Here is a 71,674-nt window from a genome sequence, read left to right as displayed (position 1 = left end):
CTTCTTCAAAGCATTCCACATCTCCATTAGGCTCATACATGATACACCAACCCAACATTCTATCCGGATTAAATGCAGGCCAATAAGAGGTACCACATATTGGAGGCAATAGACAATCAGGTTTTAACCGGATGCCTATAAAGTGGTTGTTGTTAATCAATGCTATCACACATCTCCTTCGTTTTAGTTGCTCGACACATACGGTTGTTTTCGGGGTGAAGGTGAGACTAGCATATTTTGAGAAATAATGAACCACACAATTGAATGCCTCGGCGATTAAGTGTCCACATATAGGCATGCTCATCCAATAATCCGATGTCATCGGATGGGCCCCATGAAGACGAAGTTGATACCTAACAAATTGCTCATTGAGACTACCCTCCCCATCGCACAACATTGTCTTGTAAAAGGTCGGATTCTCCTTTAGTTTGGACAACAACCTTTGCCTTATATGAGTGATTGCACATCCATTATTTCGCTTGGCACCTTCGATGAAAGGCCCAAGTTGTTGATTGACAACATGAAAACCACAATTACCATCCGGAGGAACGTCGTCGGTGGATATAAAGTATTCTCTAATGTATAGAGGTAGCTCATTCAAATAGTCTTTATTTGGAGCCTCAAGCTTTACGTCTAGGGAAGATGGTTGGATGGGGCACATTGGAGACTTAAGATTCACGTCGCCGGAAGATGGTTGGCTTGGTTGTGATGGACACATCAGACCCCTTTTTCTTCAAATCTCGCTCACTTGTTTCGCCTTTCTCCTCAATACTCCTACCCCGTTTCTTGGTTTTGTCCAAGTAAATTTCCGCGGTATATTCATGGCCACAAGGATCTCTAGTATTTACGTTTTGCTCACTTTTCTTCTTACGTAACACCTTTGCATATTCTCGTAGTTGATTTTTAGTTTCTTTCTTGCTTGGTCTACCTTTCGATTTGCCTTTTTCCGGTTCATAGACATTCTCTTGCGTTTATGGATATATAATTTTCCTCATGTCATCCCAAAAGATTTGTTTTTGGAGGTTGTTCATGCCACGATACATCTCTAGTACGGTTCTACCTATCTCATTATCACCAAACTCTTCTTCGGCTTCTTCTCCCTTTGGAGGAGGGATGAAACTTAGATGCTTCCAAAATGGATCAATGTCGCTTAAAGGGATTACGCCATGCTCGTAGTTGATTATCATATGGAGACAAGGGAGTCCCATAGACTTCTTCATGTTACATACACACACCTCATCCGCCTTGGTTTCCCACTTATCAATCAACTCGACTTCTATAATCAACAACTTCATACATTGCCGAGATACGTTATAATGGATCCCCTTGAACAATGGGTGGTCGGCATATTTTCCGTTCATTTTGAATATACGGCTTTTTTGGAACTTCTCTTTAATTCTATCAATGTCACGCTTGAAATAATTTTTCATAGCATTCCACACGGTTACGAAGTTATCAACACATCCAAAGAGATTCTTCTTCAACCGGTGGTGAGACGACTCTATTAAACTTGTCGCTTGATTTCCCAAGTGTTTATATTGGTTGGTATAGGCATAAAAAAAACCTCTCTTTGTGTGGTTCCAACCATAGGCGAAGAACATACGATACAACACCGGGGTAATCGGGAGTATCCCAATGGGCGATAAACTCCGCAAGATTTAGATAATACTCTTCCTCGGTAAGGGACCAACACAATGATTCCCATTCACCGTTGAATGCAACCCATTTAGCATAATTTATATCGTATTGTTTTTCAACTTTCTCTTTTGCATCCGCTCGATCTTTTTCCGGTAGCATCTTAATTTCTTCATATCCTATTTTCTTGGGTGGACAAATTATTGGCTTGCACCTATTCATCAAATTACACCATATATGGAACGTACAAAGCATATTATGTGCTAGTGGGAACACTTCCTCTATTGGATTCATCAATGCGACATCATTATCCGTCATTATAACCCCGAAAATATCATCACCTTGGAAGATTGCCTTAACTTGTTTTAGTGCCCAAATGAAACTAGGTTCTTTCTCATCTCTTAAGAAACAAAACGCCATGGTAAGCGGTGACTTCGTCGAAGTACGCCCAACAATGTTCAACAATGGCATCTCGTACTTGTTCGTCTTATAAGTGCAATCCATTATTAGAACTTGATGAAAGCATTGAGCCAATTGAACACTCGTCGGATGCGCAATAAAGAGTTGTGTTATCTCTCCTTCCGAATCCACATCCTTTTGAACCGCGTAGTTTTTCTCTTGGGCCAAAAAAAAAACAATTGTTGCATTACTTGTGTATCTCTCCATTCCTTCCTTCTAATTGTCTCAATTGCATTGTAAATTATGGACAAAGATGAGTGGTTATCCTTGTTATCCTCCTTTAGTATTTGGAGCATTTGAACCGATGAAATACCCATTGTCCTCATTTTAGCTACCTTGTCCATCTCTTTAGGAGTTAGCTTTGCCGCCATGAAATGTCCTTCAAGATGCTCCGGACGAGGATGATTATGACAACCTTTCATAACCCTGTAGAGAACCCATCCACCCTTATCTTCGTTGTAATTAAATGCAATCTTGAATGGGAAATTAATCTCTTTGAGAAAGTTTTGTTCTTCCTATTTGTCTTTCCTTTATAAACATAACCCTTCCTTTTGTGGCTTTTATCGGGATCACCGCTTCTCTCACAAACCATTTCAAACCGAGTTTTGCTTTCTCTCTCATTCAATACTAATACGCGCATGTCTTTTTGTGCATGTTGTCTAGCCCAACTCTTTGCATCTTCCGGATTTGGGAATACCAAGTCATTCATGTAGTGATGGGATGTGTCATCGTACAAAATACCAACTGGGGAAGGTTGGTTTTCCATTGGTTCGATTGGATCACATGGAACCTACAAGTAATAGTACAACGTCAATACCATAAAAAAATTCCTTACAAGTTCGGTAATGTAAACTTTTTAATCGACCCTACCGAACACAAAGTTCGGTAGTGTAGTTTACAGAAATAAATTGGGGTCTTACTGAACTCGATCTTTAGATTTTCTATGTACAAGTTCGGCAATGAAACTGAAAAACTCGACTAAACCGAACTCAGAGGTTCGGTTAGAAACGCTGTATTTATATTTTTATGCGACCTTACCGAACAGAAAGTTCGGTATCAAAAGTGTTGATATCTACTCAACCGAACAATGCATTGTAACCGAACTCTAAAAAACCACAATTAACATGTAGTTCGGTTACCTGCGTCTGCTCAATTTAGTAACCGAACTACACATTAAGAACGGTTCGATTACCTCGCAAGCTAAATTTGGTGACCGAACTAGGTTGACCTCACCGAATTTTTTGCACAAATTTTTGCACAATTCAAGCTACATTAACTAAATATGAGGCATATCTGAGTACCCATAGCTTCATCTTCAGGTTGTGGCTGATGAAATCCATCATTTGTTTGGTTAGCTTGAGATTGGGGAAAAAAGTTTTCATCATCTAACAAATAACTCATATTTGGATCATTAGAAGTATTGACAAATACACAATGAGGTGAAGGGGGTTCTGATTCTGATTCTGAAGTATCATCACATGAATCACTCAAATCATAATTACTAAACTCAAAAAAGAAAAATTTGGGTTCACCCATCATCTTCTTCTTCTTCTTCTTATCTCTCGATAATAATGTTATAACAAAACAATCCTACTAATATAACTCACTAATCACTAATTAATCAGTTACTAATCATAACATTAATACTAATTAATCATCACACTAACTAAGTTAAAATAGGTATTTTACAAAAAAATTAGATAACGAGCGACTGGAAATTACTACCAATAACCACCCCAAAAACTTGAGAGTAGTCCCCCAATTTTTTGATTTTTTGAGTAGTCCCCGACAAAACCTTCTTTATATATTTCAGTATTCCGGTGAGAGAATTTAGCAGCCTCATCTGTGTATCTTCTTCCTTCACCGCAATGGATTATTCCTCCAATCCCCTTTACCTAAACGAAGATCATTTGTCAATTCACGGGAAGCTTTAGAATATGAGATTGAGCGAAGTTATAAATTGAACTATAATCCGAAGAAAGCACTTCAATTCGTCAAAAAACTGTATGAATTTGTATCCAACGAAAACGATTTCTGTGAAATCGCGAGCACCGGCGGGATTGTTTTCAAATCGGAAGATAAACTGAAAAAATTCCAAGAATCGTTCAGGAACAAAAGCAATGCATCATCTCTCGGCGTTGCTTAGAACATATAAGGCTTTCAGAGATAAATTATATCTCTATGTAAGTATACAAATCTTCAAATCTGTCTTTCAGGGTTTGATTGTCAATTAGGTTTCTTTTTAATTTACCTGGTGGTGTTTTTTATATTTTCCAGAATTTTCGCAACAAATTTAAAGATCCAACTTCCCACTTTACAAAGGTTAAACCCAAATTGAAGTTGATAGCTCTTTCAAAGAAAGATAGAACGGTACACAGTAAAGCAGCTAAAGTTGATGTTGTTGATTTAAAACAGCAGATCCAAGTGATGGATGATATATGGAAACATGTGCAGAGTTTGAATGCAAGTATTGCAGAACTTGAGAAGGAACAAGAGTTGCTGAATAATGTTCCACAATCAGAATGAATGACGACTTGCTCCGATACTCAATTTTATCAGTAGCTATCAACACAATGCCGTAGTTTTATTCCACTTTTCGGCAATAGTTTATACACTTAGGTATTTTTTCTCGTTGCTCTTGAATATTGCTCCTATGTAAATACTTTGAGTAGAAAAATAGAGATATGTTTCATTTGAAAGTTCGTTGCTATGTCACTTCTTGGTCTATTGGTTGTTGCTTTTCTTTTGTATTACTCTTTTAAATTTCATGTTACTCCTTTTGTTGAACCTCCTACTCCTAAGTAATGCTTCTGAGAGATTCAAGAGGAGAATCAGATTCCTCAAAAAAGGTATGATCTTCGAGTTTAGTACTTTACAGGTTATGCGCACGTTATATTTGTACTCCAATTCTTGCAATATTAAACCATTTATTCATACTCTATAATGTTCAATCAGTCTGCAATGCACATACCTTCAGTATAAATTATGTATATTGTTTCATTTGTGAATTTCCTAAGATTCGACACCTCTAGGACAAAAACAAAAGTTAAGATGCCCATGTGAGAACTGAATCTGGACCACCAAATTCAGTGAATTTTATATAGAAATATTCGTCGAGACGTGGGAACAAGAAATCTGTGGGGTTGAGTTAGTTCTGTCTGATGTAAAGAACCTCATTTTCTGTGAAAGGAAATGGTTAGGTATTCAAGATTAGATCTGAAACCAGGGTTTATATTCAAGCCATACCATGTATTAGCGAAGCTTACAGTGGCTATACTTGCAATAGGTCTTGCATTTCATCTCTTTTACTCTAGTACTAGTACCACTAACAATGAGAATGATACTACACTTGGAGTTGATTCAACTGTGACCGATGAAACTGCTTCAGTAAGAGCAAAGGATGGTGATGATGAGTTACCAGCCACTGCAATTGATTCTGTGGAGATCCAAGAAACCCCAATTCAGAAACAAATTCTTCAGAAAGGTATGAGATTTTAGTATTCATATCTGCTTTTGTGTTTATGTTTGTAGTCGTGTATGGGAGTGTGTTTTGATGTTAGAAACTGCACCCATTTGGTTTATGCAGAGAAATGTGATCTTTCTGTTGGGGAATGGATACCGGATCCGTTGGGACCTATGTACACTAATGAGAGCTGTAATGTCATTTCTCGTCATCAGAATTGTATGAAGAATGGGAGACCGGATTCGGAGTTTCTTTATTGGAGATGGAAACCACGGGATTGTGAGTTACCGAGGTTTAATGCAGTGAAGTTCCTTGACTCGATGAGGAATAAGCATTGGGCGTTTGTAGGTGATTCGATTTCTCGAAACCATGTCCAGTCAGTGTATTGCCTTCTCTCTAAGGTACATCAAGATTTTACAATTATTTGAAATCTAGCATAAGATAAATCACATTGAACAATAATCAAGTCAATGCCAATTCATATATCTAATATTTGAAAAGGTAGGTACTATTCTTTATCATGAACCGTGTCTAGTGCTAGTGCAGGTGGAAGCAGCAACTGAAGTTTACCATGGCAATTACCGTGACGAGGGATTTGGAGATATCAGATGGCACTTCCCTTCATACAACTTTACCCTCAGCGTTATCTGGTCTCCGTTCTTAGTTAAAGCAGTTTACAGTTTTGAAGATATGAATGGTAAATCAACTGAGTGTATTCAGTTATATCTCGATGAACTTGACAAGAAATGGACAGATCAATATACGAGTTTCGATTACATGGTCATATCTGCTGGAAAATGGTTTATGAGAAGCGCAACTTACTATGAAAATGGTGAAATCGTTGGTTGTCATTACTGTCCAGGGAAAAATTTGACAGAATACGGATTAGATAATGGTTATCGTAAAGCCATTAAGCTAGTACTAGACTTTGTCACCAGTTCCAAGCACAATGCCTCGGTTTTTTACAGAAGCGTAAGTTCTGAACATTTTGTCAATGGGAATTGGGACAGTGGAGGGACTTGTGACCGAACATCGCCATCTAGAGAAGGTGAGCTTAGTCTGGGAGTTATTGATGATATGCTTCATAATGTTGAGTTGGAAGCATTTGCGAAGCTGGAAAGCACTGAATATTCTGGTAAAAGGGAAGCTCTAAAAGTTTTAAACGTCACTGAACTATCGTTGCTTAGGCCGGATGGACATCCTGGTCGATACCGGGGTTACCATCCATTTGCAAAGGATACAAATGCTACAGTTCAATATGACTGTATGCATTGGTGCTTACCGGGACCTATTGACTCCTGGAGTGATTTGGTTATGGAGATGGTGATGAATGGCTGAGTGGTGTTGGATGGCGGTGGCTGCTAGTGGTTAGCTAGTATATTCCGGTAGAGAGAAAGTTGGCCATACTTAAAGTTGAGTTCCTTGTAAGATTTGTATTTTAAAGATTTCTAAGAAAATGAACTTCAACAATTGCTTAAGAATGTGTCACTGACCCAAAAAAATTTACTGACCAACTTTGGCTGTAAGACCCCAAGTACTTGGTGACTCTAAATTACTACTACACATTCGTTACTCAAAATATGCGTCATAACTCATAGTCTTGCTCAGTGATAAATAGACTCGTGCGCCTAAAATCTGCCATTACAACCTATAACTATTAAGGCTATAATTTGTCAAGTGACCAAATATGGGCTAGTGGGCCAAAATATGTGAGGGTTGAGCAAAATTAGAACGATTTTTTTGGGGACCAAGGTTTTTTTTGGGGACTATGGTTTTATTTTGGGTAAAGACATTAGAAGTAAATCTAGGTCATCTCTTATCTGGATATTTATATTAATACCTAAATTACTCTCCTGATTAATTTTGGGTGATGATTAGTTAGTGTTAATAATAGTTAGTGTAATGATTAGTGAGATGATTAAGTTAAAGATAATTAGTGTGATTAAAAAATCAGATGTTTTTTTTTAAAGAAGTAGAATTATTGAGAGAGTAAAGTTAGAGAAGATGAAGAAGGAAAACATGAAAAACGATGGATTTACCAACCACAACCGGAGGAAGAGTATTTGGGTACCCAGGTGTGCTTCAAACTTAGATAATGTTGGTTGAATTTCTCCAAACTTTCAAAAAAATGAAAAATTTTATGTAGATTTGGGTCAGTTCGGTTACCATATGTCAATAACATGTAACCGAACACACCTGAAAGTGTAGTTCGGTTACGTTTTCCAAACACGCAGGTTACCGAACTCGCTCGTTAATGGAGGTTTTGGTCGTACAATGTAATGTTCGGTTACCTAGGATAAAATGGTAGGTAACCGAACTTTAAACTTAACAATTTATTTAGGTACATCTTGTGTGATCGGTTAGTTTGCAAACTTCAACGCAACCAAGTTCCCAACCGAACTGCAGGTTAAAAGTAACCTAGTGTTAGAAGTTCGGTTGGTTCGCAAACTTCAACATATTTTGCGAATTAACCGAACGGGGCTTATATATGCATATATATGCAATTAGGAAAACGTTCGGTTACTACGAAATTTATTTCTTGGCAAATTAGGTAGAGTTCGGTTACGAAGTTTCAAAGGTAGTGTTCGGTTACAAAGAAAATTTAACATTTTTGCGAACGAACCGAACTTGTGGACTTCTCATTATTTTCATAAACTAAAGTTCGGTGATATCCTTATTTTGCGAAGGAACCGAACTTATGGACTTCTGTTGTTCTAATACAAGGAGTTCGGTTAAAAGTATTTTTTGCGAATCAACCGAACTCTATTAGCTAAGTTCGGTTATTTTGGAACTCAAGATAGTGGCCACAACAACACAGTTCGGTTAGACTGGATTTGTTTTTTTTCGGTTCTAAGGGTGGAGTTCGGTTACTTTGTAATTTTAAAACTTTTTGCGAAACAACCGAACAGAGAGTTCGGTGACTTAGTTTTAAATCCAATAGAACCGAATTGTTCTTCGTGTTTTTCATTTTCAAGAAGTTCGGTTAGTAAACTATGGTTTTTTGGAAAATCGTCCTAACCGAACATGGCTCTGTAACTCCTACTAAAACCCTATTTTGATGATTTCTATTCGATTGAAGCAATCAAAATCAAATTAAAGTGAAGGGTTTGTTGGAAAATACCTCCGGAGTGGTCCCATGGCAGAATCAGGCTGCGGCTGGCGTCTTTTATACTCGATAAAATTATCATGTAACAAAACTTAATTGTGATTGCATTGATGTTGTTACATTTCTTAAATAGGTGGTGATGGTGGTGGTGGGAGGAGGTGGTGGTGGTAATCGGTGGTTGGTGGTGGTGATAATCGGAGGTGGTGGTGGTGGTAATCGGCGGTGGTAGGCGGTGGTGGTGGTGATAATCGGAGGTGGTGGTGGTGGTAATAAACGGTGGTGGGCGGTGGTGGTGGTTATATATATATATATATATATATATATATATATAGAGGTGGTTATTAGGTTGGTTTTAAATTAAATTAGGTTAAGGGTAGGTTAGTCATTTCAACATTTTAGGACACCCCTTATCACTATAGGGAAGGTGGCCTAATAAAACCATGGTACCCTCAAAAAAACCATGGTCCCTAAAAAATCATTACAAATTATCCAAATCCTCCTCGAATTTTAGCTGCACAATCACAATTTGAGGGGTGGGCACCCGATCCATGATGTGGATGAGCACTTCTCTGTTATTTTGATAGGCTGGACGTGATTGCACCTGTAAAATCTTAGGGACACATGTTCACCAGCAAATACCAAATCAATTGTATATTTTCTTAACTTTTTTTCGAGAAAGAAGGTTATATTAAAAGGAAAATTTGTACAGGATACAACCCAGGAACATGTCTAAACATACATTACATGTTTATGACAGTGTTCCAGTTAAACAAAACTGAATTTACAGGAATATCTTTAAGCACTGATGTCTCAGATAACCATAGAACTAGTGTTTGTCTGATTATTAAACATAGTTCTTCCACATCCTTAACTCTCCCTCCATTATTTTTTAGAATTTCTTTCCTTCCACAGATGCCAAGTGTCTGCATAAATAACTTTCCACCAAATATTTTTCTTCCTTCCTTGTAAATTATTAATCTCTCAAGACCCAAAATGATGTAAAACTGAAACTGGACCCACCCAAGCAATGTTGAATCCCTCAATGAAATTTGACCAAATCTTGAAAGCATAATCACAATGCAACAGCATGTGATCTGCAGTTTCAATCTAATTATTACAGAACAAACAATTCTCATTTTGCACCTCAATTCTTCTATGTCTTAACATAGCAAAAGTAGGCAAAGAATCATGAAAATAAGCCCATAACATAAAGCTTATCTTCGGTGGAACATTCTTCTTCCAAAGGAACTTATTAATGTCACCGACTGGATCATCCTACACCTGCACTTGATAACATTTCTTGACAGTAAATCCCCCAAAAAAATCCATTGTATCTTCATTTCCATTAAGACCATGCACTGGTCCTAATTCATTGCACAACATATCCCACTCCCATTGCTCTACTGCTGACAAGTTCCTTCTAGAATGGCAGTACAGATTACCATTTTCCTTAACTTTGTAATTTTTTATATTGATACTATTAAATTATTTTATTTATTTATTTTGACGATATTCTTTTCATTGCCATCAAAAATTATTATTTTAATTATACTCGATACACTTGACAATTGCAATAAAACCAATATCTAGAATTCTTGGTAGATACGTTGGTACCCCACTCTTTTTTGACAAAAACCGAAAAGCCAATTTTACTCCCCTTCTTCAAAAATACTGCTCCACCTTTCAAGTTTGGAAATCAAAACCTTTATCTCAAGCGGGAAGAACTCTATTGATCTAATATATTCTCAAAGCTTTCCCAACTTATCAAATGCAAGCTCTTGCTCTTCCAAAAGAAACTTTTGATCAAATGGATCGTATTCAGAGGAACTTCTGGTGGAATAAATATGGAAAAAAAAATGACAAAAAGGGTTTATAAAAGCTTGGACAAGCATCTGCAAACTCATTTCTTAAGGTGCTTTAGGAATCAAAAACCCACATGAATTCAATACTGCCCTTCTCACAAAACTAGATAGCGGATTAGTTATTGAACAAGATCAACTATGGGTTCAACTTCTAAAAGCCAAATATTTCCCAAACTCACATGCTTTAGAAAGATCTAGAACTTCGAACTTGTCCTAGATTTGGAATAGTATAAAAATAGGCTTAGAACTGATAAAAGGAAATTTTGTCTGGCAAGTGAAAAATGGAGAGTCGGTAAAGATATGAGAGGAAAGATGGATTCTCAATTCAGAGATGGTCCATAAATTCTCTAATTTACAAGACCCTGCTCCAAAAATGGTTCAAGAGTTGATAACTTAACAAAACAGTTAGGATCATGAAAAATTAAATAAATTCTTCTGCCCAGAGGATAGGAAAAAAAATCAAGCTATACATCCAAGAAGACAAGAACACGACATCATCAGATGGAGGCATCACCACTCAGGAAGATTTTTGGTTAAGAATATTTATAAAATTTTCTAGCTAAGCAAGACCAAGATAATACCAGCCAATTGGTTTTCCCATGGGAAAATATTTGGAAATTCCATCCATTCCAAGAATAAGACTCTTCATATGGAAACTGACACAAAGAGTTCTCCCAACCTCCTCCAGATTGGGAGCACACAACCCATATATTGAGACTCAATGTGAACTGTGTAATAATCAATCCCAAGAGACGGAACAACATTTATTTAGAGAATTCCCGTTCGCGAAAGAAATTTGGTTTGATCTTTCTCTTGGAAACTTAAACTCAAGCTACAGTACATACCCAATTATATGTTGGGTTAAATGGTGGATCACGGAACCAGATTTGGCTTGTTTTACGGATAAAATCTTCACTATTCTTTGGTTCATCTGGAAATATAGCTGTTTGGTGTTTTTTGAGAAAATAAAACCAGATCCGACTGGGCTAATAGATCAGATTAATAGATTTTTAAACTCTACCCCCTCAACAAACTTCTGGAAGGCTTTATATCCTCAAAAAATACGACTAAACATTCAAACCTGGTCTAAACTAAAACAGATTGGATTATTTTTATTGATGCCTCTTTCAAGAAAGAAGTTTTGACGATGGGATATGCCTTCATCCTATACTCGATGGACCATGAGACCTTCATGCAATTATTAGCAGGTTCGGAATGGGATGCATCGGCTCTTCAAGCGGAATCAAAATCCTTACTAAAATCAGTTATTTGGTTAAAGGAAAATATATTGTCAAGAGACTCAATTGTCACTGACTGCAAAGATCTGGCAGACATCATCAATAAGGTAAGCAAAATTTGTTCTTGGGAAGCTGAAAACACTTCACAGGAAGCTGCGAAAATTTTGAGTGATCTCCCTCAAGCTCAGGTAAAATATATTACTAGAAGGTATAATTATGCTGCAGACTACATAGCCAAGGAAGCAAGGATTAAAAACCTTCAGTACATGCCAACTCGGTTAAATAAAAAAATTCAAAAAATTAGCATCCTTTCTAATGTTTCAGATAAATCTGAACTTGTAAATCTTATGTACTATATTTGTTGGTTAATGGAAGTATCCTTTCCCATTAGGAAAAAAAAAACCAACATCTAGAATCAATTCCTACACATGTGAAAAAGATCAATTTTGACATTTTATTCTTTTAGCTAGGCATTTCTGGCTTGAATTTCTAAAATCTTCTTAAACAATTTTTTCATGGTCAAAAGATCCATATTATTATCTACGCCTGTATTAGATAGTTGAAGATAAATTATAAAATTGAAATCTTAGATCTTGAATTACCTAGGGATTGAGGTAATATTGAAGACGCATGAGGTGTTTGAAATACAATCAGAAAAGAAAGGAAAACCTAATATTCGTTCTCTCACTAAAAAACTACGAAGAAGAATAAAAAAAACGACCAATATGATACGATAAAGGAACAGTAAAATTTCATTTAGCAGCAGGCGTAAACAGTTGATTTGATCAATTTCTCAAAATTAGGTAAGTTTTTATTCTTCATTTGCAACTTTAGGACTTTTCAAATAAGCCAATCCACTCACATTCAATCCAGCCACATGTGGATGTCAAATTATCCGAGTAATGGATTGGGCGAGAATGAATATCGAATCGTCCATTTGGATGGATGGATGTGGGTGGCACCAACTTCGCATTCACCAATCCGCTGCTCACGCTAGGTGAAAGAATTATTTTGTTATCAAATCTCTATCGCATGATTGAAAATCTCATTGTAACCTAGAGTGTCTCATGAACCGTCCAAGATATGAGTTCTAATATAAAATCTAAAACAATGAGTCAAAACCTGCAACCCAATTTTGCGTTGTTAATTAAGAATTGTCTACAAGACCAAAGGTCATAACAACGGCTCAAATTTTACAAGGTGAACTCAAAATTGGTCTTGTGAGCCGAAAGCTGCACTCTGAGTTAAAATGTGCAATTGTGACCTAAAAATGTCCTGGATTACCTAACATGGGGTTCATGGGACCAAATCATATTAATGACCCAGAATTTTAATAGAGTTTCAGGCACTGTTTGAATTATTTAGGGGGAGGTCCGCAATAAATTTTTCCCCGAATAAAAATGTAACTCAGACGAACATAGAAAACCTAAATTTTTTGTGAATGTATTATTCAGAACTGAAGATCAGCATCCAAAATCGGTTAGATCAAAAAAATAAAAAAAACCTAGATGATTAAATGTATCTTCATTATTGAAGATCACCCTAATGTAGACAATCTCACAGGAAAATCCGATTTCGGAAATAAAGGTAGCGAAATGTTTGATTTCGCCGAGACTGAATTTGACCGAAAATCTCGGCTGACTTGGCTGGAATTTGGCTGGAATTGGACGGAAAATCTCGGTTGAAGTATATTTTTCTTGGTTTCCAGTTTTAAATTTGTATGAATCTTGGGTTTTCTATTGTTTTGAATAAACACTTTTTCTATTTTTAAAAGCTGGTGGTATTTCATTATACCTATATACAACTTAAAGGTGCAATGTGTGAAAAATGCTAGATATACATATAATTTTTGAAAAAGAAGTTCCGGTAGTTACTCCAAGATTTCACCGAGTTTTTTCCGAGATAAAGTCGTCCTAGTATCTCGGCCTCGACCGTGACAATCGAAATCTAGAAATACTACATTGGATCAACCAACATCCACAATCAGTTAAGTTGACAAATCAAAAACCTAGCAAATTGTGCATGCTTTCTTCATTAATAAGATCATTTGTAATCAGCTAGGTTTACATTCAAAAACCTACCAATTGTAAATGTCTTCTTCAATGTTGAAGCTTAAAATCCATAATCGGCTAGGATTATAACTTTAATCTACCTATGTCAAAACTGAAACAGAAAAGACCAAACTCAGAGAATTTTGTGTGCAAAATATATTTTTCTTAGCTCATTATTAGACCCCTGCACTCTACAATGGAAATAGTTGGGTGAATATTTGTTGTTTCAGTAGTTCTTTGTTTTACATTTTTGACATGTAAAAGTGGGAGTAATAAGAAAAGAAAAAGCTTATATAAGTTTATCTTATATAAGAGAATCCAGTTGCAATAAAGGACTTGTATAATGTTCATTACTTACTGGGTGTTGAGGAAAGTAGAAATTATCGATCTAGACAAGTTTATTACTTTCGCATAATAGAATCTTAGTTTGGATTTTTGACAATTTTTTGACAATGATAGAAATATTAGAAGTTAGACCTTGTAAAACTCATGGTTTTAAGGGTCATAGAGCTAAAGTTTCTGATAGGGATATATACCTGATGAATCTCATACAAATTATAGAAGCATCGTGGAATAATTAAAATATCTAATAGTTACAAGAACAAATATAGGTTTTGAATAAGCTATGTTAGTCGATTCATGCATTCTCTTACATATTTATATTTTCTTCTTGTCAAGAGAATACTCACCTGGTTACTGAATAGACCATTGGGATGTGATATCGTACTTCATGGTGAAAATTGTAATCTAACATGCTATGCAAATTATGATTGGGAAAAATGTTTATTCATCCAATAGATAGTTTTAACATAATTTTACTTCCAATCTTCTATAGAATGGCATGGGACACATAAGTCGGATCAGATGCCATTCAAAAGAACGCAATTGCAAGAACGGGAAAGCATACTCTACGCAACGTAAACCTGTGTATCCTGATATGCATCTTGTTTGCTTGAATCTCACTTGAGGTGAATGTGACTCGGGCACAGGGTACACTGGCGGATCATTTTGTTTTATTCTCATTTCTTGGATGTTTGATTCGAAGGTATTCGAGTCGGTTATGCTGCTATTCTGGTTTATAAATTTATATGGAAACCAAACAAACATCAATAGCATGCATTGCACTATTTTCAAATTGTAAGCAATTCAACATCTCTATCAGATCAAAATAAAAAAAGTTCAAAAAAATGCAAAATAAGGAAAGCATACTTTATGCAATGTAAACCTGTGTATCCTAACATCTTGTTTGCTTGAATCTCACTTGAGATGAATGTGACTCGGGCACAGAGTACATTTGCGGATCGTTCTGTTTTATTCTCATTTCTTGGATGTTTGATTCGAAAAGGTATTCAAGTCGGTTATGTTGATATCCTGGTTTATAAATTTATATGGAAACCAAACAAACATCAATAACATGCATTACACCATTTTCAAATTATAAGCAATTTAACATCTCCACCAGATCAAGATAAAGAAAGTTGAAAAAGAACGCAAAATAAGGAAAGCATACTTTATGCAATGTAAACCTGTGTATCCTAACATCTTGTTACTTGAGTCTCATTTGAGGTGAATGTAACTTGGGCGCATAGTACATTGGCAGATCATTATGTTTTACTCTCATTTTCTTGGATGTTTGATTCGAAGGTATTCGTGTCAGGTATACTGCTATCCTGGTTTATAATTTACGCGAAAACCAAACAAAGCATGTGTTGCACTATTAATTTTCAAATTGTAAGCAATTTAACATCTATACCAGATCAAAATAAAGAAAGTTGAAAAAGAATGAAAAAACAATACCTTCCTTAAAATAGGAAGTAAATAAAACTCAAACTAACTAAACCATATCAGAACCATGATTATTAAGTTCAACACGTGGATTATGTCGATCAGAAGGTAATCGAAATTGGTCAATATTACCCGCCGACACAATCTTTAGATTCTCACAGTTGCATATATCTACCATAAATCCATCTGGATTCGCAAAAAAAAAAAAACTGATCAATGGTTCCATCATCACCACCTCCAACAGTTCTTTTCTTATATTTGATGTTCCTCTCTTTAAAATTTCGTTCCATAGCACTCACGTACTCGCACTGAAACGATATATGGTTATCCATGGGTCTAAGTCATGTTTTGGGTCTGGTAATCTCTCTTCCTCATTCGATTGCACCAAATGAATCCAAATACCATAATTTATTACCCTGCACATAATGATTTACTGAGATTTGATTTTTTGGGTTGTATGTCATTCATAAAAAAAAAAACTTAAATAAACAAGTGTATATTACCAGGCACCGTCAAAATTAAGGGAAGGAGAACGCTTGATTTGCACGAAGCCAGGAATGTTGACATAGAAATCGACAGATTTGTCGACATCGCATAGCCTAGATATATGATCCAGTGCCATTAGTAGTATAATTAGCATGTATTTTTTTAACTGTCACTAGTTTTCCAACACTTTCAGAATCTCAATTTTACCTTTTCTCCTTCTCAATTCTTGTGAAGCATCAATCACAGAAAGAAGAGACATATCTTCATCTTTTATTGTATTCATTATTATAATTCATCACATTATAATATTTAAAAAAAAAAACTTATCACAGTAAATCCAAATCCATCAATTAAACAATAACCAACAATTCTGCAACAGTAGTTGAAAGTTGTAGTTATTATGTTTGGGGATATAACTTAATGAAAAGAACGAAACTATTGTTGATGTTGTCTCACTTCAGGCCAAAATACTGAGCGGTTTTATCCATTCGAAGAAAGCTCCATAGTTTTGTCCTTGTGCAATCCAATCAATTGTATATAAGGCATCGAGCTACCAAAATTTACAATATAAACAAATACTAATTAGTTAGTATTATATTTTCAATAAAGTTTATTTCACAAGAAAATTTGGATAATCAGAAATACTTAAATAAAACTAGCCAAGTATTACCCACATCTCAATTTGATATTCTTTTCACCTTTCCCCTTATTTGGCTAATAATTGGACCAACTATTATGATGATATAACCATCTATGTCATTGAGAAAAATTGACCTTTTTTATGAGTTATGTTGATTTAATTTATTTTAATGTGTAATAAGACATTTAAACATTATGAGCAAGATTATGAACATAATATTACACAAATGAAACCCTATAAATGTCATGATGATTCATGTATTTATATATTAACTATTTTCAAGAAGTAAGTTAGGTATAGTAATAGTATGATAGAGATATGTGAAATACTAAAAGTAAGAACCGATTATACTCACAATTGTTGCCATAATTGTGTTTTGTGTGAAGTAAATCTTGAAAACAACTCGAACACTCCTATCTAACAATCATTGTTGCAAACTTACATTTCAGTGAAATACAATAAATTCTAGCTCGAAGTGTTGAGTTGTACAGTGACAGATTTCAAGTATTTTATGGATAGTTACAGATCAAAGGATTCTCATTTATTACTTTCTTTGATAAAAGAAAAATAATATAAAAAAACTTTTGAGTCGTCTCCAATAATTCCTACAAAAACCAACTCAATAATAAATTTAGAATGACAAAATGTTAGAGTAATATTTAACATGACACATATATTAAACGTTTAAAAAATTGTTAACCGTCGTTGGTTAAAAAATATTCTTTGGCATACATACCATCAAAAAATAAAAAGATAAAATAAAATTTATATAAGAAATTAAAACATACCAATAGTATAGAAAATTTAATTGAAACGAATGTCACTATTTTGCAAAAAAAAAAATTGTACTATTTTTTTTCCGACTAAAAAGTTGAATTTCATATTTCATGTCATTTTATCAAGAAAAATATATCATATCATTGGAAAAAAAACGCACAATATCAGCTCATAAAATACCATTTATGTCAAGTTTAGTCATGTTCTCCAACGAATTGATGAATCAACCAACAAGGAAATAAATATTCTTCCTTGCATCTCACTTTTTTGTGTAGAGATAAAGCTAAGAATATACGTCAACAACTTAGCTAGTAGCTTGCATCTACAACAGATAATTGTTGAAAACGACTTTTTATACATTATCAGTTTGTGTCACGGCAATGTAGCCGCACCTTGCCTCACTTCAGTAAATGAAGTTTTTTCTTTTATTTAGAGTCATTCCAAAGGAAGCTTCAACCTCTCTAGCTCAAGTTTAATATATTTAGGCATCTCAAGCAAACACAAGTAGTAAATATGTAGACTAGATAAAATAGTATTAATCATCAAAACAACTTTACCAAATAAAAGACGTGTTTCCAAACCTACCAATATAACATTGAATATGTTTATGGTTTTATCCTACTTATAATTACCTTTACACTTATCCCCATGGAAGTCCCAAATACGTAGTAGGAAAAATTGAATAATAAAAATCCAAAAGAGAAGTAAAATCATTGGCAAATGCTACCCCGCACGACAGTGCGTTGCAGCACTATAAGCTAGCCCACATCAGCCGTTGGATCACACAATTCTATGATCTAGACTGTGATACATCAATCTTTATATAACAGGAATGTAACGAAGTCTCTTTTGATATATTATCTCAAGATTTTAGTCAAAACATTCTTATTCTATATTTTTTATTCCTTCTGTGATTTTTTTCATTAACGTTTTTCCTCTGCAACTAAAATCTAAAGATTATTTTCATTAACTGATGAATAAGGATAAAAATTAGCAGAACACTAGCTTAATCCGAGTACAAAAGAGGCAACTCCGTATAACATCACACAATTTTTTTTTCTAATTATTTTGAAGTCCTTCAATTTAACATGTACGGTGATGTTGATGTACTTGCAGGTTGTGGTGCACGAGCAATTGTGATTGAAATTTCTAAATGGGTTCTTAGGCAAGTATTCTAGGATGGGTTCTTAGAGGAGCCTCCATTAATGGAGGTAGTGAAGAGATATATTGCAGATTTTTTTGATTAGGTGTTTGAAGAATTTTTGATTTATCATGTAATTATGATTCATGCTATAATTTAGTAATTTTCAGATTATTCCTGAAATATCAATTTAATCGATAATTAACGTGATTCAATATTCCAATCTGTGATTATGAGTCGGTAAAAATGTTCTGATTAGATGATTCATTAATGGAGGTAGTGAAGAACGGTAACTGTATTTGAGAAGAAGAACAGAGTTTGTTTCAGAAATAATCGATGATTTATTTTTATTTTTTGTCAGAGTTGCTTTTGGACACCTAGCTAGGAGTAGTTAATAAACCTTTTAATCTAAAAAGCAAAATATGAATCGAATGGCTAGCAAACTGCTAGCTTATATAGCTTTCTTGCGCGGCAGCGCGGAATAGCACGACCCAGAATCATTTGTACCACCGTCATAACCAACAACATATTAGGACATTTTGTAATATTTACTCGAAGACTAGTAGAAACTCAAAAACAAACAGAGGATTCTTAAAAACTTCACCTAATCAGCATTAACATCAAGGAAAAGTAAGATGTCATCTGCAAATTACAGATTCCAAATATTCGTACCTATTGTAGAGATCTGGAAGCCATTAATGAAACCATATGCTTGAACTTCTGATAACATACATAACAGTCAAAGCTTCTGATAGACACATTTTTGTGTCTAAATTTTCCTCAATTTTCTCTATGTTGGTACTCGATTTTGTACTTATTTTGGTGTTTTTTGTGTTTGTAGGTATTTTTGGAAAATAAACGTTTTTGGAAGAATCGGCTCGAAAAACTGCTAAAGGCACCCCCGGAGGACATTTGTTAATAGGACCTCAGATTTGGATAAGGGTAACCGCGGTTATGTGCATCCCAAATTTGTTCTCAGCACCCAAATTACTATCGGCACCCCAACAGAAGGATAAGAGGCACCCTTCATCTTCAACATTCAAAAAGAATATTTGCGGGAAATTTGGTTCCACCGGTAAAGGATTTATTATCTTTAAGATAAGAATATCTTCTTGCCTTATAAACAGGAAGAATTTGAAGAAAAAGGAAGTTATCTTGTATTAAACAAGAGAGATATCCTAGGAAGATTTTATCTTGGATTTTATTCTGCGAATTAAAGAAGATATGAGTTTAGTCTAGAAATATGGAGAATAAAGAGAAGGAAAAATTCCTGAAGATATTTTTAATTAAAAAGAAGAAGATTTTGAAGTTATGGAAGAATATATTTGAGTAATGTGTATTTGTGTGTATAAGTAGAGAGCTAGAGAGCACATTTGTGGATGGAGAGTTTGGGGATCATTTAGAGCAAACCCGGTTTAATCATTATTTTCTCCCATTTCATCACTTGTAAACACTTTTGAGCAATGAAAAATTATTCTGAGTGTGTTTCCAATATGCGGAGCTAGACCCCAATCCTTGGGGCTATGGAGGAAGCCGTTGTTTCAGTAAAAGTGATACATTTCTATTTTTAATTAATTATAACAACTCTATTATGATTTTTGCTTTGAATTAAAACTTGATTATATGATTTTAATTAGTTAGGTGTATTTTCTCTTGATAGAATATGCTTTCTTTAGGGTTTTGATATTCTATGCTTGGATTAACATCTATTCTTTTGAAAATCTACATGTCTAGGCAATACTATTAGAATCAATTTGAATGTTGAGTTGCATAATTATTGTTTTATTAAATCACTAATATCGACCAATGATGGAATCCTAGCCCCGGTCTCTCCATAATTTTTACAACACTTTTTAATTGAGTTTGTTATTTTTATTTATAAAAATTAAGTCTAAAAAAATCTTCCTTCACAAGTCTCAACAAACCTTTTACTACAACATCATTGAAAATAACCATCAATTTTTGGCGCCGCCGACGCGGATTTGTTTATTGATTTGTTTTTAGGTTTTCTTTTTCTTTTTATTATTTTTGTTCTTTTTTATGCGTTTTGGTATTTCTTATTTGCTTTCAGATTTGGAGCTAAGCTAAAGAAAGGGGAAAAAGTGTTGAAAAGAAAGGAAAAGCCCAAAAAGGAAAGAAAAGAGAAATCCAAAAGGAGTGAAGAAGAAGATTTTGTAAATAATTTTTTTTTTTTTAGAAACTGTAATTAAGGTTTTTTATTTCTGTAATCTTTTATTTTTGGACCTTTTTTTTCTTTTTGGACTTTATTTTTGGACATTGGACTTTATTCTATTTTTAAAAACCCTACGGAAGGGTAGTTTTAAATAAATTATGTGCAGAGAAGGACGGCGATTACAATATCGCTTCGGCCCCTCGGGTTCGTACATGACATAGGACTCGTGGCCCGAGTCGACTTCAAAGGTTCATCCCCCGTCTGGAACGGGAGGTAAGAATTCTAAACACCCGCGAATCCCCTGTCATCGGGTTTACTGGATGATTTTGTATGCATATATGTTGAGGAATCGAATGCGGCTGTTTTAATTTCCTAGTAAAGGGAAAGGCCTGGCCATACAAGATAAGGGTTCGGATTTCATCACCGTTATCTTCTTGCCCTCCTTAGGAAAACGAAACCAAACACGAACCTAAGCCTAAAATTTTGACTAGAACGAGACCGGTAGGGTAACGAGATTAATAGGAAAGTCATTCGAAAAATATTGGTTACTCTTTTAAGCATACTTTGAAGTTCATGATGGTTTTTGTGAGTTGAATGCGTGACTGCGCCGCCTTGTAACGCGGTGAGGCCTTGGGTATCAAAGCTCCAAACAACTTCCCTCGCCTCTATTCAACTTACTTTGACTCTGAAAGAATAGAATTGTAACGAATTCCCTTTCGAAAGAATAGAAGATGGTCTATAAACAATCTAAATGGCGCCATCATGCTTTTTGTTTGCTAGATAAAATAGGATTGTTGTGGTCGAGTCATCCTTCTTTGTGTTTGTTTAGGATTCCCTTGCGGTTAGGATATCGAACTGGTATTATAATAGCCAATACAATGAGTATCCGACTGAGCAGCTTGGACATTATCCTTTTTATGATCATAGTGTGAATAGTGATTGGGAACGCGATACTTTTGAAGGTTATGGTCCATACCATTGTGAGCCCAATTACTATCCATATACCCACAGGTCATACGAGCAAAACAATCCTTCTATTTCTCTAGAAGAGTCTCTCAAGAGTTTCGATGAGTCAACACGGAAGTTATTTATGAAAGAGACTTATAATATTCTTCTCCCAGAAGAGTCCGTAGAGCGGTCAACTAAGATATCTCTAGAAGAGTCCCTCAAGAAATTTACTGAGAGTACAAATAGGATTGTGGAAAAACTTGCTCAGGATAGTCTTAATTTCCAGTATAGTGTTCCCAATACCACCCTTGAAAATAAGGATAGTTTTTATTCACATAATCAAGATGACGAGGTTAGAACTGGTAACATTACTTGTTTTGATGAGGTTCGATCTTTTTCATGTTATTATAAAGATGATTATGATGAGGATAATATTGATGAAGAACATGAAATATGTAGGCATAGTGATCAGGAATTTGTTACTTTCTCTACTCTACTTACTGATTGATTGAGATTTATAATGATAGTGTTGTTTCTAGTACAAATCCAAATAATTTTAATAAATTCACCTATTAAAAGGATGAGGATTTGACTAGAGATACCACCGTTTTAGACGATGTAGTTCATGATCCTTTAGCCTGCAGTATGTTGGATAATCTATTATTTGATGTGCCTATCAGTGAATCGGAGGAAGTAACTATGATTAACACCTTAGTTAATGAGCCTTTACTAGAAACTTTCGCTGGTAATCCTTTATATGATTGTGATGATGGTTTAGAGGAAAGTTTACCCTGAGAATAATGTTTTAGAGTCTAGCGATTTAGAAACACTAATCTTAGAAGACCATAAACTCGTAGAGATGAGCGAGGATGAACCAGACTTAGAAGAATCAATTGACCATTTTCAGGAATCTGATGACCTAGAAATTAGGGAAGTTGTGACTAGTCTTTCTAGAGACACAGAAAACTCTAAGTTTGGGGGTAATTCTCCGTGTGCTTTAACTATTAGAAAGTTCCCTCGTGTAGAACTTGACATTTGTGCCTCAACCATCTTACAAGATTATCTTCATACACATTTTACTGAACCTAATGATGTCCAGAAAGAAGCTCAGTTGCTAGAAACTCATCCTCTGGTTGATGTGTTTTACCCAGGCGATAATACCCAAATTGACTTTGTTTTCCCGCCAAAAACTTTTCTTCCAATTGTGGGAACTTATGATTTTCAGATGTGTCGGTTATTAAGTTTTGAGACTGAACCTAATTACTTTAGGAGAATAGGGTCGACACATTTTCTTAAGGAAGACCACCTCTTTCATTGTGGTCAGCTGTGTGAGTCAAATCTGGTTGACTTAGAGGATACCCAGTTATTCAGGCTTTTGTTATGCGCTTCTAAGTTCTTACTTGAGTATTTCCAGACTCTTCAGTCTGATATTCAGAATGGCTTTGAGGAAATCCAACCAATGAAAGCTTTTTATCTAGACCCTGTTATAGAACCTGAACCTGAACCACATCTAGATGTACTTGTCTTAAACATGAAATTAGACAAGTGTGTGCTTTATTTGCTAATTTTCTAGGGATGTTGTGGATTCTTTTTACTTGTGATATCCCTATTTGGTTTTGGTGATCCACAGTTATTCCGGCTATTACTTTATGATTCTAAGAGGTGACTAATTCCTTTTGATGTCTGGCTGAAGACTTTAAACTTAGCACTTCTTGGAAGGTAACCCATGCTCATGCAACACTGTAATATCTTTCCTTAACTCTTTTGTTTCAAGTGGTAACAGTTTCTCCTTGTTCATGCTTTTAATTTTATCTTTAGAACATTGAGGACAATGTTAGATTTAAGTTTGGGGGTATGGGAGAAACTATTTAGTTGCAGTATAAATAAACTCCAGAGCCTAGAAATTTATGCCTATTAAGGATAACACTAACCTATCTAAGTGGATGGAAACATCTTGGTTGTAGGAGTCGAGGAACCAATCTGATTAGATGGAAACATCTAAAGAATCTATTCATAAAAGCACAGAGCTCAGGTGTTAGAATTAAAAAAAAAACATGGTAGTTTCGCCATATCTCGTTGAATCCTAATCCTTCTGTTTTTATTTTTTAAGTGATTTGGTGGGGCACACGATTCAAGTTGTTACCTTTGCTAGGGTGAAATAGGGTGATTGAGATACCAACAAAAAAAAACAACTAAGACCAGACCATCAGACCAACCGGAATAAATTCAATAAAGTCGACCACTGGTGCCCTTGTATATGCCAGTTGTGTTGACCTAGAGTTAGATTTATCGACCACTGGTCCCCTTGTATATGCCAGTTGTGTTGATATTAGTTAGAACGGTATCCCAGTCCATTAGGATGGGTCCATCTTGGCAGAGGCCTTCAGACAGATATGGGAAACACCGTTCACTTTAAACCATCTATCTTTTCTCTTTATCCATCTTCTTAATATTTCCATGTGATTAGTTGACTCCGGTTATGATGTACAGAAACTATCTGAGTAGAGCTCTGTCACTTTATATGAATTTTAGTATGCTTGAGTGCAAACTAGTGTACATCAATTGGAATTTCTCATCAGGGTACTTCCTCCTATAATCAATGATTGTATGCCAACCAAGGAGATTCTTTAGTGCCTTCCAAAGTTCTGCATAGATAGCTAGGGTATGGAGTAAAGGTTTTGTGGGTACACCTCTGGTAAACCCTCCCGAGACTATAACTCGGTCACTAGGGCCACCTAGTGAGTTTGAATTTTCTTTTCTAGAATAAATTTGCTCAAGGACTAGCAAATAATAAGTTTGGGGGTATTTGATAGACACATTTTTGTGTCTAAATTGTCCTCAATTTTCTCTATGTTGGTACTCGATTTTGTACTTATTTTGGTGTTTTGTTTGTAGGTATTTTTGGAAAATAAACATTTTTGGAATAATCGGCTCGAAAAACTGCTAAAGGCACCCCGGAGGACATTTGCTAAGCGGACCTCAGATTTGGCTAAGGGGAACCCGCGGTTATGTGCAGCCCAAATTTGTTCTCGGCACCCAAATTACTATCGGCACCCCAACAGAAGGATAAGAGGCACCCTTCATCTTCAACATTCAAAAAAAATATTTGCGGGAAATTTGGTTCCACCGGTAAAGGATTTATTATCTTTAAGATAAGAATATCTTCTTGCCTTATAAACAGGAAGAATTTGAAGAAAAAGGAAGTTATCTTGTATTAAACAAGAGAGATATCCTTGGAAGATTTTATCTTGGATTTTATTCTGCGAATTAAAGAAGATATGAGTTTAGTAAAGAAATATGGAGAATAAAGAGAAGGAAAAATTCCTGAAGATATTTTTAATTAAAAAGAAGAAGATTTTGGAGTTATGGAAGAATATATTTGAGTAATGTGTATTTGTATGTATAAATAGAGAGCTAGAGAGCACATTTGTGGATGGAGAGTTTGGGGATCGTTTAGAGCAAACCCGGTTTAATCATTATTTTCTCCCATTTCATCACTTGTAAACACTTTTGAGCAATGAAAAATTATTCTTAGTGTGTTTCCAATATGCGGAGCTAGACCCCAATCCTTGGGGCTATGGAGGAAGCCGTTGTTTCAGTAAAAGTGATACATTTCTATTTTTAATTAATTATAACAACTCTATTATGATTTTTGCTTTGAATTTAAACTTGATTATATGATTTTAATTAGTTAGGTGTATTTCCTCTTGATAGAATATGCTTGCTTTAGGGTTTTGATATTCTATGATTGTATTAACATCTATTCTTTTGAAAATCTACATGTCTAGGCAATACTATTAGAATCAATTTGAATGTTGAGTTGCATAATTACTATTTTATTAAATCACTAATATCGACCAATGGTGGAATCCTAGCCCCGGTCTCTCCATAATTTTTACAACACTTTTTAATTGAGTTAGTTATTTTTATTTATAAAAATTAAGTCTAAAAAAATCTTCCTTCACAAGTCTCAACGAACCTTTTACTACAACATCATTGAAAATAACCATCAGCTTCACCAACTAATAAGATTTAAAAGGGAGACAAAGTATCACCCTATCTAATACCCTTATACTCTTCAAATAATCTTCACAAGAACCATTAACAAGCATAAAGAACCTGACATGTTCGACATAACATTATATCCATCTCCTTTATCTTGAACTTTATCCCATTTTCTGCAAAGTCTTGTCAAGAAAAAGCCAATTAACATGGTGAAGTGCCTTTTCAAAATCAATTTTACAAAACAAACCTAGAATGCCACTTAAATTCTTGAATCAATCAATCCATCTTCTATCAAGATTTCATCTAAAATTTTCCTTTGTTTAATGAAGGCAGATTGCTGAATTGAAATTACACAAGGCCAAAATAAAAATTATATCTTTTTGCCAAAGCTTTAGAAAAAATTATGCGGGTGACAGAGTGGACGCGGATGAAAATTTAACACGAGGCATTTAGATGAACCGAACGTGAATGGCATAAAATCCACATATGTTCCTCTTCTTGTGATCGAAGTATACATTATAAGGACAAGCACTATGGTCGATGATTTCGCTACACTATAGCTTAATTGTAGCGAGATGCAACTACTATGGTCTTCCATATCACTTTAGAGTAGCGATATACCTTAGCTAGTCTACAAAGTTGATCAGATCTGATGAGCTTTGTAACATAGAGAAATCATATGGAGACTGAGTATCCGTTTTCTTTTTCACTTTACGAAAACTCAGTTTCCTTTTCAGTTAAAACGATTACTGAGTATCTATGGGATCTTACACGGAAATTGAGTATCCGTTTCTGGTTTTCACAGTTTTACATTAAAACTCTCTTTTTCACTCTTTTTTTACCTATTATATCTCACTTTTCTTCGCTTAATTATATTTGAACCTATACATTTACTCCCATCAGAAAAAAAATTAGGGAAAAAAACGGAAACTGAGTATACGTTTGGCACTATTTCAACGGAAACTCAGTTTCCGTACAATATAGCTAAGGGATGGCACATCACCATAGTGAGGTTTCCCTAAGACCCTTTTCCCTTAGCCATACCTAATTTGAAGTGTAAGAAATGTGTCCAAAAGTCATCTCACTATGGAAAAAGGCATCCTTAGCTAAAAAACAAATAAGGCAAAGTTTAGTAAAACAAAAAGAGTTTCAGTACAACAAAAAAAAAATGAAAAAAAAAAGAAGAAGAAGAAAAATATTGGCATAAATAGTGAAAACCATAAATGGATATTGAGACTCGGTTTCCGTGTGATTTCTCTAAACAACGAAGCTCATCAAATGTGATGCAGTTTGAAATGTAGTAAGGGATATCGCTACAATTAAGATACACAGAAGATGTCACATGCCCATTTAACGACCAAAAATTTTCATGGGACATGACCGACAATACTATGTGGTTCAGTGAATCAACTTCACCCACAAGTACTCAGCCTTGCATACTTGCATCAAAGTATGCATCTGCCTTCACGCATAAGGCTTTATGCAACAGAAGTCTTCATCTTCTTTCTCTCCAACTCTTTAGGCCCACATAAGTGTAAGAGGTTTGCCATACATCAATTCCAGTTGACAATCTTACACAAATCAAAAACATAAGAACACAAAGATATACTGCAACAAACTCATTTTATTGCACTAAAGGAAGATTACAAAGATTGGCCATCACATGGACCAAAAACAGGCCATCATTCTCTCAATGACGCCTTATTCTCTCAAACATGAGACTTAAAAAAGCGGGGGTCTAACAACCTCACCCAATATTTCCCTTAACAATCTGTATGGACTAACTCCAATATACTTTCAAGAGAATCGACTAGACAGTCAGAATCAATCTTAAGAAAAGTATATCAATGAGTTATATCTCAATATCTCAATCCAATCCGCAATCAAACAAATAATAATTTGCGAGCCCGATTATAAGAGAGATAACTTGTACGGTACCAAAGACCAATGTTCAAAGATCAATCAATTTCAATGAACAATCAAAGGTTGGATTTACCAATTGATCGATTCAATCGCACAATATGTGATATTTCAATTATATAACAAAATATAATGCAGAAAGGAAATAACACAGACACCAGAAGTTTTGTTAAAGAGGAAACCACAAATGCAGAAAAACCCTGGGACCTAGTCCAGATTGAACACACACTGTATTAAGCCGCTACAAACACTAGCCTACTACAAACTAACTTCGATCTGGACTGTAGTTAAACCCCAATCAATCTCACACTGATCCAAGGTACAGTTGTGCTCCTTACGTCTCTGATCCCAGCAGGATACCACGTACTTGATTCCCTTAGATGATCTCACCCACAACTAAGAGTTACTACGACCCAAAATCGAATACTTTAATAAACAAATATGTATCACACAGAAAAGTCTACAGGAATAAATAAATTTGTCTCTCACAGAAATGCCTACGAGTTTTGTTCCGTTTTTTGATAAATCAAGGTGAACAGGAACCAATTGTTATACCGGACTTATATTCCCGAAGAACAACCTAGAAATATCAATCACCTCATAATAATTTTAATCGACTAGCGAAACAAGATATTGTGGAATCACAAACGATGAGACGAAGATGTTTGTGACTACTTTTATATCTTTCCTATCGGAAAAATTAATCACACCCAATCTTACGATTGTACTCAAATATGATAGACACATCAAGATTATATCACGCAACTACAGAGAAAATAGTTTGGTCTGGCTTCACAATCCCAATGAAGTCTTCAAGTCGTTAACCTACAGGGTCTCGATAGAAACCTAAGGTTAAAGGAGAATCGACTCTAACTTATACAAATAGTATCACACAGGAGGTGTGGGGATTAGGTTTCCAAGTTGCTAGAGTTCTCCTCTATATAGTCTTCAAATCAGGGTTTGCAATCAATGCTACCTTGGTAACAAAGCATTCAATATTCACCGTTAAATGAAAACCTAATTAGATTCAAGGTAATTTATTTCAACCGTTAGATCGAACTTAGCTTGTTATACACAAATGAAATGTAACTTCATTTAGGTTTGAGTAACCGTACCTAAACGTGTACACCTAGTTGGTTCAACAATAGTTAACCAACGGTTAGCCATATGAGCACTTTCATATCAACCTTAATCATCTTCACCACAACTAGTTCAAATGACTCAAATGAACTAGTTAGAGAGTTGTTCAATTGCTTAGATCTCATAGAAGTATACAAGACACAATCGAGAAAAAAAGCAATTTTGATTCACTTGAATCAATTCATGAACATTATAGCCACGGTTTGCAAAGATTGCATTCCTTAATTTATAAATGTCTTAGTTCACGAATTAAACTTTTTTTAGAAAATAACCCACTTAAGTACGCAAACGGGTACGCATACTTAAGTACCCGTACTGATCTTGTTTTCAGTTCACAAACTCCAGCAGAAATTCACGGGATGTGAATTTCCGATAGTACGCGGACTTAGCTCCGGTCATCCTGAACAAGCAAAGTACGCATACTTTGGTTCAAGGATTTTGGACTTACATAAGTATGAGGTCACATACAATTTTTATATCCAACATGGTTATATACTCTCATTTCAATCATTAAAACATTCTTATAGGATGTTATATAGTGGTTATTCACACACTATTTTTCATCAAAGCGATTTTCAAGAGATTGAAATAACTAACATGACTTTCTCACGAGTAAAGATGAACTTGGCCAAAGTGAAAGCTTACCAACACATATTTCGAGAAATAGATAAGCGAGATAAACTCGGCTCGAAGTAGCAAATGTGTATAATCGAAGTCTATATAGCAATACGACTTTTGTCTCAAGATAGGAGATAGAGTAGATAGACTTTTGAGTGATAGATAACTTCAAGTCTCCATATACCTTTTTATCGATAAAGATCCACTAGTTCCTTGAGTAGTTCTTCGTTTTTGCATGATGAACTTCGTGGAGTCTAGAGCTCAACTACACTTTCTATCTAAGTCCGATACTTAGCTATAAGTAGACTAGAAATCAAGACTTATAGTTTTGGAAACTAAACTTGACAAACAATCTTGAGATAGCAACGCTTGCGAGTTCCACTGAGAAGTGGTCTAACAATCTCCCCCTTTGTCAATTTTAGTGACAAAACTATCAATACATATGGAATACAAAATAATAAACTTTGCAGCTTCCCATCCACATGTTTGATCTCCTTGGTTCTTCAACATTACTCAAAATATTTGTCACTTCCAAGTATTCCAATGGTTCCAAAGATATTCAATGCAACATCATCGTTGTTGAAGATTCGTAGCCATAACAATGAGAAAACAAAAGCTCTCAATCATTGTTATACAGTGTCATAGTATTATCACACAACATCAAAGTTCAATTGTACCACAACTTTGACAACAATACTATAGTGATATGTATCACTCCCCTTAGTCAATACTTCATCTCACATGAAAACCACTCCCCCTAACATAATGATCCGAAAACCATATATTTGTAGTGTGAACTACACATTAATTCTCCCCATTTTTGTCAATAAAATTGGCAAAGGTACGAAAACTAGTGGGATCCTAATGAAATTTCCATAGAGACACTTCACGACCAAAAGAAAATACATATCAACTTTTTATATGCAATCATATAGTCGAAACTAAATGCATTCATCAAGTAGTTTATAAAGATACAAGATACCCCCTATAATATTCCACAGCCGCACTCCCCACAAATATTTGGCAATTAAGCACAAGTTCAATTAAGAACTCTCCCCCATAAAATGTCAGTCCCGAAAGATCAACAAGAGCGACCTTACTTTCACAAGAAAAGAAGGATTTCTTTGGACATTAACAAATCACATAAGAATATGAATTTGTATCCAAAAATCTCAATTAAATTAACCACAAGAGAACCCATGATTAATTCAATCGAAAATTCTCACATAAGAGAACTTACGAAGCCGCACAGTATATACATAAAAATATGGATCAGGGAAGATCAATACTGCGGAATAAACAAAGATTCATTCTATTTCTCATCACCATTTGCACAATGACATGTAATATACTTAATCTTTATAGACAAAAGTTCATCCTTTCTTCCATCAATATTTGCATATAATGACATAAAAGGCTTAACTTTTGTTGTCAAAAGTTCATTCTATCTTTTATCAATACTTTCATACCGACATATAATAGAGTTAACTTTTGAACAAATATGGGACAGTCAAGGTTCATGGACATAAACAACATATCCCATAAAAATTTGCAATATATAGACCATAAAGATTAATACTGCAAAATCAATCTTTGTCCTTAGAAGGTAGAATCAATCTTTTTCGCACGGATTTACACCAAGAATACCTACCAAAGGCGTATAAAAAGACTTTCTTAACAAAGAAGAACATACAAAGTCAATAAAGACCATGCATCATAGTTCACATAAGATGATTGTGCACATTCAAGAATCTCATAGTAATGCGTACTACTTCCCATTCTTGAAATTCCTTCTTGTGATTCACTAACAACATTCTTGTTAAATCTAAAAATAAGCTTAGAAGAGTAGTACTCCAAGAATCCAAGTGCCCAAGTCCAAGAGAAGTGGAACAAGTGCGACGAAACGGAGCACAACACTCAAAAAAAAGAGACGGGACAAGGACCAATCTTAACTCATCCAAATTTATGAATTCTTATCACCATTTTGAATAGAATTCAAATAGTAAGAGAATACAAAAAGAATGAGGTCATTCCGAATTCGGACGAAGAAGTTACGGCCAAAACAAGTTTACCGAATATCGACGTCTACGGTCAAGTATGCATACCGGTTTGCAAATGAATTTTCATGACCTGGAACAGTATGCAAACGGATATGCGTACTAAAATCCCTGGATTTTGATTTTAAATGATGGTATGCATACTTGGTATGTGTACCATGAAGTCCAAACATCCCGAACTACTATTTTCAAACCTAAACATATAAGAACCTTAAACACATATCAAGTTAGGTAGAAATGAACGATAAGCAAGGTACATGGATCATTATAAGTACTCTAAGTAAATAAAAACACAAATATTTCTCAAGTATATAAACATACCTTTTTAGAAGAATCCAATCGAATTCTACAGCTTTACCGAACATAATTTGTGTGCCCCGATTCTCGTGCTTCCCTCACCGTATACATAGCAGGGATTCCTTGGTGAGGATGCACTAACAACACACTCAAGTTGTGTTGAGGTGAGCAATGTCTTGCTCACCACAAGTGACTTTTGTATTATCATGAAAGAGGTCGCTTTTACAACCTTTCACATCCAAATCCATCTTTCCAAAGAACTTTTTAAGTTCCAACATCATGGATACTGCCTTCTCCATAGTCATGGAATTTTCTGGGAGATCATTCCTTTTCACACTCAAAACATCATTGACTTTCTTTGGTATCCACTTCTGAGTGCGTTTAGGAACAATCGGAACCTTCTTCCCATTACTCTCTTCTAGAATTCTCGGAAGAGAATTGGATTGACTATTCTTTTGCAAGTTAGTCTTTCTACAATTGGGAGCATCGGATCTTGTCTTCGTCTTTACGAAGTTATCCTTTTGATAACCATTACGATTGTGAAAAGGATTCGTATGACGTTTATAGGAAAATCTAGGTTTATCACAGCACGGATTCCTTTGCCTAAAGGTTGGACAGTTACAACCTGTAACGTTAAGGGGATTAGTCTTAACATATGATCTTGGTTTTACAACTTCTTGTGATGCCCAAACAAGAACCTCATGAAGTTTCTCATTCCTTATACAGAAACGACATCTCTTTTCCAGGCGACCTTTATTTCTGCAATAGTGCCAAACATAAGGAATGTTCTTACCTCGATCCGTGTGTGCTGACTTTACTTTGCTCTTTTGAACTTTAACGGCTGGTGAAGGTATTTCACTTTTGCCATCAGCGGAAACCTTTTGTTGAGAAGAATCACTAGCCTTGACAAATTTTACCTCTTTGCTAGTACTTGGAGCATCTATTCTCTTATAGCCCAATCCTCGTGTCTCACGATGATTTTTACTTACTCCTAGCATAGTGGTTAATTTGCTTGAACTAGTATTGAACTTTTTCAAGTCATCTTCCAACATCTTGATTTTATCAAGAGCAGCAGCTAAATCATCCTCAAGGCATTTTTCTCGAGCGAGTGATGTTTTTTCAAAAGTTGTTGTAGATAGTGGTAAAAGGGGTTCTTTTCGAACTTGTGAAGGTAACTTTTTTTTTTAAGATTTAAACAAATAAATAAATGAAGGAAATTAATAGTAATGTCAAGATTTTAGAAAGATTAAGGCTCAGGATTCACTATTACTTCAAGTTGATTGGTTATAAATAATATTTCAGAAATTATTATTAAGCTCTTTTTCTTATTAAATCACTTTTTAATTTAAAAGGTGTCCAAATATTAAGTTGTAATCCTTAAGCATGATTTATCAAAGAATTATTCTAAGCATAAAACATCAAACTGATTCACAACTAATTAAGAAAACCATTTTATCATTTTTTTTATATTTATCCAAGTGAATTAAATAAAGTAAATAATTAAAGGAATTATAAATAAAAATATTACCAATCAAACATGAGTGAATAGATCCTCCATTGCCTCAATCACCAAGAATTTAGCCTCTCATCATGTTGGAAAAATACTCAAAAGATTTTATTAATGCTCAAAAGTTGAGTACAAATGATGAAATAAAAAGAAATCATTTTAAGACTGTCCTTTGCGACACACAGGAAGCGTAGGGAAGAACGGAACTTCAGAAGTGTTGTAAGCTCGTCGCGGGAAAGGAACTGAGAATTGTCGCAAATATGCGACACTAATCAACCACTTTCCTGGACTGTACAATGTTCTTCGTGTTCTTCCTTTGACAGCAGCAGAACTTTTTCTCTGTCGACTCTTCTAGTGATTCTCTCGGCTCTAAATCTCTCCCAATCCCGTGCTAACCTTTCCCAAACTGTTTTGCCTTGTATTTATAGTGTTTCAGGACCAAAAATCGCCTCATTTATTGCGTATATTCTCCATTTAATCCGAATATTCCTTGCTGCCCATAATAACGATAATTTCCATTTTTAAGCCCATGCACGCGTTAGATTTGATCATGCACGCTCTAGTTAGCCTTATCCACGTCTCATCACTCTTCCAACGCTAGTAGAACTCCTCCATGCACACAAGAACTTCAATTTTGCTCGTGTTACAGTACACGTGCTCTGTTTTGGGTGTGTGAATCATCACACGTTTTCCAGCCAATTCCGATCGAACCCACTGCCATAAATGTGTTCCTTAACTTATATCACATCTCTCTATCAAATTTCAGTCATTGAATCGACCCGTAACCCCTTCATTTTTGGGATCAAACTTCTGCCAGTTGAGAATTTCATTTCCCGCCAAAAAACAGTTTTCAAACGAAGAAGAAAGGGTGTCCGCCTATCCTGAACTGGGGTGCGAATAGCAGGTGTCCACTGAGGTGCCCCTTAACCGATAGTGAGAGTCTGAATAACAATTGTCCTTCAAGGGTGCCCCGGGAAACTTTTCGAGCCGAATTTTCCAAAAATGTTTATTTCCTAAACACAATATTAGTACAAAAATAGAGTTCCAACAATACGGACATTGAGGAAAAATTAGACACAAAAATGCGTCTATCAAATACCCCCAAACTTTATTTGCTAGTCCTCGAGCAAATTTATTCTAGAAAGGAAAATCATTTGAACCCCTAGGTGGCCCTAGTGGCAGAGTGTTGTCTCCGGAGGGTTTACCCGAGGTGTACCCACAAAACCTTTACTCCAGACCCTAACTATCTACGCAAAATCTTGGAAAGCACTAAATAACCTCCTTGGTTAGCATACTTATTAATTATAGGAGGAAGTACCCTGATGCGAAATTCCAATTACTGTACACGAGTTTTCACTCAAGCATACTAAAATTCATATAAGTGACAGAGATCTACTAAGATAGTTTCACGATGGACATCATACTCGGAGTCGTAATCACATGAAAAGATTAAGAAGATGGAAAAAGAGAAATGTAGATGGTTGAAAAGTGAACGGTGTTTCCCATATCTGTCTGAAGGCCTCTGCCAAGGTGAACCTAACCTAAATGACTGAGATACCGGTATGACTAATATTAACACACTGGCATATACAAGGGAACCAGTGGTCAATAATCCTAACTCTAGGTCAACACAACTGGAATATACAAGGGTACCAGTGGTCGAATTTATTAAACACACATTTATTTAAGAACTAACAACATGATTGGACCTTGTGGACCCAAGCGCATGTTTCTTGTCAGCAGATTACATGGTAATTCCAGTGGATCCTGCATTCCACGCTTGTTTAGGCGACGGAGATAGGGAGAACACACACATATTGCTATCCAAGTGTTAGTATTTATTCTGATTGGTCTACTGGTCTGGTCTAATTTTTTTTTTTTATATATTTTTTTTAAAAGGTAACTCAGTCATTCTATTTCACCCTAGCAAAGGTAACAACTTGAATCGTGTGCCCCACCAAATCACTTGAAATAAAAGAAAACTGAAAATAGAAAGTGAAAAGGACTCGACGAGATATGTCGAAACTATCATGTTATTTCTAACACCTGAGCTCTGTGATTTTATGAATAGACTCTATAGATGTTTCCATCTAGTCAGATTGGTTCCTCAACTCCTAAAACAAAAATGTTTCCATCCACTTAGATTGGTTAGTATTATCCTTAATAGGCGTAAATTTCTAGGCTCTGGAGTTTATTTATTGCAACGTAAAACTAACAAAAAGTTTCTTCCCCACCCCAAACTTAAATCTAACATTGTCCTCAATGTTTCTAAAGAAAGAGAAGTACCAAAAGTAACATAACACGAGGAGAAGTTGGAAAGATAGTACCTGGGTGAAGAAAATCAAAAACTAATATACAACATACAATCCGCCTCGAAGGTCAATCAAGGGTAAACAGGGTCCTCCAGAGGGACCTCCTCAACATCACCTGTAGGCAAGGGCTCTAAAAAGGTTTTCAATCTCTGAACGTTAACCTTCGAAGAACTACTACCATCCTGTGACTTAATTTCAACAGCTCCATGAGGAAAAACAGTGCAAACAATAAAAAGGACCCGTCCACCGAAAACGCAACTTCCCAGGGAAAAGATGTAAGCGGGTATCATACAGAAGAACTTCTTGACCTGGAGAAAATGTCTTTATTAGAATATTCCTATCATGCACAAGTTTCATTTTGTTCTTATACTCCTTAGCACTATCATACGCATCTCTACGAATCTCTTCCAACTCATTGAGATGGAGTTTCCTATGGTCTCCTTCCTTGTCGAGTGAAAAATTTAGCTGCTTAACAGCCCAATAAGCTCTATGTTCTAACTCAACAGGTAAATGACATGCCTTTCCATAAAAAAGCCGATAAGGCGACATTCCAATAGGAGTCTTAAACGCAGTACGGTAAGCCCATAAGGCATCAATAAGCCTAGACGACCAGTCTTTCCGATTAGGATTAACCTTTTTCTCTAATATACGTTTTATCTCCCTATTGGAAACCTCAACTTGACCACTAGTCTGTGGATGATACGAGGTAGCTACCTTATGAGTAATACCATATTTCTTCATTAAAAGCCTAAAAGGTCCATTACAAAAGTGCGATCCTCCATCACTAGTTATAGCTCGCGGTGTACCAAAACGTGTAAGTGTATTTTCTTTCAAGAACTCTATCACAACCCTATGGTCATTGGTTTTACATGCAACCGCTTCAATCCACTTAGAGACATAGTCTACAACGACAAGGATGTATAGGTTACCAAAAGAATTAGGGAACGGACCCATAAAGTCAATACCCCACACATCAAAGACCTCAACAATCAGAATCGGGTTCAAGGGCATCATGTTCCTACGTTAAATGGTTCCTAATTTCAAGTAACACAGTAACTATGGTAGTCTCTAAACAACGAAGGCCAATAAAATCCACACTGCAATATCTTAGCAGCAGTCTTCTTAGCACTAAAGTGACCCCCACAAGCATGATCATGACAAAAGGAAATAATACTGGACTGGTCACTCTCAGGTATACATCTCCTAATAATCTGGTCTGGACAATACTTAAACAAATAAGGATCATCCCAAAAGAAGTGCTTAACCTCGGCTAAAAATCTAGAACGATCTTGTTTACCCCAATGTTGGGGCATTCGACCAGTAACAAGATAGTTCACTATATTCGCATACCAAGGTAATTGGGTAACAAAGAACAATTGTTCATCAGGAAAGCTATCCCTTATAGGAAGGGATCATTGGGGAACTAACAAGCCTAGACAAGTGTCTGCTACAACATTTTCGCGCCCTTTTTGTCTCTAATGTCTGGGAAAACTTTGCAACAAAGAATCCACCTAATCAATCTAGGTTTAGTATCCTTCAAAAAGTATTTTAAAGCAGCATGATGATCAGTATAGATGATCTTAGAACCTAAGAGATAGGGTCTAAACTTGTCTAGAGCAAACACAATGGCTAAAGTTCCTTCTGTAGTGGTATAGTTCAACTGGGCATCATTCAGATTTTGCTAGCATAGTAAATCACATGAAGTAACTTATTTTCTCGCTGACCTAGCACAACACCAATAGCATAATCTGAAGCATCACACATGATCTCAAAGGGTAGGTTCCAGTTGGGTGCCTGGACTATGGGGGGGGTAGTGAGTAATGACTTAAGCTTCTCAAAAGCCTCTAAACAAGCATCATCAAAGACAAACTTAACATCTTTTGCAAGCAAATTGCAAAGAGGTCTAGACATCAAGCTAAAATCCTTAATGAAACGACGATAAAAACCAGCATGCCCTAAGAATGACCTAATATCTCTTACGGTTTTTGGGACCGGTAAAGTTTTAATAAGGTCAACTTTGGCTCTATCTACCTCTATACCCTTTGAAGATACAATATGCCCTAGAAAATTCCTGAACGAACCATAAAGTGACATTTCTCCCAATTAAGCACTAAATTCTTTTCCTTACACCTAGTCAAAACTAATGACAAATGATGCAAGCACTCATCGAAAGACGAACCAAACACTGAAAAATCATCCATAAAGACCTCTAAGAACCGTTCTACCATGTCAGAAAATATGCTCATCATGCAACGCTGAAAAGTCGCAGGGGCATTACATAGCCCGAAAGGCATGCGTCTATACGCAAAGGTACCAAAGGGACAGGTAAAAGTGGTTTTCTCCTGGTCTTCTGGGGAAATAACGATCTGATTATATCCAGAGTAGCCATCTAAAAAGCAGTATAGTGACTATGTCCAGCTAATCTCTCTAGCATCTGGTCGATGAAGGGAAGGGGAAAGTGGTCCTTCCTAGTGACCTTGTTCAATTTCCTATAGTCAATACAAACACGCCAACCCGTGGTCACTCGGGTCGGGATTAACTCATTGTTATCATTCTGGACTACAGTAATACCAGATTTCTTGGGAACAACCTGAACGGGGCTGACCCACTTACTGTCTGAAATAGGGTAGATAATGCCTGCATCTAATAGCTTAAGAACCTCAGTTCGAACTACTTCTTTCATATTGGGGTTTAGTCGACGTTGCATCTCCCTAGAAGGTTTGGTGTCTTCCTCTAAATAGATCTGATGACAAACAGTAGGACTTATACCCTTAATGTCTGCTATGGTCCACCCTAAAGCTTCCTTGTTGTTTTGAAGGACGGTTACTAGCCTACTTTCCTGATCTCTATCCAAGTCGGAAGAAACAATCACAGGTAAAGTCTCAGACGGGCCTAAAAACACATACTTCAGGGTATCTGGCAATGGTTTTAGGTCCAACTTAGGGGCTCTTCTAAAAAGAACTAGGGTAGACTTAGAAACTGGTAGTGGTTCGAACTTAGGTTTCCATCCATTACTAGTATCTAACAAAGGGGTTGAATCTAACAAAGCATTCACCTCATTAATCACCTTATCATCATCAAAATCAATCCCAAAGTGAGCTAGGCATTTCTCTAATGGATCTTCTAACAAAGTGTTTGGTAATGACTCCTCGACTAATGTTCCTATCATGTTCACCTCTTCTATATTCGAGTCATCTAGTTCAGAGGGTAGCTTACTAATATTAAAAATGTTCAGCTCAATAGTCATATTACCAAAAGACAAATTCATAATACCATTTCGACAGTTAATGATCGCATTGGATGTAGCTAAAAACGGGCGACCTAAAATCACTGGTATTTGGTTCTCTGGGTCAGGGATAGGTTGGGTATCTAGGATAACAAAATCCACCGGAATATAAACTTGTCGACCTCTATGAGAACATCCTCGATCACACCACGAGGAATTTTAACGGACCTATCAGCTAACTGAAGTGTCATCTGTGTAGGTTTCATCTCACCAAGTCCTAGCTTAAGGTACACATGGTATGGCAGTAAGTTCACACTGGCTCCTAAGTCAAGCAACGCTTTCTCAACACGGTACTTACCTATTGTACAAGCAATGGTAGGGGACCCTGGGTCTTTATACTTAGGAGTAGTGGTATTCTGAATAATAGAACTCACATGACTAGCTATGAAGGCTTTCTTCTGGACACTGAGCTTACGCTTTCGCGTACACAAGTCCTTAAGGAACTTGGCATAAGAGGGAATCTGCCTAATTGCATCTAATAATGGAAGGTTGATATTAACCTGCTTAAAAACCTCCAATATATCATTAAAGTTGGACTCCCTCTTAGTCGGAACTAGCAGCTGGGGGAACGGGGCTCTGGGAACAAAGCCGGGCTCATCAGGACCCTCATTGGTCTCTTTGGAGACTCTATTAGTCTCCTCATTTTCTGGATCATAAGGGTGAATTACAGCATGTTCACTATCAGGCATGGCAACCTTATTGTCAACTTTCTTTCCACTCCTAAGGGTTGTAATAGAGTTCACATGATTGTACGATTTCTCTGCTTTAGGACTGGGTTGATTTTGACTAGGAAACTTACCTTTTTCCCTCAAAGACTCATTTATATGACTAACCTGGGTTTTCAACTCGGAATTAGCCTGAGAGTTAGCCTGACCTATTATCTTATTTTCTTCTATACCTTGAGCAACAGATTGCTGAAACTCCATAGTGTTACGAGTTAACAAAGCAAGAGACTCTTCTAAACTCATAATCTTCTTATCCGAAGAGTTCTGAAACTGTGCCGGGGCTGAAGGATTCTTAGGATTAGGGCTGCACAAGACCCGCCCACGATACCCAAACCCACCCGTACCCGCTAAAACCGTGGGTTTTTAATCCATACCCGCCCGTTGTGGGTGCGGGGTTGGTTATGAAAAAAAAAAACCCGCTGTCTGTGGGTGCGAGGTTGGTTTAAGCTAATACCCGCCCATACCCGCCCAAAAAACCCGCAGATTATATATCATTAGATAAAACTAATCCTAGTCGTCCATTATGAAACCCTAATACTAGTAGATAGGATAACTGATAACCCTCATTCACTTTCTACACTCTTCTCTCTGTTCGGCCTCTCCTCTTCTTCCTCCTCGGTTCTTCTTCTTCACCTACGAACGACAATTACCAGAAATCTTCACCAGAAATCGACAACAACAACTTCGAATCTTCACCAGAAATCGACAACAACGAAAAATCAACAGATTCAACACTTAATCTTCATCTGTGAACTTCCTAGATATGAATATTTTGGGGGTTTTGGTTTTTTTTTCTCACTTAATCAAGGAGAATAGAAGTTACTCTAAATACTTGAATATAAAGCGGGTTTAAACCCGTTTAAACCCATACCCGCCCAACCCGTAGCGGGCGGGTAACAAAACCCGCCCGCTGTTTGTGGGTGCGGGGTTGGTTATGAAAAAAAAAAACCGCAGTCTGTGGGTGCGAGGTTGGTTTTAGCTTATACCCACCCATACCCGCCCATGTGCAGCCCTACTTAGGATAGCCAAAACCTGAGGGAGCTTGAGAGTTACTAGACTGACCTTGATTCTGGCCCTTAGACCAAGAAAGGTTGGGATGGTTTCTCCAGCCAGGGTTATAGGTTTTTGAATAAGGGTCAAACTTCTGACGGTTATCGAATATAGTGTTGTTATAAAGAGCATTGGATTGCTCTTCAACAGTATGGTCTTCCCAAAAAGGCTCTATTCTACCACTAGTACCACTAGAATGACCTAATTCCAACGCTTCTAACCTTTTGGCTATGGCTGCTATTTTAGCATCTGACTCATAGGATCCTTCTACCCTATTGACATTTCCTCTACTTAGAAGAATTGTTTTCTGGGGTTCCCTATTTTTTCCCATTGTTGGGTCTTATTGGCGATTTCATTTAAAAATGTCATCGCCTCATCAACAGTTTTATTCTCAAACCCCACCTCCCACTGTGCATAAGGACTCAACCATGGTCGTTGTTGAATCGTTAAATCTCGTAGCAGGATCTGACTGATAACTAATATAACCTTCTCTAAACCATGATGAGAACATTGAGAAATTAAGTCATTGAACCTTTCTAAATACCTATATAAAGATTCTCCCTCTTGTTGAGCAAAAGTACAAATTTGTGTCCTAATAGACGATGTTTTGTGCCTTGGGAAAAACTTATGTACAAAAATTTGATGTTTTTTCAAAAGTTGTTCATAGGTTTCAATTGACTCAGAATCCAAACTATACATCCAAGATTTTTGGCTTTATCTTTTAAGGAAAAGGGGAATAACCTAAGTTTCAGTGCATCATCACTAAGGTTTTTAATTTTCAGAGTACTACATACTTCCTCAAATTCCCTAACATGAAAATAGGGGTTCTCATTCTCTTTTCCTAAAAAGGTTGGGAGCATCTGTAAAGTCCCAGGTTTGAGTTCATAATTTTCCTCGGTTTCAGCTAACTTGATACAAGACGGAAGAGAGGTCCTAGTTGGGTTCAATAAAGCTTTTAAAGTTGCCATTTGTACTAGGAGAAATTTCTTCACAAAGACGCAGATTCTCAAAACTGAAGTTTCCAAAAACGGGGCTCTCTAAAGAAGAGTCTTCGAGCTCTCCGCCTCCACAAGAGGAACTACTAGGTTTATCACTAATCAGACGACCTAGAGTATCTCTTTTCCAAGCCCTACTAACAAAATCGGGCATACACTAAAAAAATCAAAAAGAAATAAAAATCCTAACAGGAAGGTTCTAGCAATCACACAGCAGGCTGACTCGAATTTACCACAGCAAACCTAGAGATTTATAGCAAACAACAAGCATGATGGCTCACTTAGATTGTTTCTAGACTAGCTTCCATATCTCGAAAGGGAATTCGTTACAATTTAAGCAAACCCCTCTGGAATCATCCGAGTCAAATTAAGTTGAATCGAGGCGAGGGAAGCTTAGTGGAGCTTTGATACCCAAGGCCTCACCGCAGTACAAAGCGAACCAGTCACGCATTCAACTCACAGAAACCGTCATGAACTTCGAAGTATGCTAAAAGAATAACCAATATCCTTCGAAAAAATTTCCTAACAAGCTCGATATCCTATAGGTCTCTTTTTAATCAGATTTTAAAGCTTGGATTCGCGTTAGGTTTTGTTCTCCTAAAGGGAACGGTGATGAAATCCGAATCCTTATCTTCTTTAGGCCAGGCCTTTCCCTTTATTAGGAAAATAAAGACAGTCCAAATTCGTCCTCAATCAATGATCACCTTAAGGAATACAGTAACTCGCTTACAGGATATTCGCGAGTGTTTCGATTGGACTTACCTCCCGTACCAGACGGGGGATGAACCGTTGTCGTCGACTCGGGCCACGACTCCTATGCCGTGTGCGAACCCGAGCGGCCGAGGTGATATTGTAATCACCGTCCTTCCCTGCATGCAGTTTGTATTTAACTACCCTTCCGTAGGGTTTTTTAAAAAAAAATAATAAAGTCCAAGAGTCCAGTCCAAAGTCCAAATAAAGTAAAGTGCAAAAGAAAAAGAAAAAAGTAACCTAAAAAAAATATATAAAAACCTCTCTTTTTTTTTTCTCTCTCTTTTCTATATATAAAACAAAAAAAAAATCCTCTTTCGCTCCTTTCGCTTTAATCTTTTCCTTCCAAGGTCCTTAGTACTCCACTTCGAACCTGCAAATCAAAGACAAAAAGAAACGTAAAAAGGGAAAAAAAATAATAAACCTAAAAAAAAAATTCTACCTAAGCACAGGTCCGCGTCGGCGGCGCCAAAAATTTGATGTTTTTTCAAAAGTTGTTGTAGATAGTGGTAAAAGGGGTTCTTTTAGAACTTGTGAATGTAACTCTTTTTTTTTAAGATTTAAACAAATAAAATAAATGAAGGAAATTAATAGTAATGTCAAGATTTTAGAAAGATTAAAGCTCAGGATTCACTATTACTTCAAGTTGATTGGTTATAAATAATATTTCAGAAATTATTATTAAGCTCTTTTTCTTATTAAATCACTTTTTAATTTAAAAGGTGTCCAAATATTAAGTTGTAATCCTTAATCATGATTTATCAAAGAATTATTCTAAGCATAAAACATCAAACTGATTCACAACTAATTAAGAAAACCATTTTATCCTTTTTTTTATATTTATCCAAGTGAATTAAATAAAGTAAATAATTAAAGGAATTATAAATAAAAATATTACCAATCAAACATGAGTGAATAGATCCTCCATTGCCTCAATCACCAAGAATTTAGCCTCTCATCATGTTGGAAAAATACTCAAAAGATTTTATTAATGCTCAAAAGTTGAGTACAAATGATGAAATAAAAAGAAATCGTTTTAAGACTGTCCATTGCGACACACAGGAAGCGTAGGGAAGAACGGAACTTCAGAAGTGTTGTAAGCTCGTCGCGGGAAAGGAACTGAGAATTGTCGAAAATATGCGACACTAATCAACGACTTTCCTGGACTGTACAATGTTCTTCGTGTTCTTCCTTTGACAGCAGCACAACTTTTTCTCTGTCGACTCTTCTAGTGATTCTCTCGGCTCTAAATCTCTCCCAATCCCGTGATAACCTTTCCCAAACTTTTTTGCCTTGTATTTATAGTGTTTCAGGACCAAAAATCCCCTCATTTATTGCGTATATTCTCCATTTAATCCGAATATTCCTTGCTGCCCATAATAACGATAATTTCCATTTTTAAGCCCATGCACGCGTTAGATTTGATCCTGCACGCTCTAGTTAGCCTTCTCCACGTCTCAGCACTCTTCCAACGCTAGTAGAACTCCTCCATGCACACAAGAACTTCAATTTTGCTCGTGTTACAGTACACGTGCTCTGTTTTGTGTGTGTGAATCATCACACGTTTTCCAGCCAATTCCGATCGAACCCACTGCCCAAAATGTGTTCCTTAACCTATATCACATCTCTCTGTCAAATTTCAGCCATTGAATCGACCCGTAACCCCTTCATTTTTGTGATCAAACTTATACCAGTTGAGAATTTCATTTCCCGCCAAAAAACAGTTTTCAAACGAAGAAGAAAGGGTGTCCCCCTATCCTGAACTGGGGTGCGAATAGCAGGTGTCCACTGAGGTGCCCCTTAACCGATAGTGAGAGTCCGAATAACAATTGTCCTTCAAGGGTGCCCCGGGCAACTTTTCGAGCCGAATTTTCCAAAAATGTTTATTTCCTAAAAATACATAAAAACACAATATTAGTACAAAAATAGAGTTCCAACAATACGGACATTGAGGACAAATTAGACACAAAAATGCGTCTATCAGCGAGATACGTGCCTTCTCTGTCATCAAAAGTTGCTTGCTGGGAATTAATCCTTGCTTCAATTTCTGCAAGTTTCTCTGCTAACAAGAAGTATTTTTGATAAAAACGATCACATTCAAGTGACTTTCTACTCAGGTTTTCCTCCGGTATCTTTGAGGACCGATTCGCAAGAGCGATTCCAACCCTAAAGACCTCCGTAAATCCTTTTCAATTTCTTGTTTTCTCGATAGAGAGGAGTCAGAAGAGGTGTGACATGAGAAGTAGTAATCTTCTTCATTTTTAATGAATCCAAAAACTTAACATACTCTAAGACTTCCTCATCAACATCTCTATCAATATCTGAATCACCTTCATTAGAAAGTTCATCCAACTGTTCTATTAGGCGTGTTTCCCAATCAACAGTTTCTTCATTCAGAGAATGTTTAGATATTGACATAGATGTGACAGTTTTCTCAGGTGAATTCAAGCTTTGAAAATCATCTGGTAATTTCTGACCTAGTACGTTATTAGAGATAGACTCGTCCATAATAATCAGATTGCTACAAACACATACTTATGAGGTCTTAAACGTGTTTGCCTGCTCTGAGACCAATTGAAAAAGTGGGGGTCTAACAACCTCACCCAATATTTTGCTTAGCAATCTGTATGGACTAACTCCAATATACTTTAAAGAGAATCAACTAGACAGTCAGACTCAATCTTAGGAAAAGTATATCAAAGAGTTATATCTCAATCTCTCAATTCAATCCGCAATCAAACAAATAATAATTTACGAGCCCAATTGAATATAAGAGAGATAACTTGAGCGGTACCAAAGACCAATGTTCAAGGATCAATCAATTTCAATCAACAACCAAAGGTTGGATTTACCAATTGATCGATTCAACGCAAAACCTGTGATATTTCAATTATATAACAAAATATAATGCGGAAAAAAAATAACACAGACACCAGAAGTTTTGTTAACGAGGAAACCGCAAATGCAGAAAAACCCCGGGACCTAGTCCAGATTGAACACACATTGTATTAAGCCGCTACAGATACTAGCCTACTACAAACTAACTTCGGTATGGACTGTAGTTGAACCCCAATCAATCTCACACTGATCCAAGGTACCGTTTCGCTTCTTACGTCTCTGATACCAGCAGGATACTACGCACTTGATTCCCTTAGATGATCTCACCCACAACTAAGAGTTGCTACGACCCAAAGTCAAAGACTTTAATAAACAAATCTGTATCACACTGGAAAAGTCTACATGAATAGATAAATCTGTCTCCCACAGAAATACCTACGAGTTTTGTCCTGTCTTTTGATAAATCAAGGTGAACATGAACCAATTTATATACCATACTTATATTACCGAAGAACAACCTAGAAATATCAATCACCTCACAATAGTCTTAATTGACTAGCAAACCAAGATATTGTGGAATCACAAACGATGAGACGAAGATGTTTGTGACTACTTTTCTATCTTGCCTATCGGAAAAATTAATCTCAAGACAATCTTAAGATTTTACTCAAATACGATAGAAAAAGCAAAATCAGATCACACAACTACAGAGAAAATAGTTGGGCACGGCTTCACAATCCCAAAGAAGTCTTCAAGTCGTTAACTTACATGGTCTCGATAGAAACCTAAGGTTAAAGGAGAATCAACTCTAGCTTATACAACTAGTATCACACAGGAGGTGTGGGGATTACGTTTCCAAGTTGCTAGAGTTCTCCTTTATATAGTCTTCAAATCAGGGTTTGCAATCAATGCTACCTTGGTAACAAAGCATTCAATATTCACCGTTAGATGAAAACCTGATTAGATTCAAGCTAATATCTTTCAACCGTTAGATCTAACTTAGCTTGTTATATACAAATGAAATGTAACTTTATTTAGGTTTGAGTAACCGTACCTAAACGTGTACACCTAGTTGGTTCAACAATAGTTAACCAATGGTTAGCCATATGAGCACTTTCATATCAACCTTAATCATCTTCACCACAACTAGTTAAAATGACTCAAATGAACTAGTTAGAGAGTTGTTCAATTGCTTAGATCTCATAGAAGTATACAATACACAATCGAAGCAAAAACATTTTGATTCGCTCGAATCGATTCATGAACATTATAGCCACGGTTTGCAAAGATTGCATTCCTTAATTTATAAATGTCTTAGTTCACGAATTAAACTGTTTTTAGAAAATAACCCGCTTAAGTACGCATACGGGTACGTATACTTAAGTACCTGTACTGAGCTTATTTTCAGTTCACAAAGTCCAGCAGAAATTCACGGGATGTGAACTTCCGATAGTACGCGGACTTAGCTCCGGTCATCCTGAACAAGCAAAGTACGCATACTTTGGTTCAAGGATTTTTGACTTACACAAGTATGAGTTCACATACAATGTTTATATCCAAACATGGTTATATAGCTAAAACTCTCATTTCAATCATTGAAGCATTCTTAGAGGATGTTATATAGTGGTTATTCACACACTATTTTTCATCAAAGCGATTTTCAAGAGATTGAAATAACTAACATGATTTTCGTCACGAGTAAAGATGAACTTGGCCAAAGCGAAAGCTTACCAACACATATTTCGAGAAATAGATAAGCGAGATAAACTCGGCTCGAAATAACAAATGTGTATAATCGAAGTCTATATAGCAATGCGACTTTTGTCTCAAGATAGGAGATATAATAGATACACTTTTGAGTGATAGATAAGTTCAAGTCTCCATATACCTTTTTGTCGATGAAGATCCACCAGTTCCTTGAGTAGTTCTTCGTCTTTGCATGATGAACGCCGTGGATTCTAGATCTCAACTGCACTTTCTATCCTAGTCCGAGACTTAGCTACAAGTAGACTAGAAATCAAGACTTATAATTTTGGCAACTAAACTTGACAATCAAGCTTGAGATAGCAACGCTTGCGAGTTCGACCGAGAAGTGCTCTAACAAGGCTACATCTCTACAACCTCTCTCCTACTTATTTACAATGCCCCTCACATTATATATACAACAGTTACATAGCCATAACCTGTGCATAACTGAATGCACAAGCCTTGGACCGCCAAGTGTCCAAGTGGTAGTGTCCATAACCGCCTATAATGCTTTTCAACTGCTAACTTTTGTGTTGTCCAACCAATTGATATTGAAATTGTCCCAAACGGTTGTGGACACTCTAATAAGGTTGTAAACTCATTTCATAACCCTTCCAACTTGTCTCGCACCTTTGGAAAGCTTGTGAAGCCAATAACCAACTCGTAACCGTCTTTTAAGCCATAATGCGCCACTGTTGCACATTACCGAACTTGACCTTCTTCCAATACTCAGCCAACATGGCCCTTTACTCTTCTTGTCCTAAGCCAATGTACATACAACATTGTGCTACAATCATCTCAGCCATCTCATCTCCTCAGGTCATTCTAGTTACTCATGCGTCATATGCTTCACTTGGCCAACTTGCTTAACAATAGTAATGCGCACTCTCGCATTAATGGCTTGTTTGCATTGTCCAAGCTTTGACCAGCCTTGAACTAATGCATATGCCAACTCTTGGCCTATTCTACATTCTTTCACCATCCTTGAGTTTGGACCAACTCAATTCCATGGATATGCATAAATGCCAACATCGCATGTTGCATTTGTCAACTTGACATGCGTTGTCTTCCTCAACGGAGCTTTATTATGTCGGCCAATAAGCTTCATTACTTGGCCACTGACTTTACAGTGTAGCGCCACCTTGGCGCTTCACTGGCCCCGCAGGTTCTTTCTATCTTAGCGCTTGAAAGTTTATACAGTGTCGCGCCATCTTAGTTGATCACTGACTTAGTCGGCTATGCTGTAAGGCGCAACCTTTGTGCTTCACCAGCATGACCGGTCATAAAAGACCATAGCAATTGGATTTCACTACAATTAAGGTATAACGAAGTGAAATCGCTCACCATAGTGTTTGGGGCCTAAGTCAAAATGTATAAATGCATGTGGACCAAATTTTTTGGATTACCCACGGTGGGGCTCATGTGCCAAAATTAGAGTTCAGCCTTAAAGTTTACTAACACAAAATTTAGTAGGAGATTTTGATAAAGCATCTTTGTTTTGGAAATATACTAGATTAAAGTATTTTTTTTTTATAGAAAATCTTTTAAAAGTGTTCCTTTTTTGACTGATTTTCCCCTCCAAATAATGGTTTTCATCCAATTAAGTGATAGGTGACAGTTATCTCACATATTAAAAATTATATTTATTCTTGAACCATATCTTCTAAGTGGGGAGAGTAAATGATTCGACGATTCTAAAAGCGATGTAACGATCCTAAACCAGTCTCGACGAATCTGAAAGCGGTATAACAATCCTAAACCAGACTCGATGAAGCTAGAAAATGTTGTAGGATATCGATTATTCAAGACCAAAAACCCAAACACTTGGAAATGGTGAACCCTTTTTGGGGAATTATGTAACAAACCTGAAATTGATGAAACGATCATGAACCAGAAAAATGATGTAAAAGCTAGAAGGTAAACGTGGAAATGAGTAAAGAGTAAAATAAGTAAAATTTAGAAAAATAAACCAGTGTTGACCAACTTAGATGAAAAACTTACCTGAAAAAGAACTTTCGGTATAAAAAAAACTGTATAAGAACTTTGAAAATATTTAAAAAAAGAAAATAATTTATTAAGTCGGATTTTCAGACTAGGATACTTTATTAAAATACCCAATTTCATATGCAATCCTAATTCTACCTTTTAACCGAAATGACTTGTCCAAGTTCCAATATAGCTAGGGATGGGATCAAATTTCATATAAGACCTGATTATCAATATTGTAATATGCATCCCAACCCAAAATTTACCGGTATATAGGACCCAAAATAACTGTAACCCAAATGTTATCCGATAATACAATGTGTAATTCAATCTCTGTAACAGTAAACCATTTGTCGGTGCTCTAATTCCCAAATTAAAATGCTTTCAGTAAAGAGCAAACGAAAATCTGAATGTGTCAGTTTTGAGAATCTACACTACACCTTATCCAAAAAGAACAAAAACTTTAACATACCCCCATCCCCATGTAAAAACTGTCATAGAAATTTCAATTTTTGTATACACAAAAGTCATTTTTCACTACACCTTAATAATAATTTTCAATTATTATTAAACCCCTTCACTCTCAGTGTAAATAGTTGTTGTTTCACTAGATTTTTGTTTCTCACCTTGTAAAAGTAGAAGTGTGTTGTGGGGTGGGGTTTTAGTTCTTCATTCATTTTCTTCTGTCAAAACAACAATTATTTTGGTGAAGAGAAAATGGTGAAACCATGGTTTATATTCAAGCAATACCATGTATTAGTAAAGGTTACAGTTTTAATGCTTTTATCAAGTCTTGTTCTTCATCTGCTTTACTCTACTAATAGAACTCATAGTTCAGTTGGAGGAGTTGCTTCAATTGTCCCCACTGAAGAAGTTCCTTTTCTAAAGGAAATAGTGGAAGCTGAGAAGGATTATTCTCTGGAGGAGATCCAAGAAAACCCACAGCAGAATCAAGTTCCTCGTAAAGGTATGTGATTTTAATTCTGGGTTTTGTTAGTTTATCAAGTAAATGCTCAAAATTGGAACCAAATTATAGCTATGGGTGGTGGTGGTGGTGGCCCTGGTGGGTAATTTTAAGCTTCATTATAGCTATGGATGGTGGTGCGTGGTGGTGGTGGTGGGTTCTTAAGCTTTACATTAGCAATGGGTGGTGATGAATGTTCTTGATTCAGTGTAATCATTCATGTAATGATGTGTAAATGTACTTGTCTGTGCAGGAAAATGTGATTTTTTTGTTGGGGAATGGATACCAGATCCATTGGGTCCAATGTATACTAATGAGAGCTGTAATGTAATTACCGGAGATCAGGATTGCATGTCCCATGGACGACCCGATTCAGGGTATCTTTATTGGAGGTGGAAACCAAGAGATTGTGAGTTGCCGAGGTTTGACGCGGCGAGGTTTCTTGATTCAATGCGGAATAAACATTGGGGGTTTGTTGGTGATTCGATTTCTCGAAACCATGTTCAGTCATTGCTTTGCATTCTCTCCAAGGTACATTCACAATTGTCACTCAAATTTTGAATGGTTGCTACAATATGTGTTGATTTCGATTTTTATGCATCTAAACAGGTTGAAGCAGCAAATGATGTTTATCACGACGAGGTGTACAGAGATAGACGATGGCACTTTCCATCGTATAACTTCTCCCTTTCCGTTATCTGGTCTCCGTTCTTGGTTAAGGCAATTAGTTCTCAAGGTTTCAATGGTGGAGCGGCAGATGACATTCAGTTACATCTCGATGAACTTGATAAGAGTTGGACGGATCATTACGCGAGTTTTGATTATATGGTAATGTCTGGTGGAAAATGGTTTCAGAAAACTGCAATCTACTATGAAAACAATACAATTATTGGGTGTCACAACTGCACAAGGAGGACTGATTTGACAGAATATGGATTCGACAATGGTTACCGTAAAGCAACGAAGCTAGTATTCGAGTTTCTCTCGAGTTCTAATCACAACGTCTCAGTTTTGTACAGAACCACTACAGCTGAGCACTTCGAAAACGGGAATTGGGACACTGGAGGTACCTGTGATAGAAAAATACCATTTAAGCAAGGGGAGATCAGTTTGCACGACCTCGATATTAAGTTACGTAATGTAGAGATGGAAGCATTCGAGAATTTGAAAACCGTCAGATGCCCAGGGAAAAGGGAAGTTCTCAAAATTTTTGATGTTACTAGCCTTTCTTTACTTAGGCCTGATGGACATCCTGGTCCATACAGAAATCCCCATCCATTTGCAAAGGGTAATAAAGCTAAAGTTCAGTATGACTGTCTTCATTGGTGTTTACCTGGACCGATCGACTCTTGGAATGATCTGATCATGGAAATGGTGATGAATGGCTGAACATTAGTAACATGATACATGTTAATACGTTTTCGGCTACCAGATAAACTAATCCAAATTATTGTTAACTGCAGTACAATGAATGCTGTATAAAAACAAGAATGTTGGTTGTTTTTTCCTTTGTTCTTTTTTTTCTTTATGGATTTTGGATTGGTGTCAGCATCAAGCCATCGAAGCAAGAATATTTCCTTTTTTTTTCTTAGAGATAAGAATAATTGTGGGGTTTCATTAGTTCCTCAATTTAAAGACTAGAATTTTTTTTCATTTGTGTTAAGAGAAAGCGATAATGGTGAAGTACACAAGATTAGATGAGAATTCATCAGTGAAGGTTACTGTTTCAATTCTTGTAATAGGTTTTGGTTTTTGTCTTCTTTATTCTGCTTCTAATGGGAGTTCAATTGGAGGTGGTGTTTCAAGTCCTTTTGTAGATAAAACAGTGCAGGGAGATGGTGGTAGTGATGAGTTACTGAGTACAACTGCTTCAAATGATGAGTCTGTGGAGATCCGAAAAGGTATGGAATTTTGGTGTTCTTTTGAAGTTTGGTTTTCTCATTTTATCAAATTTGTACATGAAACAAGCTTATCGTTTTGAAACGTACTCATCAGTATATGCAATTGTCATTGCAGGAAAATGTGATCTTGCAATTGGGGAATGGATACCAGATCCATTGGGTCCAATGTACACTAATGAGAGTTGTAATGTCATTACTGAGGATCAGAATTGTATGATGAACGGGCGACCCGATTCTGGGTTTCTTTATTGGAGGTGGAAACCAAGAGATTGTGAGTTACCGAGGTTTAATGCAGTGAAGTTTCTTGATTCGATGCGGAATAAACATTGGGCATTTATAGGTGATTCGATTTCTCGCAACCACATGCAGTCATTCGTTTGCATTCTCTCTAAGGTAGATTCACAAATATTACTTGAGTTATAGTGTAGGATAAATCATATTGAACTTGAACTAAGTTTAGCCTAATTCAAAAAGAAAATTCTCTATTCGTAATGCTTTGATTTTATTATGCATCTACAATCAGGTGGAAGCAGCAAATGAAGTTTACCATGCCAAGGATTTCAGAAATATGCGATTTCACTTTCCCACTTACAACTTCAACGTTACGGTAATTTGGTCTCCATTCTTAGTCAGGGCTTACAATTATGAATATAAGAATGGTGTGAAAGCTGATGCTCAGATACATCTCGATGAGCTTGATAAATTATGGACAGATCAATATACGAGTTTCGATTATATTCTAATGTCTGGTGGAAAATGGTTTCTAAGATCTGCAGTTTACTACGAAAACAATGCAACTGTTGGTTGTCATGACTGTTCTGGGAAGAATTTGACAGAGTATGGATTAGATAATGCTTATCGTAAAGCCATTAAGCTAGTAATCGACTTCATCCTCAACTCTAGTCACAATGCCACAGTTCTGTACAGAACCACAACGTCAGAGCACTTCGAAAATGGTTCCTGGGACACTGGAGGCACTTGCGATCGAACTATACCATTCAAAGAAGGTGAAATTAGTTTGAATCATCTGGACGTCGTGTTTCGTGATATAGAGTCAGAAGCATTCAAGAATTTGGCCAACGTTGGCTACACCGGGAAAAGGAAATCTCTTAAACTGTTAGATGTTACTAAGCTTTCCTTACTCCGGCCTGATGGACATCCTGGTCCATACAGAAATCCCCACCCATTTGCAAAGAATAAAACTGCTAAAGTTCAGTATGACTGTCTGCATTGGTGTTTACCCGGTCCTATCGACTCTTGGAATGATCTGGTCATGGAAATGGTGCTGAATGGCTGAACATTATCAGGTACAGGTTAATCAAACATTGTATTCAGTCACTTTCTAGTGCCAACAAACTGTCACCACGTGTGGTGTTGAATCGTTGTTAGCTGCACGCTGTAAATACGCCCAGTTATTCGACATGGGAGTTCTCCCATTGTATTTCGGATGCCAAAATTTGGTAATTTGTAAATTTTCAAGTTCCTTTGTTCCAATTTTTGGTTTATTTCTACATCTAGACTATGACACTATGGCTTCATTCAACATGTAAATACAGTGTTACTGTCACAAGACTCTAATGTCTCAACCACACAACTTCCTTTATTATTGTTCAAGCAATTCTAGTTGTTCAAATTGAGGTAGCTGTCATTCAAGAAAACCTTTAGTAGTAGTACTGTAGTAGCATGGGAGGAGTATGGTCCTGTTTGGAGGTGGTGACCTATCAATAACATGGCAACTTCAATAATGTCACATTTCACCAAACCTAGTCAAATTAACATCAAATAGAGTAAAGGCAATAGATTAGCAGTCATTCAAGAAAATCCCCATCAAGCAGCCTGGTGGTGGTGGTGGGGATTGGAATGCAGCCACCAGTGACATATTATTAGTAACATGTTACATTTTGGACCACCAGATTTGCATATAAACAAATGGAGATTATTGTGTGCTACAGTACAAGTGCACAGTAATCCAATATAAAAAACAAGAATGTTGGTTGTTTTTATTTTTATTTTTTATTTATTTTTATTATTGTAGAATTTTGGATTGGGTGTCATCATCAAAGCCATCAAAGCAGGAATAATTGTGGGGTTTCATTAGTTCTTCAATTTTAGTCCTTTAAAGTCTAGACTTTTCTTTTTTACTTTATTTGTTTGTGGGGTTTCATTAGTTCTTGATTTTTCTTAAAGCCTAGATTTTTGGGTTTGGTTTAGGGAAAGAGTCAGAAAATGGTGAAGTACAGCAGATTAGATGAGAAACCCTCCTCCTGGTCTATATTCAAACAGTACAACAATTCATTAGTAAAAATTACTGTTTCAATACTTGTATTAGGTTTTGGGTTTTGTCTTCTTTATTCTGCAAGTACTAATTCTAATGGGAGTTCAATTGGAGGTGGTGTTTCTGTTTCAAGTCCTTTTGTAGATGAACCAGTGGATGGGGATGGTGGTAGTGATGATGACTTACCAACTACTACTACTACTTCTAATGATGAATCTGTGGAGATCCCAAAAGGTATTTGATTTTACTGTTCTTTTTTGGGTCTGGGTTTGTTGTTTTATTGATTAAATAGTAGAAAGTGGAAGCAAATCATAGCTTTGGGTTGTGGTGGGTGGTGATGGTGGTGGGTAGTGGTGGTGGTTTAGGGTTTTTGATTTCAGGTTTGTGTTTTTTAATTTTATCAATTGAATACTCAAAAGGGAATCAAGTCATAGCTATGGGTAGTGATGGGTGGTATTAGGTGTTGGTGGGTAGTGATGGGTGGGATAAGGTGGCGTTGGGTGGTGGTAGTGATGGATGTTCAGTTTCTCAATTCAAAAGAAACTATGGGTTTGTTTTGTTGTAATTGGTTTTAAATTTCATATTTAGTTTATTTTGATATTCTTAATCATGTATTGATGTGGATATGTACTTTGCTATTTGCAGAAAAATGTGATCTTGCAATTGGGGAATGGATACCAGATCCATTGGGACCTATGTACACTAATGAGAGCTGTAATGTCATCACTGATAACCAAAATTGTATGATGAACGGGCGGCCCGATACAGGGTTTCTGTATTGGAGGTGGAAACCAAGAGATTGCGAGTTACCGAGGTTTGATGCAGTGAGGTTTCTTGATTCGATGCGGAATAAACATTGGGCGTTTATAGGTGATTCGATTTCTCGGAACCATGTGCAGTCAGTCCTTTGCATTCTATCTAAGGTACATTCACAAACATTACTTGAATTGTAGTGTAAGTTAAATTGTGTTGAACATGAACCAAGTTGAGCATAATTCAAAGACTGCCGTATGAAATTTCTCGATTTTATTATGCATCTAATCAGGTAGAAGCAGCAAATGAAGTTTACCATGACAAGGATTACAGAAATAGACGCTGGCACTTCCCGACGTATAACTTCACCCTTACGATAATCTGGTCTCCCTTCTTAGTTAAGGCATACAATTACGAATATGTGAATGGTGTCGAAGCTGATCCTCGCATACATCTTGATGAGCTTGATAACGCATGGACAGATCAATATACAAGCTTTGATTACATTGTAATGTCTGGTGGAAAATGGTTTCTAAGATCTGCAGTTTACCAGGAAAACAATACAATTGTTGGTTGTCATTACTGTCCAGGGAAAAAAAATGTGACAGAGTATGGATTAGAAAATGCTTACCGCAAAGCCATGAAGCTAGTAATTGACTTCATCCTCAATTCCAACCACAACGCGTCCGTTTTCTACAGAGCCACAACATCAGAGCATTTCGAAAATGGTTCCTGGGACACTGGAGGTACTTGTGATAGAACTAAGCCATTTAAAGAAGGCGAGATTAGTTTGAACTATCTTGATGTTGCGTTTCGTGACATAGAGTTGGAAGCATTCAAGAATTTGAAAAACGTTGGATCTACCGGGAAAAAGAAATTTCTAAAACTTTTAGATGTTACTATACTTTCATTACTTCGGCCTGATGGGCATCCTGGTCCATACCGATACTTCCAGCCTTTTGCCAAGGATAAAAATGCTACTGTGCAGTATGACTGTCTGCATTGGTGTTTACCCGGGCCAATTGACTCCTGGAATGATTTGATCATGGAGATGGTGAGGAATGATGGCTGAGCAGCATTTTCAGATACAGATGTCACAAGATTTGCAATATGATTAAACATTAAATTTTTTTGGTTGTGGAGATATTCGATTGGTCATACTTCACAGTGTCGACAACCTGCCAGAGTTGTGTGGGTTGGTGGTGAAGGCGAGTTGCCAGCTACCCGCTGTAAATACTTCCATTTTTTGTGCGGGTTATAGTTCTCCATGTATTTTACCTTCTGTATTCCAATTTAGAGATCAAAACTTGGCAACTTTGAATTAAAGTTCATTGAAAAGATTTTGTGATTTAATATTTGATTTCATTAGAAGGTTCAAGACATTACTGTTCTCAATCTAATGGCTTCATTTTACACCCAAAAAAGAAAGAGATCTTCTCATTAATAACAGGATGTCTCTGTAGTTATGGCTCTTTTATTCCACATTGACTTCTGCAGATTTCGTCTCTGCTGATGTGGCCAAGGGAGATTTGAGACGCCATTTGTGCCGCAAAAGGTAAATTATTAGCTTACCATTTCAGTTAGCTGTAGGAATCTTTATTGATTCTTTCCTTAATTTTTGAACAACTAAAATTATTTTTCATTAGCAGAAACAAGAACTTGGTTGGTGATTGGGCAACAATTTTTTTGAAGTTTGGGTTTTATTGCTTTTGTTTATGGTAATCTAATATAGGAAAGTGCAATTTTGTTGTAAGGTTCATTTTCTTCTTCGGTAAAGGAGAAAAATGGTGAAGGATACAGGGTTGGATTGGAAACCATGGTCTGTTTTCAAACAATCCCATTTTCTAGTGAGATTTTCTTTTACCGTTCTTGTAATATGTCTCGGTTTTCACATCATCTACTCTCATATTACTGATGATAATATTTATTCAATTGGGTATCTGTCAACTGTTATCACCAAAACTCCTTCTGTAGAGAAAGTGGTAGATGCTGCTGTTGCACCGCCACCTTCTCCTTCAGTGCAGAAAATAGCAGAAGACGCCGTATCACCACCACCTGCTCCTTCAGAGGATTCTGCAAAGTTGCAGCAAAACAAGACTCAGATTCAGATTCCTCGAAATGGTTTGTGTTTTTGATGTTCATTTTAAGTTACTGCTTTTTGTTAAAAAATGAAACCTCTTCTTTATGGAATGCCAATACTTGTAGAATTCGCGCTCAAAAACAAAATTCTGCTTCATTTTACTTTTCAATAGTAACGATTTGTATACGCTTTTGTGTAAGAAATTGTGTTTATAATGCAGAAACATGTGATTTTTCAATTGGGGAATGGATTCCGGATCCATCAGGACCTATGTACAGTAATGCAAGTTGTAGTTTTATTACTGAAGACCAGAATTGCATTAAGAATGGGCGACCCGATTTGGGATTCCTATACTGGAGGTGGAAACCACGAGATTGTGAATTGCCAAGGTTTAATGCAGTGAAATTTCTTGATTCGATGAGAAACAAACACTGGGCATTTGTTGGTGATTCTATTTCTCGAAACCATGTTCAGTCATTGCTCTGCATTCTGTCCAAGGTATGTTCGGTATTAGTGTTCAAATTTTTAGTGTTCGTTTTGGCCATGAATCCAGTTAAGCCTTTGTCTGTCTATAAGAATATGACCATTTACCACCCGGTCTAGACATCTTCTCTCGCAATGTAGTGGTTTTCTAAAAGAGACTAGTAACTTTGTTCATCTGCATTGTTTGGGCGGGTTTGGTTTGGTTTTAGATTTAGGAATTCACTGGCTTCGTATTGAAGTTTACTTTTATTAAGAGTTTTAGATAAAAGTTGCATTGAAACTGATTTTGTGATGCATCTAATCAGGTGGAAGCAGCGAATGAAGTCTTCCATGAAGAGGGGTTCAAAAATAGACGCTGGCACTTTCCCTCATATAACTTCTCCCTCACGGTGATCTGGTCTCCATTTTTAGTTAAGGCCAACTCTACAGATTTGAATGATATTCGGTTAGACCTCGATAAACTAGATAAGAAATGGGCAGATCAATATACAAGTTTTGATTATATGGTAATGTCTGGAGGAAAATGGTTTCTGAGAGCTGCAACTTACTATGAAAATAACACAATTGTGGGTTGCCATTACTGTCCAGGAAAAAACTTGACAGAATACGGGTTGGACAATGGTTACCGTAAAGCCCTTAAGCTAGTAACGGACTTTGTACTGAATTCTAATCACAGCGGCGTAGTTTTGTACAGAACCACAACAGCAGATCATTTCGAGAATGGGTATTGGAACACAGGAGGAACATGTGATAGAACTGCGCCGTATAAAGAAGGCCAGATTAGTTTGAACGATCTGGAAGTTATTTTCAATAATGTTGAACTGGAAGTATTCAAGGATTTGGAAACCAGTGGATACTCCGGGAAAAGAAAAAATCTGAAACTTTTCAACGTCACTGAACTTTCGTTACTCAGGCCTGACGGACATCCTGGTGCATACCGGAGTTTCTATCCGGATAAAAATACCACAGAGCCGAATGACTGTCTGCACTGGTGTTTACCAGGACCTATCGATAACTGGAACGACTTGGTCATGGAGATGGTGTTGAACGATTAATTTTTTTCATTTTTGTAAATGACTGTTACATGTTCAATTTTCTCTGCCAATTATACCATTTAGCATTAATCAGAAGGGGTGTCACTGTCAACTGTGTGGTTCTGGCTGTGGTAATGAATACCCAGAAGTCCAAAACCAGAACCTATTTTTCTGAAATCGGCTTCGCTTCTGGTACCAAGTTATGCTCCCACTGCACTCTTCTTAGCAGTGCAATTTGCTCATTACTGGCACAAGTGGCAGTGTCTGTTGTTGTTGTTAGCACTATTGTTTACACCCGAAAGCCGTTTTTCGTTACGCACGAAACGACATAACAAATTCTATAAAGATTCTGCAGAATATATATCATACTTTACAACCAGATCTGGCCTAAATTCTGGTATCTTTGCGAGGCGTTTATATACGTGGCCATGAGTCACAGTCGTACAGCTAGTGGTATGCAGTGCTGGATTGTGGGTAGGCCTAATTTCTCCTCAAGTTGTTTAGCTTTCTTTCAATGTACTTTATCTTTTTATATGCTTTATCTGTTCCACTTGACTGGGTTCACATGTTTATAATCCAGCATAATGTCAAGTTGTCGAACAAAAAAAAAAACAGCTCGCATTGTTTGGGAAAAAGCAAAGGATTGGAATAACCAAAAGGCATGCCAGAAACTCCATTAATTCCTGCAGCTGTTCTTGAAAATCTTGCTGAACAGCTTTACGAGAAGCGCAAGAGTGCTTCGATCGAGGTGGAAAATACGGTCAAGCAATACGCCGTTGCAGGAGAACATGAGAAAATTGGGGGTTTGATCAATGTTTTGATTTCTGATTTTACAAATTATCCAGAACCCAATCACAGAAAGGTTAGTTTTTCGACTTATAACTCTCTATAGTAGATATCTGAGCCTTCAGTTCCAATTTCGTCAATTGCGTGCTCATTTACGGATCAAAAAAGACTTGACATCCATCGGAGAGAATTGCGTGCTTTGGTTTTATAATTTAGGGAGGATTGATAGGCCTTGCTGCTGCAACAATTGGTTTGAGCACACAAGCTACTCCATATCTTGAGGTAAGTCAATCTTGTAAGTATATTCTTTTTTGGTCAAATTCGACTCATCCATCGGAGAGAATTGCATACTTATATTGCTCAAGTAGATTGGCACATCCAAATTTTTCAGTCTATTCATTCACATATCAACCTTGCAGAAAATTGTACCACCAGTGTTGAGTTGCATCACTGATCAAGACAGCAGAGTTCGCTTTTACGCATGTGAAGCACTTTATCACATTGCAAAGGTAACTAACTGTTGATCTTTTTCTTCTCATTATCACATCTTTATTGACTAATAGTTGAGACTGTCGGGTTAGAATCTTGGTTATACAGTGTGGGATGCCCATCTGGCTCCACACCTGTACGCACCCGACAAGTTTAGTATGACATACCTGCATTTGCACTTGCTTCTCGGTTTACTTGCACTGATGAAGAAGTAATGCAGGTTGTAAGAGGCGATTTATTTGTATTCGCTCCTCAAATCGATGAAGAGCTCGATAGACTGTCAATGGACTCGGACCCTAACGTGCAGAGTACTGCACGTCTCTTGAATCAACTTGTGAAGGTAGAAATGCAACCAGCCTTAGTATGTGCTAATAGTGCTTATTTTCTTTTTCTAAGTTTAACAATGTCTATTGCTGCACAGGGTATAATAGCAGAATCTGAGAAGTGAATGTAAATCTTTGAAATCCCTCCTTTGTTGTAAAGAAGTAAGGAGGAGGAGAAGAAGAAGAAAATGAATGACATCAAAGACTATTTGTTGAAGTCAATCAGTATATTTGTTGTTCTTACTTTCTCTATTTCCAAAAAATTGTATTCACTTGGCTAATGTTGCTTCCAGTAATGTTCACGTTGCATTGTGTTGGGGGGAAAAATTGAAGTGGTATAGCTAGTAGATTCAAAATTTGCCTTGTCACTAAATTTTTTATTTGGCTCAAAGTTTGCCCATTGTCTTTGTGACCCTAAGAGCAATTCCTATGGGATGGGCAAGTTTTGGATTTGCCCATCATGGAATGGGCAAACATGAAAACTGATGGGCCAACCAATAAATTTATGGGTTTGCCCATTTTGCTCCCATCATTGAAAACATGATAACTGATGGGCCAACCAATAAATTTGTGGGTTTTCCCATTGCGTCCTAACAAGAGACGCGCGTCTTTCGTTATGCCATGCGGCGGAATTTTTACCGTGCAGTGTGTTCAATCGATGGCGTCTAAAGTCCCGTTGCGCGATCAAAATTCCGCCGCTCAATGGCTACATCCAAGTTCCAACCACTCTCCTTGAATTATTTGTAGATACTATTTTTTCACAGCATCCTTCAAATCATAAATATCATTCAAAATCTCTTCCAATTTCAATATAATTTGTTGAAACATGTCTCTTGTTAGTTTTTCTAGCTGAGTATACTCGAGAAGAAGATTTAGTTATTTGCAGAACCTATATGTGTTACAAACTTAACTTGATGGAGCACAAACACTGAGTGTGAATTTTTTTGGCAGAATACTTAAGAAAAGTCTTAAGTGACACCTGTAACCCGAGTCGTCGTGCTATATATGACCTACAATCTCGTTTTGATACAACTAAAAGAGAGGTAAGTGAATTTGTAGCTTTAACCATGCAATTCAATTGATTTAGAGTAAGAGGTGAAACTAATGCTAAGATGGTAACAAGATTTGTAGAGGAATACAAAAGGTGGAAAAAGGTAGTATCCCGTTTGGAAGGTTGTTTTAATTTTTTTTAAGTGCAAAAAAAATTCAACCCCTTTTTCTTGAATGTTGTTCCACCAAGTACTTCTCAATGAAGATGTGTATTGAGTATAATGGTTACGTAAATAAGTTATTTTAACCGAATTGGAATAAATATATAGTTACATTGACGTAGCGGTTAAGCTCGCAACAAGCTGCGCCACAAGCCTTTTTTGAATTGCAAATCCTATCCTTTTAAAAACAAACTCTCTCGAACCGGGAGTCATGACATTACTGTGCATGACTTTCTAAACTGAATAGCTTTTACTTAGGATTAATGGATTTTGAGTTAGGGTGTAAGATAGAGAGTTCACCAGTAACTTACTTACGAATGCCAATTGGATATGGTAGAAGAAATGCATCTATTTGGGAGAACATTATTCAAAGGATGCAAAAGAAATTAGCATCATGGAAGAGAAAGTATCTGAATAAGGATGGTAGAATTATGTTGATAAGGAGCTCACTGGAAAGTTTAAGCTACTTATTTTATATCTTTGCATTATATGCCTGCTTCAGTAGAGAAGAGATTAAACACAATTATGATGAACTTTTTATTGGGGGAGGCTGAAGATTAGAAGAAGATGAGTTGGGTTTCATGGAGGAAAATTAGCAAACCAAAAAAGAAAGGCGAGAAATCTAAGATAGCTAAGGAATTTAAGACTTGTTAACAAGTCTCTATTGGCTAAATGGCATGGGAGGTACTGTAATGAGAAGACAACTTTGTGAATACGTATTGTGTGTGAGAAATCTTAGGAAGAAGAAAACTTTCTTGTGCCGGTGCAGGTCAAGGATTCTGTTTTCCGAAGTATGTTGTATGGTATTCCGAAAGTTAATGCTGATTTTTTGATACTGTGAATATCCAGGTGAAAGATGGAAGATCAATTTGATTTTGGCATGACTGGTGGATGGAGAAAAAGTCTTTCAATAAGAAATATCCAAGGCTCTATAAGACAAGTAGAAAATAGTTTGATTTAGTGGCTATGATGAAGATCGATGGTCGGTATTTCAGTTTCTCTAGAGAGTTAGACCCAGCTAAAAGGATAGATTTGTTGGAGATCAAATACGACTTAAGGAACGTAAATATTGTCCACGGTGAACATGATGTGTTGAATGAGGATTATACGACTAAGATTATCTATAAAAGACTAACAGTTTCTGATTCAGATTGGGATTGCTTCAATATCTTGTCCAACAAGTTTGCACCGCCGAAGGTGTTATTCTTATTTTGGGTTACTCTTAATTACTTAATTCCAACGAGGGCCATGCTTGAAAACAGAGGAGTGGTTATTCAATCTTATTTGTGCTTATTTTGTAACAACTTTGTAGAGACTATCGAGCATTTCTTTATACGTTGCAGTTGGGCAACGCACTTATGGGATGCCTTTATCTCAGCTTTACATGTAAGATGGGTTATGCTGTTTGGGTTTAATATGTTGATGATGAGTTGGATAATGGAAAGATGTACAATTAGGAGGAAGCAAGTTTGGCATTTGATGCCTTTTGCTATATGCTGAGAACTATGAAATGAGAGGAATAATAGAGTTCATGGTGGTAGATTTAAGTCCAAAGATGAGTTGGTGAATGCAGTGAATCTAAACATTACACTTTGGAGTTCTAGTACAGATGTTTTCGAGAACTATTCTATGGATCAGATTCTAAGTCATGGGGCGAATATCATGTCTATGTAAATATCTTTAATTGTGGGTTTGAGGCCTCTTGACCTTTGAATATACCTTTATACATTTTTTTTCTTTAATCTATCCTTCCTTTTTCAATTTTTTTCTTTTTTTTGAATAACTCTTTGTAAATGCTTATCAAGTTTAGTAAGGCTTAATTCAAATCATATGTAATTTAAATTCAACATAAAAAAAATATTTTTATTAATTAAAATTAGAATTACATCAGTAGCAGAAATAAAAATTACAAGTATTCTAATCGTGTTCATAATTATCCTCCATCTTGATCGCGCGATGAAGACCCTTAATGTTTCCACTCGCCAAAAAATTTGTGAATTGACCTATATCTCTGCATTTGTTGAAAGACGGAAATGGTTGGTTGAAAACCAAAAGTGGTTTGTAGAAACTTAGAAGAGGTTGGTTGTGGTGCAGCAGGATGATAATATGCTGAGGAAAGACGTCTCACATCTGGATGAATAACATTATGTTGTGTCATAGGAACCATATTCGGGGTATCTCCCAGGATTTCGTGTCAATACGAAGTGTGACTAGAGGTACTGGTAGAAATTGTACCACTACCAGGATTTACACTTGGATTCAATCCAAACATGATTTCCATATACCTAATATTTCCGGACCTTTGCCACTTGCAAAGACGTTATTTGCCATTGTGCCCTTAATTGTTATTCGATGGCATCTATATTGTAATTAGGGTAAGTACGTTTTATCGATGTCGAAGCTATTGGTATCATGGTTGGCTCCCCTTACGAAGTTAAACTTGGAAAAACCCAATTTAATTGAGGTAAATTTGATGAAGATGGTGAAGAACTTCCATCTATGGGGTAGGTCATAGAACATGGTTCCTTTTGGGACAGATGTCTAGGAATAATAGACTTATCATGACCATAACGAGATAACGCTCCCCTTGTGAAGTTAAACATGGCAACGCCCTATTTAATTAAGGAAAATTTGATAAAGATAATGAAGAAATTCCATCCTTCCGGAGGTTGATGGCTAGGAATGATAGACTTATCGAGATCATAACAAGATAACACTCACATATATCAAACTCGTATATGTGCATATTGTTAATATCACTTACCAGCTTCACAATTTTCTAGTACTATTTGAGATGATCTGCTTTAGTAATATTAATTTCCACGTTTTCTTTATATCGGTCTCATGAACTCTGTCTCAACCTATTAAAATATGATCCAGAAACTTACATCTATGTTAAGGGATTAATCACCTTTACTGAATTACTCTGTAACTAAAAAAGTAGTCTTTCTCCTAAATACCAAACACTTTTGTTCGATACCGGGTGTAAAAAATAATTTTTCGTAGTGAATAATACAGAAATCCTTGTACCTCAGGTGCAAACTCAACAAAAATGTTGTAAGGATGAACAATGACATTTGGGAAATCCTTGTCATTTGTTGATATCTGATCCAGAAACTTGCATCTATGTTAAGGGATTAATCACCTTTATAGAATTACTCTGTAACTAAAAAAATAGTCTTTCTCCTAAATAACAAACACTTTTGTTCGATAGCGGGTGTAAAAAATAACTTTTCGTAGTGAATAATCCATAAGTCCTTGTACCTCAAGTGCAAACTCAACAAAAATGTTGTAAGGATGAATAACGACATTTGGGAACTCCTTGTCATTTGTTGATATCTTTGAGCAAAGGCAGAACGTTTTCCTCGTCACCGGTTTATAGGCACATTTTTTTGGCTTATATAATCTCAATTGTATATATTATTAGTGCTCGATTTTATATTTATTATGGCTTTTTATGTCCCTGTAGGTATTTTTGGAGAAATAAGCTTTTGCGGCGAAATTGCCTAAAAAAATGGTTTTTGCGCTCATGGGAGAAAATTACTATACGAGCTCTCACTTTGGATAAGGGGTAACCTAATTACTAATGGGTGACCCATTTCCAGGCATCTGCTAAAGGGAGACCATCACAGGATAGGGGGAGGTCATCTTCATCGTCTTAAAAACTGAAATTGGCGGGAAATTTTGTGCATGCAACTGGCAGAGTTGGGGATTGATTTCAAAGGTGTTTTAGTGAGATTCGATCGCCAGAATTGATTGGGCTGGACGTGATTCAACTAAACAAGCCTGGTATAGTCGTTTGTTTCGATCGAATTGGGCTAGAAACCGAGTTGGAGCTAAACAGGGAAAGTGTTTTTACACAGACCCTATTGAGATTATTTTTAGAAGTTCTAGAGAGACTAAAGACCTAAAACTCTTCCCAAAGATACATATCTATCTAAGGAAGAGTTTGAGACAATCGGGAAAGCTCAGAAACGCGTGGAACAATTTAGAGAAAAGATTATTGCCGTAACTTCCAAGAAAAGAAAAGAAGAGATTTCGAGAAGTTTTGGGGAGATTAAATCGCTCTGTTGGCTATATATAAGTTGCTGGAAGTTCATAGAAGGGAGTCGAGACTTTGGGGGACCGAGCTGAGGGCTTGGTGAAGCTGCAGAGGTGAAAATCAAGAGTTGCAGAGAAGACGTTTCTGCTGCTGAAGAACAACATCGTAGAACACTTGGCAACTTAGCAAGAAACCGTTACCTAATCTTTCAAATTCAATACCTTTGTAACAGCTTTGCAACAACTATTCCTATTAGAATTTATTTATAAGGGCAGCTTCCGTAACAGTGGATTCTGTAACAATTATATCTGTTACAGATTCACTTCTTCAATAAAAACACCTATTTGAGCCATGATTAAATATTTTGAGCGTGTTTTTGACATGAGGAGCTAAACCCCAACACTGGGATGATGGAGGAAGCCCTATTTCACAATCACTTGGTAACTATAATTGATTATTTATGACTTTTGCACTTGTTTTAATCGATTTATGATTTTTCTTGATTAGTTGTGATTTTGTTTGATGTCACATGCTGGGTTTTAGGAACTTTTGATGCGTCATGCTTGTGATTTACATCTAATGCTTTATAAAATCTACTTTTGGCAAAGAAAAGAGTCAACAAAAGAGCTAGAATTGTTATGAGTCATCATATGAACCAATTGAATGTGATTAGTGGTGAAATCCTAAGTCTCAGTACCTCTCGATATTCGTGAAAACCTTGTGAATATATTTTTAGTATTTTTATTTTTAGTTCTTAAATCAAACCTTTACACAATCCGAGTTGAACGAACTTTACTACCACTTAAAAATTACACCAATTTTTGGCGCCGCCGACGCGGATTTGTATTAGGTTTTAGATTTATTTTATCTCTTTTAGAATTTTTGTTCTCTTTTACGCCTTTGGTATTTTTCGATTCTTTTCAGATTGGAGCAAAGCTACAAGGAAAGAAAAAGTGCTATAAAAGGAAAGCATCGCCAAAGAAGGAAAGAAAAGAGGAATCCGAAAGGAGTGAAGAAGAATATTTTGTGTATAGTTATTTTTTTTTATTTTTAGAAACTATAAATAGGTTTTTATTTTTTGTAATTTTTCTTTTTATTTTTGGACACTTTTTGGACTTTATTTTTGGACTGGGACATTATTATTTTTAAACCCTACGGAAGGGTTGGTTTAAATAAAAACTGTGTGCAGAGAAGGACGGTGATTACGATATCGCCTCGGTCCCTCGGGTTCGTACATGACATATGAGTCGTGGCCCGAGTCGACTTCAGCGGTTCTTCGCCCGTCTGGTACGGGAGGTAAGTTTTTCGAAACACCCGCGAATCCCCTATCAGCGGGTTTACTGTATTCCTTCGTTTGCATATATGCTGAGGACTCGAAAACGGCTGCTTTAATTTCCTAGTAAAGGGAAAGGAATGGCCATACAAGATAAGGGTTCGGATTTCATCACCGTTCTCTTCTTGTCCGCCTTAGGAAAACGAAACCAAACGCGAACCTAAGCCTAAAATTTTGACTAGAACGAGATCGATAGGGTAACGAGCTTAATAGGAAAGTCGTTCGAAAAATATTGGTTACTCTTTTGAGCATACTTCGAAGTTCATGATGGTTTCTGTGAGTTGAATGCGTGACTGCGCCGCCTTGTAACCGGTGAGGCCTTGGGTATCAAAGCTCCACTGAGCTTCCCTCGCCTCGATTCAACTTACTTTGAATCAGATTGATTCCAGAGGGGTTTGCTCATATTGTAACGAGTTCCTTTTCAAAAGAATAGAAGCTGGTCTAGAAACAATCTAAGTCGAACCATCATGCTTTTTGTTTGCTAGAAAATTAGGTTTGATTTGGTTGAGTCAGCCTTGTTTTGTGATTGCATAGAATCCCAAATATTCTAATAGTGCCAGCAATGGAAACTTTGAAAGCTTTGTTGAACCCAACTAGGACTACTCGTCCTTCTTGTATCAGGTTAGCCGAAACTGAAGCAAATTATGAATTTAGGCCTAGGACCCTACAGATGCTCCCAAATATTTTTAGGGAAAGAAAATGAAAACCCATACTTCCATGTTAGGGATTTTGAGGAAATTTGTAGTACCCTAAAGATTAGAGACCTTGATGATGATGCTTTGAAACTTAGGTTATTTCCTTTTTCCCTGAAAGATAAAGCCAAATCGTGGATATATAGTTTGGATTTCGGTTCAATAGAAACATATGAACAACTTACATCTTCCTTTTTGAACAAGTTTTTATCTAGGCACAAAACATCGTCTATTAGGACGCAAATCTGCACATTTTCTCAACAAGAGGGAGAATCGTTATATATGTATTTGGAAAGGTTCAATGACTAATTAGCCCAATGTCCTCATCATGGTTTAGAAAAGGTTAGGCTAGTTCAAATCCTTTATGAGGGTTTAGATTATTCGACAACAACCATGGTTGAGTCTCTATGCACTGGTGGTTTTGAAAACCAAACTGTTGATGCGGCGATGGAATTTTTGAATGAAATCGCCGAAAAGACCCAGCAATGGGAATATTGTAGGGAACCCAAGAGAACAATTCTTCTAGGTAGAGGAAACGTTAATAGGGTAGAAGGAGGCTATGAATCCGATGCCAAAATTGCTTCTATAGCAAAAAGGTTAAAAGCTTTAGAATTGGGTCACACTAGTGGTAGAGTAGAGCCTTTTTGGGAATGCCAGAATAATAAAGAGAAAGCCAATGCTCTCTATAATAACACTAGGTTTGATAAACGTCAAAAGTTTGACCCATATTCAGAAACCTATAATCCTGGTTGGAGAAACCATCCGAACCTTTCATGGTATAAGGACCAAGGTCAGTTTAGTAATTCTAATGTTCCCCCAGATTTTGGATATACTAAGAATACTTCAGGATCAACTCAGTTTCAGAATCAGTTTGATAAGAAAATCTTAAGTCTAGAGGAAACTCTCACCTCGTTTATTCAAAATACTGAAAATATGCGTCAATTGCTTTCACAAAGCATAGAAGCTAGTAATAGGATAGGACAAGAACATAGTCAGGCCATTTCTGAATTGAAAGACCAGGTTAGTATGATCAATGAGTCTCTAAGAGAAAAAGGTAAGTTCCCTAGTCAACCGATACCCAACCCTAGAGGAGTTAATGAAGTAGGTGCAAAACCATTTAATCAAGTGAATTCTGTCACAACCCTTAGGAGTGGTAAAACGGTAGACAATAAGGTAGCCATGCCTAATAGTGGACATACTGTAGATCCACATTTTAGTTCCCAAGATGAGCCCCAGAAGGAGCCACTAACTTAAGAAACCGATAAAATTTCTAGTGATGCCAATGTGGTTCCCGAAAGGTCTCATTTTGTACCCAAAGCCCCATATCCACAGTTGTTAGCTCCAACAAAGAGAGAGTCGACTTTCAACGAAATACTAGAGATATTTAAGCAGGTAAACATTAACATCCCTTTATTAGAAGCAATTAGGCAAATTCCTGCTTATGCCAAGTTCCTTAAGGACCTTTGTACACGAAAGTGTAAGCTTAATGTCCATAAGAAATCCTTTTTAGCTGGTCAGGTAAGTTCAATCCTTTTGAACCAAACAGCCCCTAAGTATAAAGACCCTGGATGCCCCACCATATCTTGTGTGATCGGTAATTATTCAGTAGATAAGGCATTGCTTGACTTAGGAGCTAGTGTGAACTTACTCCCTTATCATGTATACAACCAGCTAGGTCTTGGTAAGTTGAAACCGACTAAAATGACATTGCAATTAGCTGATAGGTCTGTCAAAATACCTCGTGGTGTCATAGAGGATGTTCTGATTGAGGTTGATAAATTTATTTATCCAGTGGATTTCGTTTTTCTAGATAATCAGCCTGTTCAGGATCCTAGTGCTCATATACCGGTGATTTTAGGTCGCCCATTTTTAGTCACAGCTAACGCTGTCATCAACTGTAGGACTGGACTTATGAACATATCCTTTGGTAATATGACCACTGAACTAAATGTTTTTAATGTTAATAGACAACCTTCCGATGATTTAGAAGAAGTGAATATGATTAGCACTTTAGTTCAGGATCTAACTCAGGATAATTGCGACGACACTTTATTTGGTGATTCCTTAGATGAACTTGATGAGGAAATTCTCTTAAGTCAGTTAGGTGACCAAACTTTTGAACTAGAAGAAGATCTTGAGTACTTTAAAGACTCTACGGACCCTGAGATTCAAGCCATAGTGCTTATCCTTACGGAGAGTAGTGTTGACTCTAAGTTTGGGGGTAATTAACTAGAAGAAGCTCTTGAGTATTTTAAAGACTCTGAGGATCCAGAAATTCAAGCAATAGTTAGAGGTTTGTCCGAGAATACTGACTACCCTAAGTTTGGGAGTAATAATGGTCAATTATATCCATTAGAAGTCCCTAACTTGGGATTCGAGCCCAGTGTACCTGAGGTATTACTTGAGTCACTTCCGACTCCACAACCAGATCCTCCTGATATTGTCCAGGAGGAAATTCTAAAGACTTGTTGTTCGAATGAGTCAATTTTTCAAGACACTCATATGAAGCCCAAATGGGCACAACATAAAAACCCAGTTGTCTTGCAGGAAACCTTGGATGAGGATGTGCTATGTCTGTTCATTTTTCTGATTTGGTGAAGTTGTCTGATAATTGTGGCAATTTTATTTGCTTTTGTTGACCCACAGTTGTTTCGACTATTGATATATGATTTGAAAGGTAATTATCCATTTTGTGGTATTTGACGTCTGGCTGAAGACTTTAAATTTAGTACTTTTTGGGAGGTAACCCAATCTCATGCAACATGGTAATATATTTCCTTATCTCTTTTGCTTCAAATGGTAACAGTTTATCCTTGTTCATGCTTTTAATTTTATCTTTAGAACATTGAGGACAATGTTAGATTTAAGTTTGGGGGTATGGGAGAAACTTTTTAGTTGCAGTATGAATAAATAAACACCAGAACCTAGAAATTTATGCCTATTGAGGATTGCACTAACTAATCTAAGTGGATGGAAGCATTTTGATCGTAGGAGTTGAGGAACCAATCTGATTAGATGGCAACATCTAGAAGAGTCTATTCATAAAAGAACAGATCTCAGGTGTTAGAAATAACATGATAGTTTCACCATATCTCGTTGAGTCCTTTTCACTTGTATTTTTATTTTATTTTGTTTTTAAACCATGTTTCTCTAAGTGATAGGTGGGGCCCACGATTCAAGTTGTTACCAATGCTAGGGTGAATTAGAGTGATTGAGTTACAAAGAAAAAAAAAGTTGAAAAAAGAAAAAAGGTTGAAAAAAATGTTCAGTGAATAAAGTCGACCACTGGTACCCTTGTATATGCCAGTTGTGTTGAACTAGAATTAGGATTATCGATCACTGGTTCCCTTGTATATGCCAGAGTGTTGATATTAGTCAGACTATTACCTCAATCCATTAGGATAGGTTCATTTTGGCGGTGGCTTTCAGACAGATATGAGAAACGCCGTTCACTTATTTAACATCACCATTTATGTTTTTCTATATCCATCTTCTTGATCTATCCATGTGATTAGTTTTGACTCCGGATATTGATGTCCATAGTGCAACTATTTGAGTAGAGCTCTGTCACTTTATATGAATTTTAGTATGCTTGAGTGCAAACTCGTGTACAACAATTGGAATTTCGCATCAGGGTACTTCCTCCTGTAGTCAATAAGTATGCCAACCAAGGAGATTCTTTAGTTCCTTCCAAGGTTCTGCCTAGATAGCTAGGGTCTGGAGTGTAAAGGTTTTGTGGGTATATCTCTTGTAAGCCCTCCGGAGACAACACTCCGCCACTAGGGACACCTAGGGGTTTAAAGGCTTATTGCATACGCAAAATGCAATAGACGATGCCTGCGACAGTGAGTTAGGATTTCATTTTCTATTTGATTTGCTCGAGGACTAGCAAATAATAAGTTTAGGGGTATTTGATAGGCACATTTTTATGTCTTATATAATCTCAATTGTATATATTATTAGTGCTCGATTTTATATTTATTATGGCTTTTTATGTCCCTGTAGGTATTTTTGGAGAAATAAGCTATTGCGGCCAAATTGGCTAAAAAAGTGGTTTTTGCGTTCGTGGGAGAAAATTACTATACGGACTCTCACTTAGGATAAGGGGTAACCTAATTACTAAGGGGTGACCCATTTCCAGGCATCTGCTAAAGGGAGACCAGCACAGGATAGGGGGAGGTCATCTTCATCGTCTTAAAAACTGAAATTGGCGGGAAATTTTGTGCATGCAACTGGCAGAGTTGGGGATTGATTTCGAAGGTGTTTTGGTGAGATTCAATCTCCATAATTGATTGGGCTGGACGTGATTCAA

General features: G+C 36.6%; 5 protein-coding genes across 7 annotated transcripts; all 5 read left to right on the top strand.

Annotated features, from left to right (window-relative positions):
* Window positions 1-3,857: 3,857 nt before the first annotated feature.
* LOC113323269 (protein trichome birefringence-like 23) lies at window positions 3,858-7,031 on the top strand. Its single transcript, XM_026571557.1, has 4 exons — window positions 3,858-4,277; window positions 4,372-5,578; window positions 5,681-5,958; window positions 6,104-7,031. Exons 2-4 carry the CDS (start codon window positions 5,287-5,289, stop codon window positions 6,893-6,895), a joined length of 1,362 nt encoding a protein of 453 aa, XP_026427342.1. The 5' UTR covers window positions 3,858-4,277; window positions 4,372-5,286; the 3' UTR covers window positions 6,896-7,031.
* A 42,552-nt stretch (window positions 7,032-49,583) lies between these two features.
* LOC113322105 (protein trichome birefringence-like 25) lies at window positions 49,584-51,613 on the top strand. Its single transcript, XM_026570124.1, has 3 exons — window positions 49,584-49,963; window positions 50,214-50,491; window positions 50,570-51,613. Exons 1-3 carry the CDS (start codon window positions 49,714-49,716, stop codon window positions 51,347-51,349), a joined length of 1,308 nt encoding a protein of 435 aa, XP_026425909.1. The 5' UTR covers window positions 49,584-49,713; the 3' UTR covers window positions 51,350-51,613.
* Window positions 51,607-53,428, top strand: LOC113322106 (protein trichome birefringence-like 25). The gene is made up of 3 exons (XM_026570126.1): window positions 51,607-51,861; window positions 51,977-52,254; window positions 52,385-53,428. The coding sequence occupies exons 1-3, from the start codon at window positions 51,636-51,638 to the stop codon at window positions 53,156-53,158; spliced, it is 1,278 nt and encodes a 425-aa protein (XP_026425911.1). The 5' UTR covers window positions 51,607-51,635; the 3' UTR covers window positions 53,159-53,428.
* Window positions 53,429-54,014: 586 nt separating this feature from the next.
* Window positions 54,015-56,267, top strand: LOC113321473 (protein trichome birefringence-like 25). Of its 2 annotated transcripts, none has more exons than XM_026569385.1 (3): window positions 54,015-54,370; window positions 54,782-55,059; window positions 55,182-56,267. In XM_026569385.1, the coding sequence occupies exons 1-3, from the start codon at window positions 54,088-54,090 to the stop codon at window positions 55,959-55,961; spliced, it is 1,341 nt and encodes a 446-aa protein (XP_026425170.1). In that variant the 5' UTR covers window positions 54,015-54,087; the 3' UTR covers window positions 55,962-56,267. The 2 variants fall into 2 exon arrangements, with proteins under 2 accessions (XP_026425170.1, XP_026425171.1); XM_026569386.1 differs by lacking the exon at window positions 54,015-54,370 and adding an exon at window positions 54,595-54,685.
* A 50-nt stretch (window positions 56,268-56,317) lies between these two features.
* Window positions 56,318-60,443, top strand: LOC113321472 (protein trichome birefringence-like 25). 2 transcript variants are annotated; one of them, XM_026569383.1, is made up of 9 exons: window positions 56,318-56,444; window positions 56,644-57,010; window positions 57,190-57,467; window positions 57,758-58,960; window positions 59,067-59,348; window positions 59,489-59,554; window positions 59,692-59,781; window positions 59,982-60,101; window positions 60,183-60,440. In XM_026569383.1, the coding sequence occupies exons 2-4, from the start codon at window positions 56,674-56,676 to the stop codon at window positions 58,505-58,507; spliced, it is 1,365 nt and encodes a 454-aa protein (XP_026425168.1). In that variant the 5' UTR covers window positions 56,318-56,444; window positions 56,644-56,673; the 3' UTR covers window positions 58,508-58,960; window positions 59,067-59,348; window positions 59,489-59,554; window positions 59,692-59,781; window positions 59,982-60,101; window positions 60,183-60,440. The 2 variants fall into 2 exon arrangements, with proteins under 2 accessions (XP_026425168.1, XP_026425169.1); XM_026569384.1 differs by lacking the exon at window positions 56,318-56,444 and having other exon boundaries at window positions 56,673-56,736; window positions 56,864-57,010; window positions 60,183-60,443.
* The last annotated feature ends 11,231 nt before the right edge of the window (window positions 60,444-71,674 follow it).

Source organism: Papaver somniferum, chromosome 11, assembly GCF_003573695.1.
Source record: "Papaver somniferum cultivar HN1 chromosome 11, ASM357369v1, whole genome shotgun sequence".
Taxonomy (NCBI): Eukaryota; Viridiplantae; Streptophyta; class Magnoliopsida; order Ranunculales; family Papaveraceae; genus Papaver; species Papaver somniferum.
This window is presented reverse-complemented; position numbering and strand designations above follow the sequence as displayed.

Excerpts from the sequence above, each read along its gene's own strand:
- LOC113322105 (XM_026570124.1), top strand. The coding sequence starts at position 49,714 with ATGGTGAAACCATGGTTTATATTCAAGCAATACCATGTATTAGTAAAG. Across the intron at positions 49,964-50,213 it reads GAATCAAGTTCCTCGTAAAG|GAAAATGTGATTTTTTTGTT; the intron begins GTATGTGATTTT and ends TTGTCTGTGCAG. Across the intron at positions 50,492-50,569 it reads TGCTTTGCATTCTCTCCAAG|GTTGAAGCAGCAAATGATGT; the intron begins GTACATTCACAA and ends GCATCTAAACAG.
- LOC113322106 (XM_026570126.1), top strand. The coding sequence starts at position 51,636 with ATGGTGAAGTACACAAGATTAGATGAGAATTCATCAGTGAAGGTTACT. Across the intron at positions 51,862-51,976 it reads GTCTGTGGAGATCCGAAAAG|GAAAATGTGATCTTGCAATT; the intron begins GTATGGAATTTT and ends TTGTCATTGCAG. Across the intron at positions 52,255-52,384 it reads TCGTTTGCATTCTCTCTAAG|GTGGAAGCAGCAAATGAAGT; the intron begins GTAGATTCACAA and ends ATCTACAATCAG.
- LOC113321473 (XM_026569385.1), top strand. The coding sequence starts at position 54,088 with ATGGTGAAGTACAGCAGATTAGATGAGAAACCCTCCTCCTGGTCTATA. Across the intron at positions 54,371-54,781 it reads ATCTGTGGAGATCCCAAAAG|AAAAATGTGATCTTGCAATT; the intron begins GTATTTGATTTT and ends TGCTATTTGCAG. Across the intron at positions 55,060-55,181 it reads TCCTTTGCATTCTATCTAAG|GTAGAAGCAGCAAATGAAGT; the intron begins GTACATTCACAA and ends GCATCTAATCAG.
- LOC113323269 (XM_026571557.1), top strand. The coding sequence starts at position 5,287 with ATGGTTAGGTATTCAAGATTAGATCTGAAACCAGGGTTTATATTCAAG. Across the intron at positions 5,579-5,680 it reads GAAACAAATTCTTCAGAAAG|AGAAATGTGATCTTTCTGTT; the intron begins GTATGAGATTTT and ends TGGTTTATGCAG. Across the intron at positions 5,959-6,103 it reads TGTATTGCCTTCTCTCTAAG|GTGGAAGCAGCAACTGAAGT; the intron begins GTACATCAAGAT and ends GTGCTAGTGCAG.
- LOC113321472 (XM_026569383.1), top strand. The coding sequence starts at position 56,674 with ATGGTGAAGGATACAGGGTTGGATTGGAAACCATGGTCTGTTTTCAAA. Across the intron at positions 57,011-57,189 it reads GATTCAGATTCCTCGAAATG|AAACATGTGATTTTTCAATT; the intron begins GTTTGTGTTTTT and ends TTTATAATGCAG. Across the intron at positions 57,468-57,757 it reads TGCTCTGCATTCTGTCCAAG|GTGGAAGCAGCGAATGAAGT; the intron begins GTATGTTCGGTA and ends GCATCTAATCAG.